The 72,089-nt window shown below is 38.9% G+C and overlaps 1 non-coding gene and 1 pseudogene across 1 annotated transcript; both read right to left on the reverse strand.

Annotated features, from left to right (window-relative positions):
- Positions 1 to 10,181: 10,181 nt before the first annotated feature.
- LOC136380200 (U6 spliceosomal RNA) lies at positions 10,182 to 10,288 on the reverse strand. Its single transcript, XR_010746876.1, has one exon. It is a non-coding gene; the product is annotated as a U6 spliceosomal RNA (small nuclear RNA).
- Positions 10,289 to 42,129: 31,841 nt separating this feature from the next.
- Positions 42,130 to 43,107, reverse strand: LOC136379885 (protein Tob1-like; annotated as a pseudogene).
- Between the last annotated feature and the right edge of the window lie 28,982 nt (positions 43,108 to 72,089).

Here is a 72,089-nt window from a genome sequence, read left to right on the forward strand (position 1 = left end):
GCTTTTTAGTTTGAGGTGGTTCCACTTGTTTATTTTTGCTTTTATTGCCTTTGCTTTTGGTGTCAAACTCCAAAAATAGGACTTTTATAGTTTCAGGTCTTACATTCAAGTCTTTCATCTATTTTGAGTAGATTTTTAAGTATGCTGTGAGATAGAGGTCCAGTTTCATTCTTTTTGCATATGTATATCCAGTTTTCCTAATACCATTTATTGAAAAGACTATTCTTTCACCCAATATATATTCTTGGCACTTTTTTAAAAAAAATTAAATGACCACGTATGCAGGGATTTATTTCTGGATTTCCTGTTCTGTTCCATGGGTATATGTGGGTGTTTTTTTTTTGTGTGTGTTTTTTTTAATGCCAATATTATACTGTTTGGATTACTAGAGCTTTGTAATACAGTTGAAATGAGGGAATGTGATGCCTCCAACTTTGTTTCTCTTTCTTAACATTATTTTGACTATTTGGAGTGTTTTCTGGTTCCATAAACATTTTAGGTTGTTTTTTTTTATTTCTCTGAAAAAATGCCATTGTAATTGATTAATTTCCAGAGTTCTGAAAGAATTGATTTTGACTATTTTTTGCTAGTGTTCTCTTTGCTTTTATGGAGGAATGAATTTTTATTCCACCATTACAGAAGTATTTCTCCTAAATATGTTAATTTTGCATTGTCTATTAGCATAAGCCAGAATTGCAAAATTAACAGCATGAAATCTGGACCATATTTGCTTGGTACATATCCTGGTTCTGCCAATTTTTAGCTTTGAAAACTTTTGTTTCATTTTCTTCTTTTTTGAAGTGGGTATATTAATAGTACCTATCTTATGTGGTTATCCTATGAGTTAATCCCAAGTAAACCATCTATAATAGTGATTGGCAAACTATGGCTTATGAAACAATCTTGCCCATTATTTTGTTTTTTAGGGCTCATAAGCTAAAGATAGTTTTTACATTTTTAATAGTTTAAAAATCAAATTCATATTTCCTGACACATGAAAATTATATGATATTTAAATCTCACTGTTTGTAAAGATTTATTTCTACATAGCCATGCTAACTCATTTACATATAACCTGGCTGCTTTCCCACTAAAACAGCAGAGTTGAATAGTTGTGACCAAGTGTGTATGATCAAAAAAGTCTAAAACATTTATTATCTAGCAATTCTTAGAAAAAGTTTGCTGACCTGTAATGTAGTACATTGAGAGACATGAAGGAACTCAATATTTGTTAGCTATAATTTTTACTGGACAGCTCAGATTTACTGCTCAGTCTCTGTTATTTTTTAAAGGTATATTTCACATAGTTCACAGTTGCTTAAACTGTCTCCTTAGGTCACATTGTACTCACCATGGCCTCCCAGTCTCAGCATGGTCTGGCTCCTGTCTCCTTCCCTGAGCTCATCCTTCCCTCTTGATTACTCTGATCTAGTTACTGTGGCCGTCTGTCAGTTCTGGGAACGTGCTGAGCAATTTCCTTCCTCCGGGTCTTTGCACTTGCTTTTCTCTGTTTGAAACAATCTTTTCCTGATTCTTCACAAATCTGGAACTATATGACTTTTCAGATTTTATTTTATATATCATATTTCAGCAAGCCCTTCCCAGACCACCTTATCTCTATAATAGGTCCTTCCCCCTTGACTATTCTTTATTCAAATAATTTATTTATTCCTTTATGGCAATAATAATAACCTGTTATTACCTAATTGTTTTCTGTAACTGCTTTTTGTCTGCTTACCCACTAAAATGTTAGCACCTTGATAACAGAACTTTACAATTCTTCTTCTTTTTTTAAAAATTTTTCTGAAGTTGGAAACGGGGAGGCAGACCGACAGACTCCCGCATGCGCCCGACCGGGATCCACCTGGCATGCCCACCAGGGGGCGATGCTCTGCCCATCTGGGGTGTCGCTCTGTTGCAACCAGAGCCGTTGTAGCACCTGAGGCAGAGGCCATGGAGCCATCCTCAGTGCCCAGGCCAACTTTGCTCCAATGGAGCCTTGGCTGCGGGAGGGGAAGAGAGAGACAGAGAGGAAGGAGAGGGGGAGGGGTGGAGAAGCAGATGAGCGCTTCTCCTGTGTGCCCTGGCCGAGAATTGAACCCGGGACTCCTGCACGCCAGGCCGACGCTGTACCACTGAGCCAACCGGCCAAGGCCTCTTCTTCTTCACTATAACATGGTAGTGCCCTAACCAAATATTTGTTGGGTGAATGAATGATACTTAGCTTCAACTCCTATGGTTAAGTATAATCATTCTCTTCTTTTCCTTATTCCCCTGTAAGGGAAACTGATTGCCCTTACTTATCTTTTTACTCAAGGGCATATCACAGGTTCAGGTTGAACGATTAGTTAGCTGATTTGGGTCAGATATACTTCCCTGGACTAATCAACTTTAGCCAGGAATTGGGAGTAAAATGAAGTCACAAAGGGCAAAAAATGGCTCTCTGGGGACGTCCTTTCAGAAGGAGCTGAAGACACATGGGAAAGAGTCAGATATAACTAGAAAACAACTTGGTACTTTTCCTTCCCTGCTCATACTCTGTGCAGTTCCATCTTCCTTTGCTCCCAGATGAAATCATGGCAGCCCTCAGAGTTTACATGCTCACAATTAGATAATAAAATCTTGCCTCTGGTTGTTTGATTTTCTAAAATAGTCTTAGTTCAGTAATAAATATGTCTAGCCCAGTGTAATAGTAAAATTTTTGAACTTCATTCAAAGTTACCCTTCTTCTTTCCCCGAACTTGGACCTGCTTCAGCTGGAAGCTTGCTGTGCAGGTGGGTGTGAGTTGTTTCCTTTTCTTCTACCCGACTCAGTAAGCTCACTCTGGATTCTTTAATATTGAAGTGTGGGAAGGCAGGAGAGAGATGTGGGAAAGTAACAGTCTGACTAGCACCACTGTATAGTGGTCTTAATTTCCTCTGGCTGAGGCAGAGATGCAAGCAAACTCTCTAGTGGTGCTTTTGTGGTCTCCTTGGAGATGTCCCTGGTGGTACTCAACTATGGCCCCTTATCTTGGCTTTGAATAACCCATCTGCATACCTCCTCAGACCTTGCAATCCCAGTAATACTCCTGAGCCTCTTTCTTCTGAAAGTTGTCTTGTCCTTCAAAGAAAATCCGCCTGGACATTATTCTAACCAGTTCCAGGTCAGTAGCCTTTAAGCCTGTGATGTCTACAACTGATTCACAGCAAGCAAGTACCTCGGTTCTGTTGTCAGCAGGAATGTAGTTACCTGTCAGCTGCAGCCCTCTGCTCTGCTGCGCCAAGTTGCTTCAGGCAGTCTCTAACCCTTTAGACTTCTCATGGTTGACCTGGAAACATACTGAACTCTGACGTTTTTCTTAACACCCCTTCCACTGGGCTTGAAGTACAATACAGAGCTCCAGTTTGGTGTAAGGGAGGCATGATGGAGAAGGAAAATGCCACCACACTTCTACAACTCACTTTACAAGAAAACCTTTTCTCAGTCTTCCAAAACTCTCTCACCATCTCCAAGGCAAGGAATGGATGATCAACGAACGGTTCCAAAGCAGCGAGTTCTGCATGAGGAACTTCATTTTGGGTTGTGGGAATGGTTGCTATTCATTATCCTAGGGGCTTTGGCCAAAGGCAGACAACCTTATTTTAACATCTCATTACACATGTCTAGTACCCTTTGAAACATTACATGTCTCATGCACGAAACACTCACATGTTTGTGTTTCTGTGTCTATGTGACAGCTTTCATTAATTCTAGAGATTGCATCATATACTTTTCAACCTGTTCTGGAGGGCTTGCAAAGGCCTGTGGTCAAAAAGTTTTAGCCATATGTATTAACTAACTTAGATGATGGTGTCTATATAAAAATATCACAAGCAAAAATTAAATATTTTAAAAATAGTTTCAGGTGTGCTAGATAGAGTGGTAGTTTTATTGTATGGCAGATTCTACTTGTATCCCTTGAGGCATCATTTTGTAACACAGCTTATAAAGGCAGCAGAAGGTAGCACTGCGTTGATTACTTATGTGTTGGTGGAGTGAGAAAGAACAATTTCTAATTCTGCCAGTAGAATTCTTTTCTGTTCCTGTCTGTTAAGCTTGTTCTGGCAGTGATCATATTCTCCTTCCCCTATCTCCCCCAAGCCTTAGCAGAGACACATTTGTGCTCATACTGGATTGATGTAGAAAAACTCTTCTTTTTGGAACCATTAGTTACTTCTTGAATTCAGAAATTAGAATTGAGTAGCCTACACATCTAATTGTCTTCTCTGCTCTAAAGTGCAAAGAGCTTATGAAGACAGATGAACAGTTAAATGCTTTGTGGCATCTTATTAATGCTCTATCACATTAGCCCTTACAAACTTTTTCTCTCCAGTCCTCTAGCTAGTCATTGACTTAAATTTGTTTTTAGAACCTTCTTTTATTGAGTGTGGGTAACATTGTGCTTGGATCAGAGGAAATGCTCAATATATGCTAACAAAGAGATGAATGATTTTTTTAGGAGTATTTGCCTATATGAGTACCATGATTATTATATATGGAAGGGGCCTCTTGGTAGGGCTGCTTGATTCGAGATATGTCCAGGTATATAGTGCTGAGGTCAAGCATTTAGGAAGTTGGGGGGATACTACAAAGTGGACATTCGTGTTCCAGTTGACGCTAATTTCCCATGGATGTGGCCTAAGCAAGAACAGTTTGACCCACACTCTGTGGTCCCAAGGCTGATCTTAACTGGCTAGGAGAAGGGTAATGGTAGATTCTTACAAACTCTGGCTTAAAGAAAAAAAAAAGATCTGTGAGTTATATTTTATATCAATACCAGCTAATGCCTGAATTTTCCATTAATATACCTCTTTGAAATTCAGCCCACCAACAAAGCTGTTAATATTTGGTTCTCTTCTATATTTGGTAAGGAGTTGTGTGGAAGATGACCTTTGGGAGCCCTGGGGTACTCTCCCATAGAGGACTGACTCCCATACCGTGGAGACTACACTCTCTAATCATAAAGGAAATCTGTAGTACACAGCTCACTAGGCATGCCTCTCTTCTCTGAAAGCTCCTGTGTGCCTTATCTTTTAAATCTGTGTGTTCTTAACTATAGTAAAACCTGCCATTTATTGGTCACTTTCCATACGCTAGCCACTGGGCTAAGTACCTTACATACATGATCACATTTTAATTCTCCAATGTTCCATCCTAAATCCTGGTTATGCTCTCTGTTCACCAACGGAGTTCGTCTGTTCCAAAGGCTTCAGCTGTCACTGTCATACTTAATCTGTGTGTCCACATTACCACATTCACCCTGAAAGCTCAATCAGTATTGCCCAGTGGATGGCACCCTCTAATTCAACATCTTGGTAACTCTTTCTGTTCTCCCCTTCCACCTGCCTTCCCTCTGTATTACAACATCATCATCTTAGCCATCACATTGCTTTGGTTGCCAGTGTCCCACTGAGTTAAGTCCACATCCTTCTTCTGGTCCTACTTACCTAACTCTGTCCGTGCTGCTTCTCCAATCTGTTAACTCTGCCTTAGTCAAGCCCAGAGTCTTCTTTCACTTTCACCTCCTAGCCTCTGTTCATCAGTTTCTCCTCAGCTATATTTTTCCCCCGTTTTTTGACATTTAATATTATATTGGTTTCAGGTGTATACCATAGTGGATAAATAATTATATAATTTACAAAGTGATCTCCCCTATAATTCAAGTATCTTCTTTTTTTTTTTTTTTTTAATGAAAAATCCAAGGCTCAGAGAAGTCAAACAATTTTCCTCAGGTTGTACTGCAAACGGATGGGTTAGATTTAAATCTGTTCTTCTGATCCTCAAGATAGTGCTTTCTTTCCTGAGGCGCAATGGCTTGTCTCAGAATCAGATTAACATGGATGGAATTCATTGATGGAGACTCAGATGGCATTTGTGTAGTGTCTGCCTGACAAGAAAATACTATCAGGACAGTATTAGTCCCTGAAGATTGTCTCCCGTAACCTGGACCTCAGCCATGGAAAATGACATTTAACATGCCCAGCCAAATTAATCTGTAAACTATGGCCTAGTTTTTAATAGCTTTCTATCTGTGGTCCCTTAAAGAAAGCTTAAAATTAAAAGAAAAAAAAGAAAAAAAACTGACAGTGGCATGCCCACAATTTGTTTCAAAGTTATTGAAATTCTTTATTCAAATCCAATCATAGGGGCATTATTCCTAATTGTTCTAAGTTTGTACTTTACACCACCCAAAGTTCCAGCACTGGTGTTATTTTTTTATGATTCTAAAAAAGGATAGGATAGCATATGTTCAAGCTGAGCAAGCTACCAGGATGCCAATAGCATGTTTCTGTAAACTTTTGATTGTAGATTTCCTATGTAAATAAGACTTCTCAGGGTCCTGGCTAGTGTTGGTTTTAAATGAGGACATGACCTTTAGTTCAAATAGATATCAAAGATTATTAGACTCTTATCCAAAGTCTTTCCTAGGGCTTTTCAGAGGACAGAGGTCTGGATTCGTGATCTTGTTGTTAACTTCCTGAATAACCAACAGATGTCTTTCTCCATCTCTGTTTGCTTCTCCAGTGAAGGATGGTGACAACTCTATTTTTCCATTCTTTCGGGGATGTCAAAGGATTAAAGATGTTGTGAACAGTATTTTTTTTAAAAATTATACATTACATAACAATATCATGGATATAATTACATCATGACAATAGCTAAGTTTTGCTATAGATACAATGAGATGTTTTTATTGCTCATTGAGTCAACCTCATTATTTGTCATCACAACATTGATTCTAGTCTAAAAAGCCAAATTTCAAACGTGAAATTTGATTCAAACTAGCAACATTCATGGCTGAGACAGAGCTTTAAGGAGAATTAGAAACTGCAGATAGTTGTAAAAATATGCCTCTGGAAAAATCTTCTCTTTTCTTAGACTTTAGTGTTTCAGCTCCAGAGGCTAGTTGCTATTAGTTACACAAGATATGTCAACTTCATTCCAAACTCTCCCAGCCATGATCAAAAGCTAAAAATCTGTGGTGAATACAGTAACTTCTTTCCATTGTCTTCTTGCTAAAAGAAAACCACAACTACCCATAAATCAGATATCATTGACCACTCATTCTTTTTAATTCAACACGTACAAAGTGTAGAATATTTTTAGCTCTTATGAAAGACGAGGAGGAAGATTCAAAGCTAAATAAGACATCTAGGTACTCAAAATTCAACACACATTTTTGCACTACTGTTGGGCAGATAAAATTTATTATGCTCACTTTGTTAAAGATGGCACTGCCCACCAGGAGGCCGTTGCCCAGGTGATATTAATGTGTGTTGGGGGCGGGCTGTGGGCAGGCAGAATCCTTGTAGCCTGGGGCTTGGTTTTGGGATTAAGCCTTTCCCACCCTTTTTGATGTCGGGTGGTACAATCCCATCTTGACTCAGATAAGTGACTTTGTATTAGAAACTTCCCTATTTTGTATATTGGATTAAAGGTTTTGATTTCTACACTATAAAATAGGGGCAGAACGGGAGCTTGCTCTCTTGGTTCCTGAGATTAATATGAGAGGAGAGAGCAGAGAGCAGAGAAAGGCCACGTGGAGGAGGCCAGGAGAGGCAGCCAAGATGGCGAAGTGTTGAGTGAGAAGCCAGTTAGTGCAGAGTTTGTGCAGAGAGAAGGAAGGAGATGGGGAACAGAGGTGAATAAGTCTGGTGAGCTAGAAACCTTTGATTCTAGGAAACTCGGATAAGTCAGTAGCTTTGTGAGCACTGAATGTGAGTGGGTTTTGGAGCCCAGTGTGTGTTTTTACTTGCCCGCCGGGTGCAAGCTAGGATTAAGATGAAGGCCCATCCGTTTTTGGCTCCGTTGTTTCTTTACTGACCGTCCGAATCCAATGTGAACCTGCATGGGCCAGGCTGCTATGATGGTAGCCGTGGCTGCTGGCTTTACAACTTCCAATGCTATACTTTGTATTTTATATTTAATATCTGAATTATGTTTCTGCCTTTCTTTTTACACATGAAATGGCTTTAGATGAGTGGCTCAGAAACTTGATTGTCAGGACTGGCTCTGCTATTGACGTTGACAAGTCAGTTTACTTCTCTGGGCTCCAATTTCTTCACCTGTAAAAGTCCACTCTGTGAATTTCTACTCATTCCTGAGGCATCCATCAGTATTCACCAGGTGAGATGACCTACTATAGGCCAGGCGCAGGTTAAGTTACTGGGGTGACCTTAATGACTTAAACAGACACATATTCCTGCCTTCCTCTTCTCTTACATTCTATATAGGCTAGAAGGCAGAAAGTAAACAACAACATAATAATATGGTATATTAGAAGTTTGTAGTGCATGGAATAAAGAACATAACATAAGGGGGAATTAGGAGTGTGGGATGGGGAGGCATTGCGGTTTGTTTGTTTGTTTGTTTTCTTGAGAGAGGCAGGGAGAGAGAGACAGGAACATTGAGCTGCTCCTGTATGTGCGCTGACTGTGGAATTGAACCAGCAGCCTCTGTGTTAGGAATGATGCTTCAACCAACTGAGCTATCTGGCCAGGGCTTATTATTATTATTATTATTTTTTAGAGACACAGAAAGGAAGGAAGAGAGAGGGGAGGGGGAAGGAAGAATTCATTTGTTGTTCCACTCAGTTGTGCATTCATTGGTTGCTTCACGTGTGTGCCCTGACTGGGGATAGGACTCACAACCTTGTCTTTTCAGGAGGATGCTTTTAACCTACTGAGCTAACCGGCCACAGCCAGAGGAATTACAATTTTATATAGAGTGATCATGTGGGACAGAGAAAGTGCCGCTTAAGCAAAGATTTGACAATACCCTGTCCATTGCACTTTTAGAGTATTTTTTTCTATGTGGTAAAGCGAAAAGAATTGGAAGATGGCACAAGCTTTTCTTGCTTTACTCTTTCCTTGTAGCTGAAGTTAGATATATGGTCTAGAATTTTTCTGTCCAATGTAGTAGCTACTAGCCATATGTGACTATTGTACTAATTTGCATTCCCACCAGCAGTGAATGAGGGTTCCTTTTTCTCCACAGCCTCTCCAACACTTATTATTACCTGTCTTATTGATAATAGTCAATCTAACAGATCTGAGGTGAGATCTCATTGTAGTTTTGATTTGCATTTCTTGAATAACTAGTGAATATGAGCATCTTTTCATATATCTGTTGGCCATTTGAATGTTCTCTTGGAAGAAGTGTCTGTTCAGGTCCTCTCCCCATTTTTTAATTGGATTGTTTGCCTATTTGTTGCTGAGTTTTGTGAGTTCTTTATGTATTTTTGTTACTAACCTTTTATTGAAGTTGCTGTTTGCAAATTTCATCTCGCATTTGATTGGCTGCCTATGTGTTTTGTCAGTTTCTTTTGCTGTGTAGAAGCTTTTTAGTTTGATATACTCCCATTCATTTATTTTTGCCTTCACTTCCCTTGCTTTTGGGTCAAATCATAAATTGTTCTCCATGGCCAAGGTCCATAGGTTTAGTAACTATGTTTTCTTCAATGTAATTTATTGTTTCATATCTTATAGTTAGGTCTTTGATTCATTTTGAATTAATTTTTGTGCAAGGGGACAAACTGTAGTCAAGCTTCATTCTTTTGCATGTGGCTTTTCAATTTTGCCAGCATTATTTTTGAAGAGGTTTTCTTTCCTTAATTGTGTGTTTTTGGCTCCTTTGTTGAATATTATTTGTCAATATATATGTGGTTTTATCTCTGGGCTCTCAACTATGTTCCAGTGGTCTGTATGTCTGTTTTTCTGCCAATACTATGCTGTTTTTTTTTTTTTTTACCATGCTGTTTTGATTATCGTGGTTCTATAGTATAATTTGAAGTCAGGTAGTGTGATACCTCCAAATTCATTCTTTTTTTTTTCAGGATTTCTTTGGCTATTCGGGATTTTTTAGGGTTCCATACAAACCTGGTGATTCTTTGTTCTATTTTTAAAAATAATGACATTGGGATTTTGGTGGAGATTGCATTAAATTTGTATATTACCTTGGGTAATATGGCCATTTTAACTATGTTGAGTCTTTCAATTCATGAACATAAAATGTTTGTCCATTTCATTGTGTATTTTTCAATTTCTTTCAATAATGCTTTGTAGTTTTCAGTATATAGAAGTATGTTGTTAATCCTTTGTTAAGTTTATTCCTAGGTATTTTATTTTATTTTATTTATTAATTATTTATTATTATTTTTTTTCATATGGAACGCTTCACGAATTTGCGTGTCATCCTTGTGCAGGGGCCATGCTAATCTTCTCTGTATCGTTCCAATTTTAGTATATGTGCTGCCGAAGCGAGCACTTTTATTTTATTTTTGTTGAAATTGTAAAAGGAATGGTCTTTTTGAGATCATTGACTTTCATCATTGGCATATAAGAATGCAATAGACTTTTGTATATTGATTTTGTAACCTGTGGTTTTACTGTATTGGTTTATTGTTTCTAATAGTTTTTTTGTGGAGTCTTTGGGGTTTTCTATATAAAGGATCATGTCATCTGCAAAAAGTGATACCTTTACTTCATCTTTCCTGATATGAATGTCTTTTATGTCTTTCTCTTACCTGATTGCTCTGGCTATGACTTCTAGAACTATGTTGAATAGGAGTGGAGAGAGTGGGCAACCTTGTTCCTGATTTTAGAATAAAAAAACCTTCATTTTTTTCACCATTTAGTATGGTATTAGCTAATCATTTGTCATAAATGGCCTTTATTATGTTGAGGTACTTTCCTTCTGATCTTATTGAGTGTTTTAAACACAAACAGATGTTGTATTTTATTGAATACCTTTTTTCTGCATCTATTGATAAGATCATATGATTTTTGTTCTTGTTTTGTTGATGTGATGTATTATGTTGATTCATTTTTGCATGTTAAACTATTCTTGTTCTCCTGGAATGAAACCTACTGATTGTGATGTATTATTATTTTTTTAATATGTTGTTGTATTCAATTTGCTAGTATTTTGTTTAGAATTTTGGCATGTGTACTCACTAGAGATATTGGTCTGTAGTTTTCTTTTTTTGTGTTGTCCTTGCCAAGTTTTGTTATAAAAGTTATGTTGGCCTCATAAAATGTGTTGGGGAATATTGCTGCTTCTTCAATTTTTCAAGAGATTTTCTTTTAAAGATTTTTATTTATTCATTATAGAGAGGAGAGAGAGAGAGAGAGAGAGAGAGAGAGAGAGAGAAGGGGGGAGGAGCAGGAAGCATCAACTCCCATATGTTCCTTGACGAGGCAAGCCCAGGGTTTTGAACCGGCAACCTCAGCGCTTCCAGGTCGACGCTTTATCCACTGTGCCACCACAGGTCAGGCCAATTTTTCAAGAGATTTTCAGAAGGGTAAATACCAAATTTTCTTTGAAGGTTTGGTAGATTCTCTAGCATAGCCATCTGGGCCTGGACTTTTATTTTGAAGAAAGTTTTTTTTTGTTCTTTTTTTTAATAAATAAATTTTTATTAATTTTAATGGGGTGACATCAATAAATCAGGGTACATATATTCAAAGAAAACATGTCCAGGTTACCTTGTCATTCAATTATGTTGCATACCCATCACCCAAAGTCAGATTGTCCTCCGTCACCTTCTATCTAGTTTTCTTTGTGCCCCTCCCTCCCCCCGCCCCCCGTAACCACCACACTCTTGTCCATGTCTCTTAGTCTTGTTTTTATGTCCCACCAATGTATGGAATCCTGCAGTTCTTGATTTTTTCTGATTTACTTATTTCACTCCGTATGTTGTCAAGATCCCACCATTTTGTTATAAATGATCTGATGTCATCATCTCTTATGGCTGAATAGTATACCATGGTGTATATGCACCACATCTTCTCCATTTAGTCCTCAATTTTTTTTTACAGTGATTAAAGCGTTTAAGCAAACTCTTGGCCAATACAGCAAGAATCCATAAAAGAGTAGTGTCCTTATCATGTTCACCAAGTCCAAGTTGGAACCATCACCATGCCAAATCCCTGAAAAATGCAACCCAACCCCAGTTCAGTCTGTTAGGAGCTGTCACAAGGAGCAGGAGTCCAGGAAAAGTCCACATCCAGGAAAAGTCTGCATGGCACTGGAATTGTTGTCACAATTCTATACTTTACAGCTCATGTCCAAGTCCCAATGACAGCTGCTTCTAGCTGGTAATGATTCAGGTAGACTGGAAAAGTCATCTGCAGCATGTGTAGAGATGGAGCTTCTGTTCTCCTCTGCCTGGAGAAATGAGACCAGGTTGCTTTTCCTTGGAGCTTTGCGACTGTGGCGTGGTAAAGAGGACCTTGGGATACACTAAGCTGGGTGGCAAAGGTAGACTCATAATAGAAGTTGGCAAAAGGGGGAAAGAGAGCTCTAAATTAGGAGTAGGTCCTAGCCTGAAATATGAGTGGGGCAATAAAGGAAACACTATATATTAAGCAAAGCAGCAGAAAATAGGACTATCAACACCCACAAGAGGGATCTTTGAGGGAAGAATAAAAAACCTGACTATTCAGGCAAGATATAGTTAAGTGGCCCTTGTGCAAATGAGATCAGTTTACCTGCTTCTTGGAAGAAATACCCTAGGCTCATCCACAGTGTCGTAGATGGGGCTGACGGCCCTGGGCACCTTCAGCCTTCAGTGGCAAACCCCAGCATTCTGGGCAAGATTAGGTCATAGGTGGCTAGAGCAGGGCTGGAAGAGACTGAACCCTCCCTTAGAGGAGCAAGGGGGAAGCCTACCTTCCAGTGTCCCTGTTTCCTCACAGCAGAGGCATGTAAGTCTGGCAGGCTTTAGCTCAATGACCTTCCTTTCCACTATTGAAGCAGGACCCAGATGGAATCCTATGAGACCCCTTTGGGGCATTGGAACCTTTAAGGGTGTATCCTAAAAGCTGATAGTTCACCTCATCTCTATTGGGCTTTTTCTGCCTCTTGGTTTCTTAAAAGCCATGCTCAGAAGATCTCGCTGAGGGATTTGAGGATCCCCATCCGCCTATATAAATCTTTTCCATATATCTGAAGCTATTTGGAAAAAGACAAAACAGTGTTATTAGCTGGATCAAATAAAAGAAGGTAGAAGTTTGCAGGAGAAAAATATTTGGCATCTCCTGTTCATCAACATTCAAAAGAAATTTAAAATTTTTTAAGTAAAAAGCATGATATGGTAGACCCATAGGAGTTCTAGGATATGACTCCCCCCTTTTAAATTTTTTTAAATTGACCTTAAAATATTTGCTGGATACACTTTAATAATATCTTGACTTTAAAGATTGTAAGAAATACACATAATTTGAAAGGTTTGACAAAATACAGTAAATGCTTTTGCTCCATATGCAGGAGCATTGTCAGTTTAACCTGCTTAGGAAATCCAATAATAGAACAATGCATACAGACAATGAGCTATAACATGCTTAGCAGCCTGTCCTGTTCTGATAGAGGTTGCTATAAATCCGGAATATGTATCCACTGTAACGTGGACATAGGACTGTTTGCCAAATGAAGGTATATGAGTAACATCCATTTGCAAAGTTGTCCTGGTAGGGGTCCTTGAGGGTTAACTCCAAATGAAGGGACAGATTGTAGTATAGGACCCCTTGGACAGAATTTCCCAATCTGCCATGCTGTTTCCCCAGAAAATTGAAAAGTTTACACAGGGCTGCAGTATTCTGGTGATGAATAGTATGAGACTGAATTGCTCGATCTGTCATGGTTGCTCCAAATAATTTTCTTTTGGGTAGCTTGATCAACAAGGGCATTCCCTTGTGCTAAAGCTCCAGGGAGCATGGAGTGAGCTCGAGTATGTCCTATAAAACATGGAGCTCTATGTTGACATACAAGTCTTTGAAGAAGGAGGAACTGCTGAAATAGTTCATCAGCATTTGTCCCTGAGACAGCACTCTTTATAGTGGAAACACCATAAGTAAATATTTGCTGTATATAGATTAAAGGGGGAATATGGCAAATGCTGAAAAGCCATGATAATGGCATGTAATTCTAGTCTTTGAGCTGATTTTAAGTTGACAGTTTCAATATAAAGTTGTTCATTGATTTGTAAGAGCGATTTGCCATTTAGTGGAAGTTTCCCAGAGCCATTGTTGTTGACCTTTTGAAAAAAGGAACAACAATAATTTTGAGGCTCAAAACCTATAAGCTGTAAGGGTCACCTATGCCCCTTGATTCTCCAGGAGGCAACAAGATCAAAATATGGAAGTGTAGTCCATGGGCTATTAGATGGTTCAATGTGCCCAAGCTGTAGCTGCTCTTGTACCAATTGAGCAGCTGCCCTAAGTTTCTCCTGAGAAAGGGGCCATTGGTCTACCCATACAGGATTATCTGATTTCCAAGTAATTGGGTCTGCACAATGCATTATTGAGGTAGCAGGAGCTACCAAGGCCCCTATGCTAAATTTTGATATCCTAATCCACCCCTTCTGGTATTGGGTGCCATTTCTATGGGGGTGTGAATTTCTCGCTGTACTTTCCCTAGTCCCTTGGTGGGCAAAAATCCCCTATCAAGCATCTGAGTACTGACTAAACCATTAGGACTGACAAGCAACGCTCCCATATTTTTCAAAACATCTCTACCCCATAAATTAACTGGCCATCCAGGGAGCACATAAGGCTTAAAAAATCCAGAATGACCTTCTTAATCTTACCAATGTAGAAAACTAGAACTTTATTGAGGCGATTTACTCTGTGCAACACCTTGTAATTCTGTGGCTGCTGCATGAGTGGGCCAGGAAGGAGGCCAATGTAGCTTAGCAATAACAGATACATCAGCTCCAGTATCTAAAAGTCCTTTAAATTTATGCTCATGTATTGTTAGTTCCATTTCAGGGCGTTCCTGACCTATTTTTTTAAATCCAATTGACAAAATCAGAGGAGTCAAATCACCAATTTTCTTGGGGCCCCTTTTGCAGGATGTGGCCTGAGAAGCAGAATTAACATCCTTATACTATTCTTCTAACTGCCTGAATTAGATGCGAGACAAATTCTTTTTTTTATTAATTTTAATGTAGTGACATTGATAAAATTGTCTTTCATCACCTTCTAACTGGTTTTCTTTGCGCCCCTCCTCTCCCCCAACCCCCTCCCTCTCTTCTCCCCCACCCTGTAACCCCAATACTGTTATCCATGTCTCTGAATCTCATTTTTATGTCCCAACTATGTATGGAATCATATAGTTCTTAGTTTTTTCTGATTTACTTATTTCACTCAATATAATGTTATCAAGGTCCATCCATGTTGTTGTAAAAGATCCAATGTCTTCATTTCTTATGGCTGAGTAGTATTCCATGGTATAAATATACCAAGGCTTTTTAATCCACTCGTCCTCTGAAGGACACTTGGGCTGTTTCCAGATCTTTGCTATTGTGAACAATGCTGCCATAAACATGGGGGTGCTTTCTTCTTTTCAAACAGTGCTATGGTGTTCTTGGGGTATATTCCTAACAGTGGTATAGCTAGGTCAAAAGGCAGTTCTATTTTTAATTTCTTGAGGAATCTTCATACTGTTTTCCACAGTGGCTGCACCAGTCTGCATTCCCACCAGCAGTGCAGGAGGGTTCCCTTTTCTCCACATCCTCGCCAGCACTTATTCTGTGTTGTTTTATTGATGAGCGCCATTCTGAATGGTGTGAGGTGATATCTCATTGTGGTTTTAATTTGCATTTCTCTAATGATTAGTGATGTTGAGCATTTTTTCATATGCCTATTGGCCATCTGTATGTCCTCTTTGGAGAGGTGTCTATTCATTTCTTTCGCCCATTTTTGATTGGATTGTTTGTCCTCCTGCTATTAAGTTTTACAAGTTCTTTATAAATTTTGGTTATTAACCCCTTATCAGATGCATTGTCAAATATATTCTCCCATTGTGTAGTTTGTCTTTTTATTCTGTTCTTATTGTCTTTAGCTGTGCAGAAGCTTTTTAATTTGATAAAGTCTCACTTGTTTATTCTGTCCTTTATTTCACTTGCCTGTGAAGACAAATCAGCAAATATATTGCTGCGAGAGATGTCAGAGAGCTTACTGCCTATGTTTTCTTCTAAGATGCTTATGGTTTTACGGCTTACATTTAAGTCTTTTATCAATTTTGCGTTTATTTTTGTGAATGGTGTGAGTTGGTGGTCTAGTTTTATTTTTTTGCAGGTAGCTGTCCAATTTTCCCAACACCATTTGTTGAAGAGGCTGTCTTTACTCCAATGTATGCTCTTACCTCCTTTGTCAAATATCAGTTGTCCATAAAAGTGTGGGTTTATTTCTGGGTTCTCTGTTCTGTTCCATTGATCTATATGCCTGTTCTTATGCCAGTACCAGGCTGTTTTGAGTACAATGGCCTTATAATATAACTTGATATCTGGAAGTGTGATACCTCCCACTTTATTCTTCCTTTTCAAGATTGCTGAGGCTATTCGTGTTCTCTTTTGGTTCCATATAAATTTTGGGATATGTGTTCTATATCTTTGATGTAAGTCATTGGTATTTTAATTGGTATTGCGTTGAATTTATAAATTGCTTTGGGTAATATAGACATTTTAATGATGTTTATTATTCCTAACCATGAGCATGGTATATGCCTCCACTTGTTTGTATCTTCTCTGATTTCTTTAATCAATGTTTTATAATTTTCTGAGTACAAGTCTTTCATCTCCCTGGTTAAATTTATTTCTAGGTACTTTATTTTTTTTGGTTGCAATGGTAAAGGGGATTGATTCCTTAATTTCTCTTTCTAACAGTTCATTGTTAGTGTATAAAAATGCCTCTGATTTCTGTGTATTCATTTTATATCCCACCACCTTGCTGAATTCATTTATCAGGTCTAGTAGTTTTTTTACTGCAACTTTAGGGTTTTCTATATACAATATCATATCATCTGCAAATAATAATAGTTTTACTTCTTTTCCAATTTGGATGCCTTTTATTTTTTTTTTCTAGTCTGATTGCTGTGGCTAGGACTTCCAGAACTATGTTGAATAGGAGTGGTAAAAGGGGGCACCCCTGCCTTGTTCCTGATCTTAAGAAGATTGCTTTTAATTTTTTCCCATGAAATATAATATTGGCTGTAGTTTTGTCATAGATGTCCTTTATCATGTTGAGATATGTTCCCTGTATTCCCACTTTGCTGAGAGTTTTGATCATAAATGGGTGCTGGATTTTATCAAATGCTTTTTCTGCATCTATTGAAATTATCATGTGGTTTTTCTCCTTCCTTTTGTTTATATGATGAATCACATTGATTGATTTGAGAGTATTGTACCAGCCTTGCCTCCCAAGAATAAATCCCACTTGATCATGGTGTATGAGTTTTTTCACATATTGCTGGATCCAGTTTGCTAATATTTTGTTGAGGATTTTTGCATCTAAATTCATCAGGGATATTGGCCTATAATTTTCTTCCTTTGTGTTGTCTTTGCCTGGTTTTGGAATCAGAATTATGCTTGCCTCATAAAAGGAGCTTGGAAGTCTTCCTTTCTCTTGAATTTTTTGAAATAGCTTGAGAAGGATAGGAGTTAGTTCTTCTTTGAATATTTGGTAGAATTCACTTGTGAAGCCATCAGGCCTAGGACTTTTTTATTTTGGGAGTTTTTTGATAACTGTTTCAATCTCATTTGATGTAATTGGTCTGTTTAGGTTTTCTGATTCCTCCAGATTAATTTTTGGAAGAGTATATGTTTCAAGGAATTTGTCCATTTCATCTAGGTTGTCTAGTTTTTTGGCTTACAGTTCTTCATAGTATTTTCTTACAATATTTTGTATTTCGGTTGTGTCAGTTGTTATTTCTCCATTCTCATTTCTAATTTTATTTATTTGAGTCCTCTCTCTTTTTTTCTTGGTGAGTCTGGTTAAAGGTTCATCAATCTTGTTTACCTTTTCAAAGAACCAGCTCCTGGTTTCAATGATCCTCTGTATTGTTTCTTTAGCCTCTATGTCATTTATTTCTGCTCTGATCTTTATTATTTCCTTCCTTCTACTAGCTCTGGGCTTTACTTGCTGTTCTTTTTCTAGTTCTTTTAGATGTAGGGTCAAGTTGTTTATTTGAGCTTTTTCTAGCTTCTTGAGGTATGCCTGTAATGCTATGAACTTCCCTCTCAGGACTGCTTTTGATGTGTCCCATAAATTTTGAGTTGATGTATTTTCATTATCATTTGTTTCTAGGAATTTTTTAATGTCTTCTTTGATCTCATTGTTTACTCATTCATTATTTAATAACATACTATTTAGTTTCCAAGTGTTTGAGTATTTTTCAGTTTTTTTTTGTTGTGGTTGATTTCTAGTTTAATGCCATTGTGATCAGAGAAAGTGCTTGATATGATTTCAGTCTTCTTAAATTTGTTGAGACTGCTTTTGTGCCATAACATGTGGTCTATCCTAGAGAATGTACCATGAGCACTTGAAAAGAATGTATATTCTGCTGTTTTAGGGTGAAAGGTTCTGAAGATATCTTTTAAATTTAGTTGATCTAATATATCCTTTAAGTCTGCTGTTTCTTTGTTAATTTTCTTTCTTGAGGATCTATCTAATGATGTTAATGGGGTATTAAAATCCCCTACTATTATAGTATTGCTGTTGATCTCGCCCTTTAAATCCATCAAAGTCTGCTTTATATATTTAGGTGCTCCTATATTAGGTGTGTATATATTTATAATGGTTATATCTTCCTGTTGGATTGCTCCCTTTATCATGATGTAGTGACCTTCTTTATCTCTAACTATAGTCTTTGTTTTAAAGTCCATTTTGTCTGATATAAGTATTGCTACCCCAGCTTTTTTTCATTTCCATTTGTGTGAAATATTTTTTTCCATCCTTTTATCTTCAGTCTTTGTGCATCTTTTGATTTAAGGTGTGTCTCTTGTAGACAGCGTATGTATGGGTCCTGTTTTCTTATCCACACAGCTACCCTATGTCTTTTGATCGGATCATTTAATCCATTTACATTTAAGGCTATTATTGATATGTAATTGTTTATTGCCATTTTATTCTTTAAAACTATTCCTCTTTTGCTATATTCTTTTTCTCCTTTGATCTGTTTACAACAGGTCCCTTAGCATTTCTTTCAGCCTTGGTTTGGTTGTAGTGAATTCCTTGATTTTTTTTTGTCTGTAAAGATTTTTATTTCTTCTTCAATTTTAAACGATAGCCTTGCTGGATAAAGTAGTCTTGGTTGTAGGCTCTTGTTCTGCATTACTTTGAATATTTCTTGCCATTCCCTTCTGGCCTCAAGTGTTTCTGTTGAGAAGTTGGAAGTCATCCATATGGGGGCTCCTTTGTAGGTGATAGTCTTTTTTTTCTCTAGAAGCTTTTAATATTTTCTCTTTATCACTTTGCTTTGGTATTTTAATTATGTGTCTTGGGTGTTGATTTCTTTGGGTTTCTCCTTAATGGAGTTCTCTGTGCTTCCTGAACATGTGAGATGTTTTCCTGCCTTAATTGAGGGAAGTTTTCAGCTATGATATGCTTGAACAAAGTCTCTATCCCTTGTTCTTTCCCTTCTTCTTCAGGAACCCCTATGATGCGGATGTTATTTCTCTTCATGTTGTCACAGAGTTCTCTTAGAGTTTCCTCAGACTTTTTGAGTCTCTTTTCTTTTTTCTGCTCTGCTTCTGTGCCTTTATTTATCGTGTCTCCTAACTTGTTGATTTGATTCTGTGGTTTATCTATCCTGCTTTTAATTCCTTCCATTGTGTTCTTTATTTCAGATATTGTATTTGTCATTTCTGAGTGATTCTTTTTTATTATTTCAATGTCCTTTTTTATATTTGCTATCTCTTTATTTAGGTGTTTGTACTGACCATCTATTGTTGTTCTAATATCTTTGAGCATCCTAACAATCATTATTTTAAACTCTGCATCTGGTAATTTGGTTATATCTGATTCATTTAGGTCCTTTTCTGGGGATTTCTCTTGGTTCATTTGTGTTGCATTTCTCTGCCTTAGCATTTTCTCTGTGTAAAGGAAGGTTTTGGCCACTGGAGTCCACTGGATATGGCCTCTGTTCCCTAGGTATGGTCTGTCTGTAGGCCCGCCACCCCCTCTTTTGTTGCTGCCTAGGGCTTTTGGGTTTGGGCGTTGCTGGTGCCTGCCCACTGGGACTGTTGCTGTGGTTTCCACCTCTCCTTCACAGGAATGGCTGTGATCACGTGCTCGGGTGTACAAGCCTTGGTAGCCTTGGCCTTTGCCCCACCCCCATAGGTGGCGTTATGCTCGGCCCTGAGAGCAGTGGCAGCACCTTTGCTCAGCTGCGGGTCTTTGCCTGTTTCTGGGCTTTTGCCTGCCCTCGCTTGTGGAATGGCTGCTAGCCTTGGCTCTACCGGCCGGGCAGGACTGCGTGTGCATGCTCAGCTCAGTAACGGAACTCCACCTATTCTGGGCTTTTGGCTCCACCCCCGTGGGAGGAGCCGGCTCCCAAGTCAGGCCACAAGCCTTGGTTCCATGGGCAGGGCAAGGCTGTGCTCCTGTGCCCTTGCTCAAGGGCTGGTCTCCACCCCTTCCAGGGTTCCTATTCTCCCCCCCCCCCCCGTGCAGGCTGGATTACAGGCTGCCGGCAGCTGGGCTTGACTGCTTTTGCATGCCTACTCCTCCCTAGTCGGGCAAGATTGAGCTCACACATGAGCCCAGTGGCGGCCAGCAGGCTTCTGCCTCTGCCAACAGAACCGCACCTCTGTGTCCCGCCGCCACCACTGGTGAGCCCTCAGCTGTGTGGGGTGGGGCTGCTGCAGCTCAGACCCTAACACTTACTACTGTAGACCGAAAGCTTCCTCCTTCTAAGCAACTCTGCTCTGAGTGCCACGGGAGAGCTTGTTTGGCTGGTGTCCTGCTTCCCTTTGCTGGTATTGCTGTTTCCAGGGGAAATATTCACTTCAGATTTGGGGAGTACCTCAACCCAGGGGTTAGGGTGGCTGTCTCCCAAAATGTTTCTCCCTGTGCCTCCTAGATTACACTCTCTTCCTGTTACTCCGGTACTCTCCTCTCTCCCCATCCCCCAGAGCCCCAGGTGAGTGGTTGTGAGAGAGGTGTTCTGCGCGGTCCCTTTATGAAGAATCCTGGATCTGAGAAATCAGACTCTTTCTCACAAACAGTATCCTGACTTGTTTCCAGCTAAATACTGTCCTTATGCCTCTTCTGGGCTCTGGGGCTGCAGGCTGGGGCTTTGTTCCTGGGATTCAGGACTCTTCCCTCTCTGCTAAACTCACTTCCCGCCACGTGAGTCTCTCCCAGCTGCCGTTTGCTCTGGGGAGCTGGGCAGCCCTCTCCGCATTTCCACTTTTCCTACCAGACTTGGTGTGGCTTCTTCAGTGTTCCTTGGTTGAAGAGTCCTCTTAGTTTAGTCCAAAGTTGGTTTTTCCAGATGATAGTTCTTAAAATTATTTTGTAATCCACTTTGGTTCTGGGAGGTGGATGTTGGTACATCCACCTACTTCAGCGTCATCTTGTATTTCTCTGAAGGAAGTTTTTGATAGTTGTTTCCATTTTCTTCTTGCTTATGGATCTATTTAGGTTTTTTTGCATAGGCTCTCCACTCTCTTCTCTCTCTCTTCTTTTTGTGATATATTTATTATTTTTATATTGCTTTTTCTGATGGAGTCAGACAATCCTTGTAAGAGCTTTATCATTTTTAAAAATTTGTAAGTTCCTGTCTTCTTCTCTCTGTAGCATGTCTAGTTGCTTGTGCTTGATGTCATTGATCCTCTCTTCTATCTTGCCTGTTCTATTAGCTAAATTTTCTGCCTCATTTTTCAACTTCTGTATTGAGTTCTTCATCTCTGTTTCTAAAGTTCCAATCTGCTTGGTAAAGTACTCACTTTGTTCATTAATTTGTTTTTTGAGCACATTAAACTGTCTGTTAGTGTTTTCTCACATCTCATTGAGTATTTTTAGAATTTCAGTTTTAAATTCTGTATCATTTAACTTCAGGGTTTCCATGTGATTGAGATTGCTTTTTGGAGGGTTTACATTTTTTTTTTCTGAACTACTTGTCTGTGTTGTGTTGTCATGGTATTTGATTTCTTCTTTCTTGTAGCATTTGAAAGTAGTATTGTTAATAACTCTAACAAAAAACAACTAAATAATGAAAAATAAAAAAACCATGAAAAATATTAAAAATTTAAAAATAATGACAGAATAGCCTCAGAAAAGAAAGTGAAAGCCAAAGATAAAAAACAGAAGACAAAAATACTTCACCAAAAATAAGAATAAAAATATAAAAATTTTAAAAATAAAATTTAAAAGAGAAATAGAGAAAAAAGACTTAAAAAGAAAAACAGAAAAAATTCAGGTTTGAAAAGTTACTGCTTTCTTTCAGTAGGTATCACTGTATTGTAAGTTTTAGCTCTGAAATTTCTTAGCTGACTCCACTGAGATGTTGCTGTTACAATGATGTAGGTGGGCTGCAGTGACATTGGTCAGTGGGGTGTGTTGTGAGGGCTTTATGTCTTTACAGTTTTATGGCTTTAGCAATGGTGATCTTAGGCCTTCAGTAATCCTCCCTATGTCTCAACAGACCAAAGGACCAGAAACAGAACACCTCTGTTGTTCATGGGAATGAGTGTCTTTGGAGAGTTAGCTGTGGGATCTGTTACTGCCACTCTTCGTATCCCACAAGATGGCAAAGGCAGGATCTGGGAGGCTGGGGAGGGGCACACTTTGGTTTTCTCTACCTTTGCATTGAGTGAGGGCTGCAGATAGATTGTGGGAACACTGGCTGTGACCCTTGTTTTGCTGCCACTTGGTCTAGTATTGCCCCCTCTGTTCCTCAGTCTCTCTGCTCCTCCCAGCAGAAAGAGTGCCGGGGTTGAGCCCTGGGGGGAATCCAGGGGTCCCACAGAAAGAGACGGCGTCAGCATGAAATGAGTGAGAGAGCTGAATTCTTTTTTAGCATTCACTGCCAGGCATCTCTGCCAATGGCTAGTCTAGCTTTACTTTTATACACACACACTAAATTACAATCACATGGTATTCAGAATACATTGATTAATAATTGTTTTTGTTTCACTATGGTTACATATTTCTAGGCAACAGTTTATTCATTTCTATAAGCTATAAATCAGGTGGTAAGTCATTCTAAGTGTAGTTATACAATAACTTGAGCAGCAATAACAATATTGGTGCAAGCTTCTAAAAGATCAGTATTGATTAATAACTCTACCTTACCTAATGTCCTATTGTCTAGTCAAATTTTATTTGTCTACTTTATTCATATACTAGTTAAGTTCTAACTTTATTTTTCTCAGAGTGTTCTACCACCTGCAGGTCAGGAATGCAAGAAGAAAGGAAAGTTTCTCTACTCTACCACATGAAAAGGCTAGGGAGGTAATGTAATAAATTAAGTGAAGGCTGAAAGGTGCTTCTGTGTATAATCACTATTTCCTACCTATTCATAAGTCAAAATCTATTTTTTCTAACATGATTTATAGGAAGGAATTCTCCTACAGACTTAAGCCTTTTCGAGGGATATCATAGCCAGCCTCTTATGTCTATGAGCTCAAGTAAAGGGGCTTACAGGCTTTTCTGTGGAACTGACACCCTCTGTCTCGTTTCTAGAGAAATTACTACAAATCTTCAGGGAAAGCACAGTGCTATTATCCCTGTGCCATAAATGATAGCACACACACCCAGAAAAGGGGGGGGATAAAAAACCAAATTAATTCAAAAAGTTAAAGGGGAAAGTATCATTGCGCCTTTTCTTTGCTGTGACTGTGCCAACCAGCAACTGTTGATTTTCTTTGCTGTGACTGGGTCAACCAGCAGTTGTTGATCTTCTTTGCTGTGACTGTGTCAACCAGCAGCTGTTGATCAGCTTCTGACAAAGGAGTCCCAGTCACTCTGAGCTTCCTTCTTCATATCCCCAGCAGACAAAACCCAGACAGCCTGACCTTTCTTCCTTCCTTTGGTTCCAGCCAAAAAAAGAAAAACTGGTCACTCTGGGCTTCTCTCCAGAGCTGACCATGAATGCATTTTATCTTTTGACCTACTTTTCAACCCTTCCCACCATTAGTCAATTGGGTGCATGAATCTTTCAGGCATGCCTGCAAGCCCAGCTGGGGTTCCTTTGCTGTGTTATAATTGTTTAATTTGTTGAAATTTCAAGAAAAGAGATCAGGAGTATCTGTCACACCACCATTACTCTAACATCACCCCCCAAATTTTCAAGTATATTATAAGAGTTTGTATGTAATTTATCTCTCTTATTACCTTGTCCAGACCACTGTATTAGCTGCAAAACTCTACACAGTTGCACAGTATTGTTCCCTGACTTGTAGTTATATTTTGTGCCTCTGCCTATAAATCAACTACCTTAAATTTTTTTCATTGAATTTTATTTTGTTATTCTATTTCTCATTTATAGGTGGTCCTTAGATTATGACACAGTTCCATTTCTATGACAATGACATAACCTGAATTTTGGTGTAAATCAAACCACACCCTTGCCTAAGTCACTTACCTGTCCTAACATAACTGTAAAATTATAATCTAGAACATAAAACAAATTAAGCCACAGAAAAAGGAAAATGATGTATATATACTGTACTGTACACTGTACACTGTAGTAACAGAAAAAAACCCGAAAAAATGAGTGTAAAAAAATTTCTTACCTTTATTCCTGTGGTTGGTTTTCATACTAGAAGGAGCATTGCAAGGTGGGAGAGAGTAACCTATTGAGAGGAGGAAGGTGAAGAGACAGGAGAACTGCAGAAGGTGCTGGAGATACTGGGTCAGTTAAATCAGGATTGCCTAAGGAACATGCAGGAGATGCTAGAGATGATTCTACCTGCACTACAGGTGTTTCATCTTGAGAAGCAGCTGATGTACAGGTTACAAGATCTGTTGCAAGCCTCTCTACCTTCTTAAAGAATTGTTCCAGGCTAGTCTGTAAGGTTGATGACTTTTTCTCTTCCAAAATCTGGCTATAGCATCACAAGGCATCCATAACAGCTCTGTAGACCTTACTAAATCTGTCATTGCTGGAGTCTTCAGCTGAAATTTTGCCAACCTATCTTCTACCAAAGAAAACCCTTCTGCCAAACCCTTGGCAGTAAATTTCTTGAGTTCTGGGGTTTCTATCTCTTTCTCTTTAATCAGTTGCTTCTCCAGCTGAATGAGGTCCTCAGCAGACAGCTCCTCTCCATGTGATGCCAGTAGCTCTGTGACATCCTCAGCTTCCACCTCCAAATTAAGCTGTTTACCAATGGCAACAACCTTCTCTGATAGAGCCTCCACTGACTCCTCAAAGGTATGGAAATCATACACAACCTGGGGACACAGTTTTTTTCACACACCATTTAAGTTTGTTCACCTCACTTCATCCCAGGAAAAAGCAATATTTTGTACAGCACTGTAAATGTTATAGGACTTCCAAAAGTCTTTGAATGTCAGGTTTCTATCCTTCTCAGTTCATTAAGGGCATAACTGTCCTCTGGAGGTAGTAGGCCTTGAAAGAGGTGATGACACTTTGGTCCAGGGGCAATAAAAGGACAGTGCTATTAGGTGGAAGGTAAACCACCTTGACATTAGGGTTAAAGTCACTCAAGTGGGCAGGATGACAAGGGGCATTGTCCAGCACTAGCAATGCCTTAAAAGGTAGTCCCTTGCTTACCAGTAGCCCTTTACTGCTAGTACAAAATGGTTGGAAAATCACTTCTCAAAAATCTGAAGTGTCACCCATGCCTTCTTGTTAGACCTCCAGATGACAGAGTTGACCCTTTCTTTCTTTCTTTTTTTTTTTCCCATTTTTCCAAAGCTGGAAACGGGGAGGCAGTCAGACAGACTCCCGCACGTGCCCAACTGGGATCTGCCCGGCATGCCCACCAGGGGGCGATGCTCTGCCCATCTGAGGCATCGCTCTGTTGCATCCAGAGCCATTCTAGCACCTGAGGCAGAGGCCACAGAGCCATCCTCAGCGCCCGGGCCATCTTTGCTCCAATGGAGCCTTGGCTGTGGGAGGGGAAGAGAGATACATAGAGGAAGGAGAGGGGGAGGGGTGGAGAAGCAGATGGGCGCTTCTCCTGTGTGCCCTGGCCGGGAATCAAACCCGAGACTCCCGCACACCAGGCCAATGCTCTACCGCTGAGCCAACCGGCCAGGGCCAGAGTTGACCCTTTCAAATACCCTTTAGTACTCTTGGATTCTCTGCATGGTACACTAACAAAGGCTCAAGTTTGAAATCACCTGCAGTATTCTCCCTAAGAAGCAAAGTCAGTCTCTCCTTGCTAGCTTTATGGCCTGGCACTGTCTTCTCTTCCTTGGTAATGTAGGTCCTGTTAGGCATATGCTTCCAAAAGAGGCCTGTTTCATCAACACTAAACACTTGTTCAGCACAGAAGCCCCCCCCCATGTAGTCTATAAGTACAATAATAATGGCATAAGCCAGTACATTCATGTCTCAATTTCTTTAAGTTTTTATGAGAGTGAGTGATATAAACTCTAAATACTGTATGTTGAGACTGTCATAACCCAAGGACCCCCTGTATTAAGATCACTATCAATGGTTTTTCTTTCACCTCATCTTGCCAAAAAGGTATTCAAGAAGTAGTTGATTAGTAATTTAGTGAATCTGTAAATAATCTATTCATTAAGAAAAATAAGTGGCAATATTAATATTTCAAAGTAAAATTATTTATTTTTTTCTAAAGTCATTAATAATCTAGTTTGTATATAATTCTACTCTACACTGATAAAACATTAAAGTAACAAAGTCTCTTTATTTTATATAAATTTAGAAGATAAAATAATTAGTATATAAAAAGAATTATATACATAATGTATATTTATTTATATATGTGTATATACATGAGAATGAAAATAAGAATAAAGGTGATCATCTTAACCAAGCTGTGGTCTGGGTCAACCAATGAAAGTAGCAAGTGAATCTTGAATCTGAATTTAATTGAATGGTAACCATGAATTGATGGGGAGATGTTTACTGCCACTGAGGCAAAAAGAAAAATTGTTAAAAACATGAAAAAAAATGGAAACAGTCAAGAGTTGGGAGTAAAAGTGGTAAGATTCAGTTTGACTCATACCATGCAGAGAATACTAATAGATGAGGAAATATTAATACATACAAATCTGTCTACTTGTGTTTTAATCAATAGATAATCTAAAGAAAAAAGTGGTTCTTAGCAAGATGACAAGGTTTATGGTTTTGTTTTTCTTTAAGATTTTATTTATTGATTTTACAGAGGGGGTGGGGAATGAATAGCTGCTTCACTTTAGCTATTAATTAGTTGCTTCTTATATGTTCCTTGACCAGGCAAGCCCAGGGTTTTGATCTAGGGACCTCAGCTTTCCCAATTGGAAAAGGTATTTTTGAAAGCTGTGTCAGGAAGAACTTGAGACAGAAGAAGAAAGTATAACCAGGAGGATATTGGGATGATATTAAGATCAAGTGATTAGGGCTAGTACAAAAATAACAACTATGGGATCATATAGGAAAGACACATGAAAAACCACCAAATTTTGTAGCAGGATAAATACACAGAACAGAGAATAGTAAAAAGACAATTTGAGCCCTGGCTGCATAGCTTGATTGTTTAGAGCTTTGTCCTGATACACAGAGGTTGATGGTTGGATTCCCGGTCAGGGCACATACAGAAACAGATCAATGTTTCTGTATCTTTCCCTTCCTCTCTCTTTAAAATCAATAAAGTAAAACAATTTTTAAAAAGTCAGTTTGAGATTATAAGTGTAAATTGAAGACAGATCATTAATGATAATGGAGAATTTAAGAAGGTACAATATTTTGAAGGGGATAGTTTTTGACCTGTTAAGTTTTAATGTCATTAAAATAGCTACCCTTGCAAGTAACTGAAAATTTGAGACTAAGTCAAAGTCAGGGATAATTTATGATTTTTTTTCTACTCTAGGAATGATATTGTTTGTTTGTTTTATTTGCTGACTTTGGCAAAATGGGAGAATGACCCTGCCTTTTTAAGAAGGCTGTCTGAGCTGCTGAGCCAAGGTAATTCTTCCATTTATTAAATTATCCAAGTGATGTGAACTGAGTACCTTTTCTGTGTCAAGAATGCTGAGTGCTGTAGATATGAAGATGAAGAGGTGACCTCCCAGTAGTCATTCAAACAAAGAATTACAAAAAATATAATAATTGCCTCTGAAAACCAGGTTGTTTAGTCATTGTGCTTAAGGGCAAAATTCATTGTAAAACCATGTTTCTATAGCTTTGTCCCCAATAGGCTCAGCAGAAAATCCAGCCTTTTCAAAAGCCTTCAAAGTCTTAGTTTAGGATTTCTTAGAAGTGTCACAGGTTTTCTCTCAGTTAGCACATGGCCTCTCTTTCATGGAAAGTTCTGAATCTAAACCTACTTCAGTATAGTTAGAATATGAGGTATGGAGTGACACCTTAGTAGGACGTGAGCCTGGTCAAGCAAGGAGAAATCAGGAATCTACGCTGGACCTCTCTAGCTTCTGTAACATTTTTTCATAATTTGCTTTTATGAAATAGTACCTAGTCTCATAGGAATATTCCACAGGACTGCTGCTTATTCAGAGGAACAAAGAAAAGCAAACAGATCTTTTTGTTCCACTTACTAAGAAATCTTTTGATGTGAATTGGACAGGCTTCCTTTGATGGAATGCTGCCATTTTCATTCTTTAGACTCTGTATCCCTCTCTCTTTTTCTGTTTTGGAATGGAGCCTCTCACCAATTTAATCTCTGGGTCTTCATGGCTAGATAACCTTCTTGCAGTCAGTCATCTACCTCTAGGCCTGAACACACTGCCTTTGGGAATTAATACTGAGCAGGTCTTTAGAGCTGCTGTTTTGTTGTTGTTGTTGTTGTTCTTTACCTGCATTGCTGGCCAAGGAAAGAAATCTGTTCGCTCACCAAAAGGAGTCATCCTGTCACCTACAAGAATTCTGGCTCCCAACCCTCAGGTTTTCCTGAGTCTCTAGCTTTGGTTCTAACTGCAACTCATCCTCCACCTCCAAATCCATGGATTAGCTGCTTCCTCCTGTTCTCTCTTAATACATCTGTAATGCTCTTTTGGATACTTCAGAGATGTTCTAGACCAATGCTTTCCAACCCTTAAATTACATAATAATCACCTGGGGGTCACATTGAACTGCAGATCCTAATTCATTAGGTCTGGCCTGGGTCCTAAGATTCTGAATTTCTAATGGTATCCCAGGTAAAGCCAATGCTGCTGGTCCATGGATCACACTCTAAGTAACAAGGTTCTGAAGACTTTCTGGGACATATTCCCCAGCCCAGTTTTAAGTAAGCAACCTCATCTGAAAAGGAGATGGTGGTCACCACTGCATCTGCCTGACCCAGTTATGCTTCTTTTCACCCGCGTTTCTGGATCTTTCAGCTTCCAGCTGGGCCTTTCAGGGAAATCAGCATAAGTCCAAATGGAATCATCCTCATGTCTGATCAGCAGATATAGGGGAAGCTCATACAGGCTCTTCTGCTCAGCCCCAAGGTTTTCAAAGCAGCTCTTTTCTACTTTTTTCTGCAGCTCTTGCTATCTTTGGAGATCAGTTTGCTCCCTCGCTTGGCTACAGAGTGGAACATGGACTTCTTTTCTGTATTCATTTTGTTTCCTGTGACTTTATTGTATTGGTTCATTGTTTCTAATAGTTTTTTGTGGAATCTTTGGGGTTTTCTGTATACAGGATTATGTCACCTGAAAAACAAACAAACAAACAAACCAAAAACAAAACCTTTACTTCTCCTTTCAATATAGATGGCTTTAATTTTTTTTTCTTGCCGCATAGCCCAGCTAAAATTTCCAGAACTATGTTGAATAAGAGTGGAGAGAGTGGACAGCCTTGTCTTGTTTTCACTTTTAGAGAAAAAGCCTTCATTTTTTTCACCATTTAGTATGATATTAGCTGATGGTTTGTCATAAATGGCCTTTATTATGTTGTGGTACTTTTCTTCCTTGATTGCTTTTGAGATGGTATTGTTAAGAACTCTAAGAAGAAACAATTTTTTTTCCAGTAGGTATCACTGTACTACAAGTTTGGCTCTGTGAAATTCTTGGGCAGAACACCACTGAGATGTTGCTGTTGTAGTGATGTAGGTAAGGCCACAGCCATGTTGATGGGTGGGGCATGTTGTGAGTGCTTTGCAGTTTCGGCTTTACAGCTTTGTGGCATTAGGGTTTTAGCAGTGGTGGTTTCAGGTCTCTGGAAATTCTTTCCCAGGTCTCAGCAGACCAGGGGTTGGGTTGTGAAGAACTTCCTTCTCTCAGGGAAGAGAGTGGCCCCAGAGGGTCAGCTGTGGGGGGCTTCCACCACCACTCTTTGTACTGTGTGGTGAGGAAGGTGGTACCTGGCAGGATAAGGGTAACATTTTGGTCTTTCCTGACACTGTGCAGAGCATGGGCTGCTGGTAGAGCACTGGCTGTGGGCTGAATGCACTTGAGCACTGCATAGGCCAAACTCCATAGGCTTAGCACGGACCAATGGAGCATACACCATGCACCATGAGAGCTAAGCAACTTAGGCCCAGTGCATGCCAATTGAGTGAGTGCTGCAGGCTGAGCGTGGGCCCAGTGCTAGCTGACTGCATGCCAAGTGACGTGGACAGTCCTCAGTAACCTAGGCTGTAACCCTGCATGTAGTTGTGCCAGCCTTTGTTCCAGTCCTTCCCTTATGTCTCTCAGTCTCTCTGCTTCTCCTGGCTCAGAATAAAACTCAAGCCTTCCTCCCTCTCTCAGTCCAGGAAGGAGAAATAAAAATTAAGTCCTTTGCCTTCTCTCCTCTCCAGATCCCACTGCAAAAGCATTTTGTCTTCTGCCCTCCTTTTCAACCCATTCCACTGTCTGTCCATTCATTGCACTGATCTTTTAGGCATGACTGTGAGCTCAGCTGGGGTTTCTTTGCTGTGTTATAGTTGTTCAATTTGTTGAAATTTTAGGGAGAGAGATCAGAATTATCTCTCATGCTGCCCCTTCTCTGATGTCACTCACAAGATTTACTATTAACAGCCTGACTGGTGATGGCACAGTGGATAGAGCATCAATCTGGGATGCTGAGGACCCAGGTTTGAAAGCCTAAGGTTGTCGGCTTGAACATGGCTCATCTGGCTTGAGTGCAGGCTCACCAGCTTGAGCTTGGGGTTGCCGGCTTGAATGTGGGATCATTGACACCATCCTATGGCACTGGCTTGAAGCCCAAGATTGCTGGCTTGAGCCTAAGGTCATTGACTTAAGCAAGAGGTCACTTGTTTAGCTGGAGTCATCCCCCCCCCCCCCCCAGTCAAGGCATGTATGAGAAGCAATCAATGGGACAACTAAAGTGATCTAACTACAAGTTGATGCTTCTCAAAAAAAAAAAAAAAAAGATTTACTATTAATAGACTAATTGTCACTACTGTTTTAAAAAGTTGAAAAATCTAAATTTTGCATTGTAGAATCAAAATAAATTGAGAGGGAATACACCATTTCCCAACTGCATGGCCCCTTTACAGATGCACTTTCCTCCACTGTTCTTTACATGGCTGGTTTTTTTCTCACCATTTATGTCTTAGCTTAAACATTACCTTCTAGAGACCTTGAGGTCCTTTCTAAGAAGTTTCCACCTTCTTGTGTCATTAGGCTTGGACACTTTATTCAGTTTATTTTCTTCTTAGCCTAATCACAGGTTGTGCTTATATATTTATTCATCTCATTTATTTTTTAAAATCTATTCACTAGGCTAAAATTTCTACAGGGGCTTAGGAACTATGTCTGGATAGTCCAGTATTTAATCAGAATCTTGCTTATTTAAATACAGATATATCAACATGCTATGTTGTAGGTGCTCAATAAATATTTGGTGAATGGATGCTTAAATTGGATCTAACCTTGGTAGGGGACAACTATGCAAGCATTAATTTTACAGACAGTGCATTTTAAGGCTTCTTAATGACAGTGAAGTTCCAAAACTTTGAGTTTAAATAGTCTGAATGGGAAGTTTGTGGAGTCATGTGGAGTTCTGCAATTCCAGAAACCCCAGATAGGCCTCAAGGCTAATTAGCAATCAGGCATGGTTGGTCCCTTGACTTAATTTTTAACAAAATCTCTTGTGAGACCATCAAACATAAACAATTATTGGATTAACAGACAAAAATTTAATGGTGCCTCCTAGTTCAAATGGTTTAAAAAGCTGATATAAGGCATTCATATTCTCTTAGTCTGTCCCTTGAAAGATTATTCTTCTCTTAAATTACTTGCCATAGCTTCTATATATGCTTGGAAAGATTATCACCTATTCATTTTTACCTTTATTTCAATTCAGTTTAATAAACAGCCTGACCAGGCAGTGTTGCAGTGTATAAGCATCAGATTGGGACATGGAGGACCCAGGTTGCAAACCCTGAGGTTACTAGCTTGAGCGTGGGCTCATCCGCCTTGAGCATGGGCTCACCAGCTTGAGTGTGGGGTCACTGGCTTGAGCCTGTGATCATAGACATGACCCTATGTTCGCTGGCTTGAGCCTAAAGGTTGCTGGCTTGAGCCCAAGGTCGCTGGGGTCACTCATTCTGCTGTACCCCTCCTACCCCCATCAAGGCACATATGAGAAAGCAGTCAATGAACAACTAATGTGCCACAATGAAGCATTGATGCTTCTCATCACTCTTCCTGTCTGTCTGTCCCTTTCTCTCTCTCTGTCACACACACACACAATATATATATATATATATTTATATTAAAATAAAAAACAGATATGAGGTCTTTTGTGAGTGGAAGTACATCCCTGTATGATTAGGGAATGGAACTCTGCATGATTTTAAGAAAGTAAAATGTATGGTCAGAGCTCCCTGAAGGGAGCACTGAAGAACATTAAAATAGTTTTCTCTCATGGTTGTGAAAAGGGAAAAGAGGAGCATAGTAAATATTTTTATACAACATTCTCAGTCTCTTCTTAGAAGGTTTCAGTAGGCTTAGACTTTGGACTTTATTAAACCTAGGAAAAGCAAATAAGCTTCAGTAAAGGAATAGCACATATATGAATGTGAGTACATGTAGCTATAAGAGGGGAGAAAGAGGAAAGTCATTCTTTGTGTGCACAGTACAAAAAACAAAGTTCTTTCCCTGGAGTGTGAAACCATTAGAACTCCAAAAGTGCCACATAGAATTAAAGCCAAATATGGACATCCCCACATGACTCAGCAATTCCACTTCCAGGATATACCCAATAGAAATACATACATATATTCACTAAAAACAAACAATTATATACTTGAATATATATAGAAACATTATTTATTGTGACCTCAAACTGGAAACTATCCAAATGTCCAACAAAAAATAGAAAGGAAAAATAAATCATGGTATGTTCACAAAGTATAATACTATCCTGCCATGGAGAATTCAAATCTAAATCTGTACACACAATATGAAAAAAGCTTCACAAATGTAACATTGAGCAAAAGAAAATCGACACAAAGAGTATATGTGATATATATGACTCAAATGATATAAAATATGAATACAAGAAAATCTATGCTGTTAGAAATTAGGATAGTAGTTACCCTTAAAGAGGAAAGTAAGGATGAGAAGTGAGCAGTGGGGTTTAAATTTTTGGAATGTTACTATTATTGTCTTTCTTGATATGGGTATTGGTTAAGTAGTTGTATTGTTTGTGAAAATTCAGCAAGCTGTGTGCTTATGACATTTGCACTTTCCTATAGGTATATATACGGCTCACAAAAATTAGAGGGTATTTTCAAATGATTATGAAGCTATAAAATATCCCCTAATATTTGTGAGCAGTATATTATATATTATTTTTTTAAAAGGCAGTTCTCTTTAGGTCTAAGGAGTCTCTATTTCCTCAACGATCAAATTGTTATTCTCTTTTCTCCTTGCTTTCATCTTTTTTGGGTTGGTATCTTGAAAATTTAATAGAGAAACAAGGAGCAGTGATTTAAATAGCTAAACCCAATTGAAAAGTGTGAGAATCAAAGAAAAAAATTTTTAAAGGAAAGAGAAGCAAGAAAGATTACAAATAAAGAAAAGGAAGGAAGGAAGCAAAAAAGGAAGGAAGGAAAGAAATAGAAAGAAAAGAAAAAAGAAATTTCATCATATATTATCAGCCCTTAACACTTTCTTCTGGTGACTGGGCTACTAGACCTTCTCCCTTAAACAACTAGCATCTTCCCTCAGCCTATCCATCACAGAGGAGCAACACTTTGCACAGTCTGGGGGTTTTGTCAAAAAGAGGTGACTAAATAGAGACTTTCTGGGACATATTCCCCAGCCCAGTTTTAAGTAAGCAACCTCATCTGAAAAGGAGATGGTGGTCACCACTGCATCTGCCTGACCCAGTTATGCTTCTTTTCACCCGCGTTTCTGGATCTTTCAGCTTCCAGCTGGGCCTTTCAGGGAAATCAGCATAAGTCCAAATGGAATCATCCTCATGTCTGATCAGCAGATATAGGGGAAGCTCATACAGGCTCTTCTGCTCAGCCCCAAGGTTTTCAAAGCAGCTCTTTTCTACTTTTTTCTGCAGCTCTTGCCATCTTTGGAGATCAGTTTGCTCCCTCGCTTGGCTACAGAGTGGAACATGGACTTCTTTTCTGTATTCATTTTGTTTCCTGTGACTTTATTGTATTGGTTCATTGTTTCTAATAGTTTTTTGTGGAATCTTTGGGGTTTTCTGTATACAGGATTATGTCACCTGAAAAACAAACAAACAAACAAACCAAAAACAAAACCTTTACTTCTCCTTTCAATATAGATGGCTTTAATTTTTTTTTTCTTGCCGCATAGCCCAGCTAAAATTTCCAGAACTATGTTGAATAAGAGTGGAGAGAGTGGACAGCCTTGTCTTGTTTTCACTTTTAGAGAAAAAGCCTTCATTTTTTTCACCATTTAGTATGATATTAGCTGATGGTTTGTCATAAATGGCCTTTATTATGTTGTGGTACTTTTCTTCCTTGATTGCTTTTGAGATGGTATTGTTAAGAACAAAGGGGAAGAAAAGGATAACAAGAAGGATAGGGAGTCATCATCTTCAGTGAGGCTTGTTTTTTCTTTTCTTTTTTTAGTGCATATGAGAGAAAGAGACAGAGGGACAGGCAAGAACAGATAGACAAGAAGGGAGAGAGATGAGAAACATCAGTTTGTTGTTGTGGCACTTTAGTTGTTCATTGATTGCTTTCTCATACATGCCTTGACTGGGGGCTGGTGCTGAGCCAGTAACCCCTTGCTCAAGCCAGCAACCTTGGGCTCAAGTCAGTGACCCTGGGCTTTAAGCCAGTCACCTTTGGGCTCAAGCCAGTGATCATGAGTCATGTCTATGATCCCATGCTCAAGCTGGTGACCTTGGGGTTTCAAACCTGGGACCTCTGCATCCCAGGTTGATGCTCTATCCACTATACCACTGCCTGGTCAGGCCAGTGAGGCTTTCTATAAATCACCACCTGTACACTATTTTTAAAATTGTACTTATTTTCTTATCATTTAACTATTCCATGGCCACTTTGGGAAATACACTCAATAAAGAACATTAATTAAATCATACTTTTCAAATCAAGCACATTTAAACTAGATACAATTTCTCCATTTATTCCTTAATACATGCAGCAACACTAAATTTAGTTGTTCTTTCAATATTATGAACAAATTTTTCCAAACAGTTTTTATGTAAGTGAATTACTTTTATTCTCAAAAATCTCAATGAGCTATAGGAGACTCTTTTGAGTGATTAAAACCTAACCTGGCTGGAGCCAGTGAGCTAAAGCACAAAGTGAAAAGACAAGAGTCAAATAGTTGATCCCAAGTATTACTGATATATAGGATGATTTGTTATGGACCTTATCTATTCTTAGGTGTCTACATAATAATTTCTAAATGATAAAGTCCAATTGGCTCTTTGTCTAGAGAATATCAGACCTTCAGAAACATTTGATGATTCATTTTTCCATTCATAAATGAAGCATTAACATAAACATTGTTATTCTTTTCCAATAAGCTGGAAAACAAACTCTCAGAAGTCAAAAGAAGCACCCTGGCCTGGAGTCTCAGTTGAAAGAAACTACAATGATCACCAGGAGTCAATTCTTTTTTTATTCAGTGAGAGGAGGGGAGGCAGAGACAGACTCCTGCATGTGTTTGGACTGGAATCCACTCAACAAGCCAACTAGGGGGCTATGCTCTGCCCTGGGGTGTTGCTCCATTGCTCAGCAACCAAGTTCTTCTTAGTGCCTGAGGCAGAGGCCATGGAGCCATCCTCAGAGCCCAGGGCCAACTCACTCTAATTGAACCATGGCTGCAGGAAGGGAAGAGAGAAAGAGAGAGAAACGAGAAGGGGAAGAGTGAAGAAGCTAATGGGCACTTCTCGTGTGTACCCTGACTGGGAATCAAACCCGGGATATCCATATGCTAAGCCGACACTTTACCACTGAGCCAACTAGCCAGGGTCCAGGAGCCAATTCTTTATTTTTATAGAGAAGGAGGCTGCAAAGCACTCACAACATGCCCCACCCATCAACATGGCTGTGGCCTTACCTACATCACTACAACAGCAACATCTCAGTGGTGTTCTGCCCAAGAATTTCACAGAGCCAAACTTGTAGTACAGTGATACCTACTGTAGGAGTTAGTAACTGGAGCCCAGGCAATCCAGTCATGGCTTCTCTGGGTAATCTGTGGTGTATGTGACCATGTTATTTTTAAGAATCTGGTTTCATTTCAGTGTTAGGGCACAGAAGAGGATTACACTATTTTCAGTTATTAAATTTAGATCTAGTTATATACCTGGAAATACAGATTATAGAATAAATTTCCCCCATAAACTTTCTCTTTAAGAAATGTGTTCTTGCCTGACCTGTGATGGCGCAATGGGATAAAGCATCAACCTGGAATGCTGAGGTTGCCGGTTCGAAACCCTGGGCTTGCCTGGTCAAGGCACATATGGGAGTTGATGCTTCCTGCTCCCCTTCTCCTCTTTCTCTCTCTCTCTCTTTCTCTCTCTATCTATATCTCTCCTCTCTAAAAATAGAATAAAGTCTTTAAAAAAAAAAAGAAATGTGTTCTTACAAGAATATTTTCTGTCTCTTATCTTTTTTTCATAATGTTTTTCCTGTCCTTTCCCAATATCACTCAGGCTTTTGTTACTGTTTTTCTTCCTTCATTCTTTCTGGGTTAAACTGGGAGATAATTTAAAAATAAATTCATAGATAGAGCTAACACAAAATAATGTTGACTTGAAAAAAATAAATATGCTTTAGATTAAATGAAAGAAGACATAGATGAAAATGTTCATATATAGACTTTTACTAGTTTAAAGGGCTTCAATATGAGAATTTTAAAGTAGGAATAAAATTTTGTCTTACATAAACTTTTACCCAAATAGTTTCATTTTGAAAAATATTTTGATACAGTACATCATTCTGCATTTAAAAAAATTAATTATTTTTTTGTCCTTAATCTTGAACAATTGTGGAAATTTAAAGACTATCTTGTAGTAAGTAAATATTTTGTTATGTAATATATATATATATATTTTTTTTTTTATATAATTTTATTTTTTTAATGGGGTGACATCAATAAATCAGGATACATATATTCAAAGATAACAAGTCCAGGTTATCTTGTCGTTCAATTATGTTGCATACCCACCACCCAAAGTCAGATTGTCCTCTGTCACCTTCTATCTTGTTTTCTTTGTGCCCCTCCCCACCCCCTATCCCTCTCCCATTCCCCCCTCCCCCCCCGTAACCACCACACTCTTATAAATGTCTCTTAGTTTCACTATTATGTCCCACCTACGTATGGAATAATACAGTTCCTGTTTTTTTCTGATTTACTTATTTCGCTTCGTATCATGTTATCAAGATCCCACCATTTTGCTGTAAATGTTCCGATGTCATCATTTCTTATGGCTGAGTAGTATTCCATAGTGTATATGTGCCACATCTTCTTTATCCAGTCATCTATTGATGGGCTTTTTGGTTGTTTCCATGTCCTGGCCACTGTGAACAATGCTGCAATAAACATGGGGCTGCATGTGTCTTTACGTATCAATGTTTCTGAGTTTTTGGGATATATACCCAGTAGAGGGATTGCTGGGTCATAAGGTAGTTCTATTTTCAGTTTTTTGAGGAACCACCATACTTTCTTCCATAATGGTTGTACTACTTTACATTCCCACCAACAGTGTATGAGGGTTCCTTTTTCTCCACAGCCTCTCCAACATTTGCTGTTACCTGACTTGCTAATAACAGCTAATCGAACAGGTGTGAGGTGGTATCTCATTGCCGTTTTGATTTGCATTTCTCTAATAGCTAAAGAAGATGAGCATCTTTTCATATATCTGTTGGCCATTTGTATTTCTTCCTGGGAGAAGTGTCTATTCATATCCTCTTCCCATTTTTTTATTGGATTGTTTGTTTGTTTGTTGTTGAGTTTTATGAGTTCTTTGTATATTTTGGATATTAGGCCCTTATCTGAGCTGTCGTTTGAAAAAATCATTTCCCATTTAGTTGGCTTTCTGTTTATTTTGTTATCAGTTTCTCTTGCTGAGCAAAAACTTCTTAGTCTGATGTAGTCCCATTCATTAATTTTTGCCTTCACTTCTCTTGCCATTGGAGTCAAATTCATAAAATGCTCTTTAAAACCCAGGTCCCTGAGTTGAGTACCTATGTCTTCTTCTATGTACTTAATTGTTTCAGGTCTTATGTTTAGATCTTTGATCCATTTTGAGTTAATTTTTGTACAGGGGGAGAGACTGTAGTCCAGTTTCATTCTTTTGCATGTGGCTTTCCAGTTTTCCCAGCACCATTTATTGAAGAGGCTTTCTTTTCTCCATTGTGTGTTGTTGGCCCCTTTATCAAAAATTATTTGACTATATATATGTGTTATGTAATATTTTAACAAAATTTTTAAAAGAAGAAAATATTTGTTTTTCTTCTTTGTAAAGAAAAACAGGTTTTAGAATTATCTTAGACACTAGAATATCATAAATGAGGATGTAATATTTTTCAGTTTACAAAGTATTTTAACACAAATTAAATTTGCTTAATTCTTATAAACATACAAGAAGTAAGCAGGAGAAACATTTTTATACCCATTTCACAGATGAGGAAACTGATACTAAGCAAGGTAAAGAGATTTTTGCACAGTCACATAACAATTTAGTGGCAAAAGCATCTTGAAAGTAGGTTTTTGGTCTGTAAATTCTGTGGGGGGTTTTTAATGCTATACCATGGCTCCTTCCCCTCTTCTTCCTTATTGTCCCACCCCCATTGTCTGCCCTTCCCATTCCACATGATGAGTCTAAGGTAGACTGTCAAGAGAATGTACTCAGGTTGACATATTGAGTCAAGAATTCTGGCTGTACAAGCCTCCACCCTCCTACCCAAGTGAAAAAATTCTGACAAGGCCATCTGTTTAGTCAAGCATGTGCCTGATGGCTGTGGGAGGATCGACAACTGTACCACCATGGATTCAGGCCCTGGAGAGTAAATATTGAAACATGTGTGTGTGCCTCAGGGCTCAGTGATGGGCACATTTTAAGGATCTAAATAATAATAGTGTTGGTGATGCTGCCAGCCCTAGTACTGGTACCTGAGCTTCATTTGAAGGAGAGCTGCGGCCATTTTGCTGATCATACATTCTCTCTCTGTCACTCATGCAGGTTCTCCAGCCTACTCCCTGCTGTCCCCATTCCTGCATTGGCTCTCTCCTTCCTACTTTCCCAGCCATATTTTCTCTTTTGAAAGCCACACTTTGTATTCCCATGGATTCTTGACAGTTGATTTCTTCCAAGGAGATGCCTGAATTCCTATTTTTTTCTTCTCTATGATGTGGACTACTTCATATATCAGTAAGAAGCAAATAACATAGTCATCAGGATGTGTTGGGTAAGGTATGCATCAGGTGGCATGGGAATAGACAAAGAGAAAGCTGTATCTGCTCTCAATTATCATCCAACTGATTTGGAAGATAAAGAATGAGATCACCTAGAAAAATAAGGTGCCTTTAAATAGGTGCCAATTATTATATATGATGGCACTTACAGGGGAATCAAAGGAACTCACAGTAAAGAAAACAGGTAGGGTTACAAAGGGGTAGCATTTAGGAAAAAGAGAAAACAGGTAAGTGGTGATTTAGGTGGGCTTAGACTCAACAATCTCCATCAAAACTCATTCCCTAACTGCTCCGAATAAACATACAATCCAAGTTGGGTTTTTTTGTTTGTTTGTTTTAATGAATTTTCTATCTAAACTCAGCTTCAAAATGAGACCCCTAGTTACTCTTCTCAGATCAGGTTGTCACTTAACCTAATCTCTTCAAATTTAGAAGTCCTGGCCCTGGCCAGTTGGCTAAGTGGTACAGCATGGGCCCATCATGTAGATGTCCTGAGTTTGATTCCCGGTCAGGGCACATAGCAGATGTGATTATCTGCTTCTCTACTCCTTCCCCTCCCCCCTTTGCTCCCTGTCTCCCACCCCCAGCCATGGCTCAATTGGTTCCAGTGAGATGGCCTGGGGCTTCACCTCAGGAGCTAAAAATAGCTCAGTTGCAAAGCAATGGAGCAACCCCCAGATGGGCAGAGCATCCCCATATAGGGGACTTGCCAGGTGAATTCTGGTAGGGAGTCATGCAGAAGTTTGTCGCTCTGCCTCCCCTCTTCTCACTTAATAAAAAACAAAACAAAACAAATCCAATTTAGAAATCCTGGAAATATACTGAGAGCAAATGAAAATTATATAGAGAGAATTTTAGAAAAAAGTATTGATATATTTTCTGAGAGCAAGTGAGTTTCAAAGAAAATTGTATATAGAGAATTTTAGAAAAAAGTATTGAGATATTTTTATAGTTGGAAATAGAGGTTAGCACAAAGCCAGTAATAAGTATGAAGACAGGAAATGTGGCTAATGCACAAAGAAAGCCATGTCTGGCTATAGAGAGAAAAGAAAATGGAGATTGGAAAAGAATGGTAGACTGATGGAGGTTCCTAAAGGCCAGCCTAATAGTAACAATGGCTAACATTTATCAAGCCTCAGTTATATGCTGGGCCCTCTGTTAGATATCGTAGTGCACTAACATATTTTAGTATCACAACAATTCTATAAGAAAGTGTTATGAATCCTTTTATAGATGATGTAATAAAAGGATAAAAAAAGTTCATCAGTTACACAGCTAATAAGTGACACAACTATCTATCTGAATCTGCATTTTATGCTATTTCCCCCTTTTATCAATTGAAAAACAAGTAGTTTAGATTGACTATGCTAAGAAGTTGGGAATGTTTATAAGTTTCATTTTATTTTATTTTTTTATTTTAAAGAATTTTAATGCAAACTTAATATAAACTATGTCAGTCTCTTTTAACATGTAAGACACTGACTCAAAATACTTCTATACCATTTTTTCAAGTATTGCACAATATAGGTACAAAATTAATATTTATAATTACATTTTCTTCCATAATAAACAGAAATTTTTGAACCTTTAATAGAAAATACATTTTTTAAAAAAAATTTATTTATTCATTTTAGAGAGGAGAGGGAGAGACAGAGAAAGAGAGAAGTGTGGAGGAGCTAGAAGCATCAACTCCCATATGTGCCTTGACCAGGCAAGCCCAGGGTTTCGAACCGGCGACCTCAGCATTTCCAGGTGGATGCTTTATCCACTGCGCCACCACAGGTCAGGCCGAAAATACATTTTTTTTGAAAAAGTAAATATTCGTACATTTTAATTCCACCACTAAAGGAATTTTCTGTACACAACTTTTAGAATAGTTGATGTCTTTAAGGTGGATATCTTACAATTTCAGTTAAAAAAAAATGAAGCTGCTGCTGTCATGGATCACTGTAGTAAAAAGATATCGTATATAAATGCAATACCATATCATAGAAACAATATATTTATATATATATCCTCTGATATTTTGCAAACGCTGGTCAAAATTAAATTATACAATTAGAAAAGATCAATAAACCCACTTATTAGTGCCAATTTTTTATTTTAAAAATCAGCTATGTCCTTGCTATATCTGAACTACTGTAAGAGGCCATCTCTGAGAGTGTACTTTAAAATAGACAGTCAGTATAAAATAACTTTGTGCTTGGTTGGCAAAGGAAAAATGATGCATGTTTTATTTTTGTAACCAAGTGAATGCATCCTTACTATAAGCTTAAAAAAAAACTCAAGGAGTTGAAAAAAAAAATCCTCCTTGTACCCGAACATTTTAACTTGTACTATACATTTTTTCTTCTTTTTTCAATTAGCCACAACAGTCTGGAATTGCTGGTTAGAACACTGCATGTTATGTAAGCTAAAATTCAAGCCATCTACCAAAGACTTATCATTGAGGCCTCCGTAGGCCACAAACCCATCAAAGGCATTAATGTACTAAAGAGGACTGTCACCTGGGAACCATCCACTGGTAATGCATATTAGGAAAACTAAATTCCTTGGTATTAGGAGAAAGAGCAGAGGTTGTCTGCTGTTGCTGTTGCTGCTGTGGTGATGGTGGCTGGGCCCACTGCTGCTGGCTACTTAGGCTTTGCCCATACAGAGAGTGCATTGAGGAGGAGATGGCTTTCTGCTTCAAGAGATCATTCACATTCAAGCCGAGGCTGATAGAACTATGTTCAGCCTCATTGCTGCGGCCACTATTCTTCATTTTGGTAGAGCCAAACTTGGTAGCAGTAAAAGTGGCAGTGGTAAAGGTAAATGGCTGAAGGAACCAGGGCATGAAGGCAGGGCTTACAGTAGCCGAGTGACCAAAGGGGGACAATGGAGAACTGGACACTGGTGAGGCTGGGTCACTTATGGGCATAAAAACCTGGGCCTCTGGGTTAAAGCTGTTTTTGATCTCTTTATTTACCTCACATCCATTTTCATTATTATCATCCACATAAAGCACCATTACTGGTCCCTTGTCACCAGTTTGGTAGGAAACCCCAAACAGGTCGATCCAAACACGAAGATCCTGGGGCAAATTGTGATGAACATAGTCAATGTCCAGACCACTGTCTTGGGATGCTTGTTCTATCACTGGGTCTCTTTTCTCCCCCACATGTATACATCCAAACCCTGATTCTTTGTATGGCTTTTCAGGATACCAATACCCTTCATATTTCTTTTTTGGAAGTCTTTCAAACTTTTCACCAAAAAGGTTGACATGTCTCCTGGGAAGCTTATTGTACAAATATGAAATGATAAAATTTAGGCTACTTGGATTTCAAGCTGCATAGCTGCTATGCCACAAAGTTAGATTTGTGTTTCAACCCACCTCCAGTACTCCCCACCACCCACACACAGGAAAAACCATTCAGTTTGTGGCAGAGAAACAAATTTTCATTCAAAGTGCTTGTATTAGTAGGTTATCCTTCACCTTGAGTGGTCTTGTTCGGGATGCTTCGGGGCTGCTTTCAGCACAGACCTAGTTGCAGGGCAGAGGAGAAGGGATGGTGGGTGGGGGCCCAGGGGGCTCGACAGGCAGTGAGCTGGATTAGTGCACATTGATATGAACAGGTGGAGGGTGCAGAGGACAGGAGCTTGGTGCTGGTGGGGATGGGGTCAAGTTAACATGCCCATTTCTTCACAGAGCTGGAGCCCGGCCCAGTGTCCCCACCACTCTGGGCCAGGCCAGAGCTTTGCTCCTTATTGTAGATTTTGTTTTTCAATTGAATTTTATTTGTGCCAAAGTAATATATACCAATAGTTTTAAAAGTCAAATATAAGACATACAATTTAGCAGTTCCCTGTCCATCTCCCTCCTCATCTCCAGACACACTTCCTTACAGGCAACCACGTCCACTTCTTTTAGTTTTTTAGTTCTATTATATATTCCGTACTTCAAAATGATATGCTTGACTATTATTGTTTTAACCATTGATATCCTGTTTTTAAATTTTTTAAAACATTTTATTTAGAAAATTAAATTATACAGTACAGGGTGACTGATCAGTAAGAGTACATAGGTTTCAGGTAATCATTTCTATAATGTTTGAACTGTTGATTGCATTATATGCCCATAATCCAAAGTCATCTTCATTCAACATATACTTGTCCCTCTTTACTCCCTTTCCCCCACTCCTCCTCCGGTCTCCCTCCCCCTGGTAACCACTTCCTTTTTGTCTATGTCCATGAGTCTCAGTTTTATATCCCACCTATGTGTGAAATCATACATCTCTTAGCTTTTTCTGATTTACATATTTTACTCAGTATAATGTTCTCAAGGTCTATCTATATTGTAAATGGCAATTTGTTATCATTTCTTACAGCTGAGTAGTATTCCATTGTATATACATACCACATCTTCTTTAGCCAATCCTCTATCAAGGGACACTTTGGTTGTTTCCATGTCTTGGCCACTGTGAATAATGCTGTGATGAACACAGGGGTGCATGTGTTTTTACATACTAATGTTTTTGAGTTTTGGGGGTAGATACCCAGTTGCTGGGTCATATGATAGTTCTATTCTTATTTTTTGAGGAACCACCATATTTTCTTCCATAATGGTTGTACTAATTTGCATTCCCACCAATGGTGAATGAGAGCTCCTTTTTCTCCACAACCTCTCCAACATTTGTTATTACTTGTCTTGTTGATAATAATCTAACAAGTGTGAGATGCTATCTCATTGTAGTTTTGATTTGCATTTCTTGAATAGCTAGTGAAGATGAGCATCTTTTCAAATATCTGTTAGACAGTTGTATGTCTTCTTGGGAGAAGTGTCTGTTCAGGTCCTCTCCCCATTTTTAAATTGTTTTTTTTGTGTGTGTTTTTTTTGCTTGTTTGTTGCTTTGCTTTGTGAGTTCATCATATATTTTGAATATTAACCCCAATGAGAACTGTTGTTTGCAAATATCATCTTTCATTTAGTTGGCTGCCTATGTGTTTAGTTGCCAGTTTCTTTTGTTGTGCAGAAGCTTTTTAGTTTAATATAGTCCCATTCCTTTATTTTTGCCTTTACTTCCCTTGCGTTTGGGGTCAAATTCATAAATTATTCTCTATGGCTAAGGTCCATTAGCTTAGTACTTATGTTTTCTTCTATGTAATTTATTGTTTCAGATCTTGTACTTCGGTCTTTGATCCATTTTGAATTAATTTTTGTGCAGGGGGAAAGTGCAGTAAAGTTTCATTCTTTTGCATGTGGCTTTCCAATTTTCCCAACACCATTTACTGAAGAGGCTTTCTTTTCTCCATTGTGTGTTTTGGCTCCTTTGTTGAAGATGATTTGTTCATATGTATATGGTTTTATTTCTGGGATCTCAATTCTGTTCCATTGGTCTGTATATCTGTTTTTCTGCCAATATGCCGTTTGGATTATCATGGCTCTGTAGTGTACTTTGAAGTTAGATAGTGTGACACCTCTGGCTTCATTTTTTTTTTTTCAGGATTGCTTTGGCTACTCAGGGTTTTTTATGTTTCCATACAAACCTAGTTATTTTTTGTTCTATTTCTTTAAAAATGACATTGGGATTTTGATGGAGATTGCATTAAATTTGTATATTGCTTTGGGTAATATGGCCATTTTAACTATGTTGAGTATTCCAATTCATGAACATAAAATATTTTTTCATTTCATTGTGTCTTTTTCAATTTCTTTCGATAATAATTTGTAGTTTTTAGAATATAGGTCCTTAACATTTTTTTTGTTAAGCTTATTTCTAGGTTTTTTTGTTGTCGTTGTTGCAATTGTTAAAGAAATTGTTTTGCACTTTGAAACTTTACTGCACTTTGTCCCCCTGCACAAAAATTAATTCAAAATGGATCAAAGACCGAAGTACAAGATCTGAAACAATAAATTACATAGAAGAAAACATAAGTACTAAGCTAATGGACCTTAGCCATAGAGAAGCTGTTCTCAACCTGTGGGCGACCCACAGGTTGAGAACCGCTGCCATAGAGAATAATTTATGAATTTGACCCCAAAGGCAAGGGAAATTTCACCATTGGCGTATAGAAAAGCAATAGACTTTTCTATATTGATTTTGTGTCTTGTGACTTTACTATATTGGTTTATTGGTGTGTTCAGAGCTCCAAGTATGATTGTGTTTTTTAGATAAGTTAGTAGATGCCTTATATATTTTGGTGCCCCCTGGTTCAGTGCATATATATTAAGAAGTGTTGTGCTTTCTTGATACAATGTCCCTTTTATTATTATGAAATATTTATCTTTGTCTCTTCTTACCTTTTTGTCTTGAATTCAGCATTGTCAGATATTAGTGTGACTACATCTGCTTTTTTGGGGGGTATTATTTATTGGAGAATAATTTTCCAACCTTTCACTTTGAGTCTACTTCTGTCCTTGCATCTTAGATGTGTCTCTTGAAGTCAGTATCCTGTTGGGTTTTGCTTTTTGAACCAATCTGCTACTCTTTGCCTCCTTATTGGTGAGTTCAATCCATTTACATTTAGGTTAATTATTGATGCCTGAGGATTTCATATAGTCATTTTATGTTTCATTTTCCTGTAGCTCTGTGTTTTGTTTGGTGGTTCTCTTTTGTGTTTTTGTCAGTTTTTGTGTGGTAGTGTTTGTAGTATTCCATAAATCCTTTTCCTGTTTCTTCTTTTATTAAGTTTGTGTTTCAGTAGTGGCTTTTTTGTGGGTGGTTACCATTAGGTTATTAAGAGGAAAATTTTATATATATGAGTCCTTTGATTTATGAGTGCTTTGGCACTCCATCCTCCTTTGCTACTGCAGCTCTTTTTTCTCTCCCCTTTTATGTTATTGTTATCACAGATTATCCTTGTTTTTATTGTGACCTCATTGGAGCTTTTACCGATTGTTTTGTTCTTTATATCTGGTCAAATAATCTCCTTGAGTATTTCCTGAAGTAGGTGTTTTCTGGTGATAAATTCCCTCCATTTCTTTATGTTTGCAATTTTTTTTTATTTTTTCTTCATGTTTGATGGATAACTTTGATAGATACAGCATTCTTGTCTGTTAATTCCTCTCTTTCAGTACTTTGAATGTTTGGTTCTACTCTCTTTTTGGATGTAGAGTTTTTTTCTGAGAAGTCTCATGATAACCTAATGGGCTTTCCTTTATAGGTTATACCCTTCTTTCTCCTAGCTGCCTTAAGTATTCTTTCTTTGTCATTGATTTTTTTTTTCATTTTTCTAAAGCTGGAAACAGGGAGAGACAGTCAGACAGACTCCCACATGCGCCCGACCGGGATCCACCCGGCACGCCCACCAGGGGCGACGCTCTGCCCACCAGGGGGCGATGCTCTGCCCATCCTGGGCGTCACCATGTTGTGACCAGAGCCACTCTAGCGCCTGAGGCAGAGGCCACAGAGCCATCCCCAGCGCCCGGGCCATATTTGCTCCAATAGAGCCTTGGCTGCGGGAGAGGAAGAGAGAGACAGAGAGGAAAGTGCGGCGGAGGGGTGGAGAAGCAAATGGGCGCCTCTCCTGTGTGCCCTGGCCAGGAACCGAACCCAGGTCCTCCACACGCTAGGCCGACGCTCTACCGCTGAGCCAACCGGCCAGGGCCCTTTGTCATTGATTTTTGACAATTTTATTACAATGTGCCTTGGAACAGATCTGTTTGATTGAGGTAACTCGGCATTCTGTTTGCTTCTTGGATTCAAGGATCTAACTCTTTCCATAAGCTTGCAAAGTTCTCACCAATAATTTTTTTGAGTAGGCTCTCCATTTCCTTATTCCTCTCTTCTTTTTCTGATTTACACATTATTTTTATATTGCTCCTTCTCATGGAGTCAATCTTTGTAGAGCTTTATCATTTTTAAAATTTGTGAGTCTCTCCTTTTGTCTGTAGCATCTCTAGTTACTTATGTTTGATGTCACTGATTCTCTCTTTTATCTGGCCTGTTCTGTTAGCTAAACTTGCTACCTCATTTTTCAATTCATGTATTGAGTTCTTCATTGTGCTTTTAAAAATGTTTCAGTCTGCTTTGTGAAGTACTCATTTTGTTCATTAATTTGTTTTTTTAGTTTATTAAGTTGCCTATCAGTGTTTTCTCACATCTCACTGAATATTTTTAGAATTTTAATTTTGAATTCTCTATCATTTAATCCCAGGTTTCCATGTGATTGAGATTGCTTTTTTAATTTTCTTTTTGAACTACTTGTCTGGGTTGTGTAGCCATAGTATTTGATTTATTCTTCCTTGATGGCATTTGAGAGTGGTATTGTTAAGAACTCTAACTAAAATCAACTAAAAAATAAAAATTGAAAAACATAAAACATTTAAAATAATGACAAGTAAAAAAGAAAAGCACAGATAACTAATAGCAAACCCCCCCCCAAATAAAAAAACAAACAAAAGGCCTCTCCCCAAAATAAGAATAAAAGTATAAAAATTTAAGAAAATGAAATTCAAAAGAGAAAACAAATGAAAATAATTTCAGTTTGGAAAGGTTACTGTTTTCTTCCAGTAGGTGTCACTGTATTACAAGTTTTAGCTCTGTGAAATTCCTGAGTTGAACTCCACTGAGACATTGCTGTTGTGATGATATAGTTGGGCTGCAGTCACATTGTTATGTGGGGTGTGTTATGAGGTCTTTACGGCTTTAGCAATGGTGATCTCAGGTCTCCAAGTGCTCCTCCCCTTATCTCAACTGACCAGGGAACCAGGCACAGAGCACCTTTGTTCTTTAGGGAATAGATTGTCTCTGGAACGTTGGCTGTGGGGTCTGTCACTGCCACTTTTGTACCCCACAAGGTGAGGGAGATGAGAGCTGGGAATTCAGAAGTGCTGCACTTCAGTTTTCTCTATCTCTATGCTGAATGTGGGCTGCGGGAAGATCACAGGAACACTGGCTATGACCCCACACTCTGCCACTAGTTTAGTTTATTATCTCCACCTCTTTCTCAGTCTCTCTGCTCCTCCTAGCAGAGTAAGCCTCAGTCACTCCAGACTTCCCTCTCCATATCCCTAGCAGACAAAATCCAGACAGCCCAAGCTTCCTTCCTCCCCATAGTTTTGGCAGAGAAATAACAATGCAGTCACTCCTTCTCTCCAGAGAGGACCACAAGTGGATTTTATCTTCTTCCCCCTTTTTCAAACCATCCTACCTCTAGTTCATTTGGTCCATAGATATTTCAGGCATGCCTGCAATCCCAGCTGGGTTTTATTCATTGCATTATAGTTGTTTAATTTGTTGAAATTTCAAGGGGAAAGATCAAGAGTATCTCTCACACCACTGTTACCCTGACCATCTTGTTTTCATAGATAAGAATTTTCCCTTTTTATTCCTCCACCTTTTCTTTTGCTTTCCACTCCATCCTAACAATTATATAATTTTGGGAGGTAATTAATATTCACTGTTTACATTATGATGATAATATAAATACTGTTTACTGCCTATCTAGGTAATGTACACTGATTATGTTTCCTTCTTATATAACTTTTTGCTTTTGGGGGGAGTAAGAGATTGTCTTGGTTTTTTGAATGACTTTGTTTTCTCATTCACCTGTTTTTTATTCACCTATGTGACGCCAATTGCTCATTCTTTCTAAATGCTCCAAAGATTTTTGAGAACTTCTCGTAATACTTTTTTTTTTTTTTACAGGGACAGAGAGAGGGATAGACAGAAACAGAGAGAGAGGTGAGAATCATCAGTTTTTGTTGTGAAACCTTAGTTGTTCATTGATTGCTTTCTCATATGTGCCTTGGCCGCGGGCCTTCAGCAGACCGAGTAACCCCTTGCTTGAGCCAGCGACCTTGGGTCCAAGCTGGTGAGCTTTTTGCTCAAACCAGATGAGCCCACATTCAAGCTGCTGATCTCGGGGTCTTGAACCTGGGTCCTCCACATCCCAGTCCGATGCTTTCTCCACTGCACCACCACCTGGTCAGGCACACAATACTATTTCTCTATGGTCTAACCCAGTGGTCTCCAACCTTTTTTGGGCCACAGAACAGTTTAATGTCAGAAAATATTTTCACGGACCAGCCTTTAGGGTGGGTTGGATAAATGTATCACGTGACCGAGACAAGTGTCAAGAGTGAGCCTTAGAAAGATGTAACAGAGGGAATCTGGTCATTTAAAAAAAAATAAAACATCATTCAGACTTAAATATAAATAAAACGGATATAATGTAAGTTATTCTTTCTCTGTGGACTGGTACAAATGGCCCATGAACCAGTACTGGTTCGCAGCCTGGGGGTTGGGGACCACTGGTCTAACCTATTGATTCTTTAATTTGTCCTTGAGAACCTCTCTCTGCTCTGTCTCCTGCTGCAACCTAGACTAGTCCCTCTCTCGTTATCTTGCATTCTTGAATTCTGTATCTTTCTACCTCTCAATTTACTTTATTGCTCTTAGTGAAGGCCATCCTCCAGAAATATCCTAAAAAGAGTACATGGAAGATCCAATTTTGAGTCTTTGAATGCCTAAAAATATGGTTAGATTATTCTTATAACTGATTAATAATTTGACTTAGTATAGAATTCAAAGTTAAAATTTCCCTTAGACTTTTTTTTAAGTGGGGGGCTGGGAGATAAATGAGAAGCATCAACTCATAGTTGTGGCACTTTAGTTGTTCACTGATTGCTTCTCACATGTACCTTGACCAGGTGCTCAAGCCAAGCCAGTGACCCCTTATTCAAACCAGTGACCTTGGACTTCAAGCCAGCAACTATGGGGCCATGTCAATGATCCCAATTCCATCCCATGCTGAAGCTGGTGAGCCTTCACTCAAGCCAGCAACCACAGGGTTTCAACACTAAAACCTAAGAGTCCCAGGTTGGTGCTCTATCTACTGCACCACTACCAGTCAGTGGGTACCTTTAGACTTTTGAAAGTATTTATCCAATGTCACAGTTTCCAGTGTTGATGTTGAAAAGTCTAATCATTTTCAATTCTTTCTTCATGAGTCATTATTTCCCCCCCGGGATTTTTTCTTATCTCTTGTGCTATTATTTTGTGAGTCTTGATGCTCAGGTCTTTTTTTTTTTTTTTTAATTCCTTCTCTTCTATTTTTTATTTCTTTGTCATTTATTGTATATTTGAGAACTTTCAATTTCTTTGTCTTCCACACCTCCTATTGCATTTTAGTTTTTATCATTTTTTTTTTATTTTAAAAAAGTTCTCTCTGGCCCTGGCCGGTTGGCTCAGCGGTAGAGCGTCGGCCTAGCGTGCGGAGGACCCGGGTTCGATTCCCGGCCAGGGCACACAGGAGAAGCGCCCATTTGCTTCTCCACCCCTCCGCCGCGCTTTCCTCTTTGTCTCTCTCTTCCCCTCCCGCAGCCAAGGCTCCATTGGAGCAAAGATGGCCCGGGCGCTGGGGATGGCTCTGTGGCCTCTGCCTCAGGCGCTAGAGTGGCTCTGGTCGCAACATGGCGACGCCCAGGATGGGCAGAGCATCGCCCCCTGGTGGGCAGAGCGTCGCCCCTGGTGGGCGTGCCGGGTGGATCCCGCGGGAGTCTGTCTGACTGTCTCTCCCTGTTTCCAGCTTCAGAAAAATGAAAAAAAAAAAAAGAAAAAAAAAAAAAAAAAAAAAGTTCTCTCTGGCCCTGGCCGGTTGGCTTAGCGGTAGAGCATCGGCCTGGCGTGCAGGAGTCCCACCTTCGATTCCCGGCCAGGGCACACAGGAGAAGCGCCCATCTGCTTCTCCACCCCTCCCCCTCTCCTTTCTCTCTGTCTCTCTCTTCCCCTCCCGCAGGAGGCTCCATTGGAGCAAAGATAGCCCGGGCACTGAGGATGGCTCTATGGCCTCTGCCTCAGGCGCTAGAATGGATCTGGATGCAACAGAGCGACGCCCCAGATGGGCAGAACATCGCCCCCTGGTGGGCATGCCGGGTGGATCCCAGTCGGGCGCATGCGGGAGTCTGTCTGACTGCCTTCCCGTTTCCAGCTTCGGAAAAATAAAAAAAAAAAAAAAAAAAAAAAGTTCTCTCTTAGCCTCCAATTGTTCTTTCCTCCACATTTTTGCTTCATAGATGCAATAACTTCTCTTTTTCTCCCCAAAGATGTTATGTTATGCATATTATGTTTTGGGGAAAAAATTTTCTCCTCCCTGCATTTTTACTGTTTCTTCTATGCTATTTTCTTCCTGGCATTTTAGTCTATTTTTCATAGTAAAGATTTTGTTTAAATACCTGATCAACCTTATTTGACCTTCCATATGAAAGAGTGAGGTACTACATATCTAGAAGCTCTGTGTAAGGGGCTGTGTAGGATAACAGAGCAGCCACATCACTTTTTCATTGAGGACCTGCAAATGCCACTATTGGGTAGTTATGCTTTCTCTAGAGTCATTCCATTTCTACAGCAAAAAATCTCCGGTCTTTTGGCCGGGGCCACTACTCCAGTCTTTGTGAAGAAAGCTAAAAGGAGAAAGCAGAGGAGAGAGGAACAGTCCTCCTATTCAACATGCAGACTTTCATTTATTTCCCAATTTTCAGCTTTAACTCTCATTTCTCCTTTAGTGATTCTAACATCCCCAAATTCAGAGTCTCCCTAGTCTATTTTTTCAAGAAGTGAATCTCTAGTATTATGTAAGGAAAAAAGAAGAAACCTAGGAGCTATTAGTATTTGGCATATTTATTTCAGTTTCCTGTCACCAGCTTTGTTCTCACATCTGTTTCCAGGCACTGCTGTGCTTCCATGTCCTAAGCCTTTTCCAGGTTGGTTTCCCGGTGAGGTTCTGTGGAAGAAATCACCTAATTTCTTATTTGTATCTCACTTAACAAGCATTTTTGTTGCCTCTTTCTTTTTTCTTTTCTTTTCTTTCTTTTTCTTTCTTTCTTTCTTTCTTTCTTTCTTTCTTTCTTTCTTTCTTTCTTTCTTTCTTTCTTTCTTTCTCTCTTTTTCTTTCTCTTTCTTCCTTTCTCTCCTTCTTTCTTTTTTCTTTCTTTCTTTCTTCTAAGAAACTATTGTTCCTTCCTCTACCAGGTTGTCTTGTTTTCTTTGACCTAATGAGTTAAAACCAAAATTATTTTCATTTTAGTGGGCTTCTGAACTATAGGAGATATTTGTATGCCTAGGCTGCCACATTTAACATTTCACAGGTTGGATTCCTCAGAAACAGATGCTGAGATAGTTTAGGGTTCAAGTTTATAGAGCTAAAGGGAAAATAAATGGAGATTTCTTTTAAAGGTTAGGGAACAATACTTGTGAAAGGAAAGAGGAAAAAACAGGACTAAGCAGAGGGAGACATCAAATCATGATGCTGTTCTGAAAAAGCTTCAGCCAATTCAGCAAGAAGCTAGCTCTGTGGTGAGCAATGCTAGTCAGAATTGCCCTTCATGCAGCAGAAATGGCTAGGTCTTTATAGCCCTGTCTCACTGAAACATGAGCTGCCCAGGGAAGAGTTTAACCTTGGGTGTAAAGAAAAAACTCAGTTTTCTATCTGTATTTCTCTCCTATGTGTTTCCTTTGCTGCTCACACAGAACACCACTTCTGAAACTTCTGGTCACCAAATGCATAGAAGGATTTCTCTACAACAAGCACTTATCTGTGATATCAGCTGGGTGTACTGCAATTTAACTTAGTTCTTACACTATCAACCACTAATAGTGTCTGATCCCACAGATTAAGCACTCAGTCCAACAAGACTGCTCCTACCCCACTTCAGATGCCAACATCAAGTAGTAGGTCTGCAGGTTACCCATCACTTTGTTTCAATTTGGCTAAAAATCAGAGGTTCCAATAACCCCTTTCTCAGGTTCAATTAATTTGTGAGAGCACCTTACAGAACTCAGGGAAACAGTTCTGTTTAACAGTTTTTAAAGGATATGATAAAGGGTACAGATGAATAGCCAAATGAAGAGATACATAGGATGACATCTGGGAGGGTCTTGAGCAAAGGAGCTTCTGTCCCCATAGAGTTAGGGTGCATCACCCACCTCGTAGGTGAATGTGTTCACTCATCTGGAAGCTCTCCAAACCCCATGCTATTGGGGTTTTTATGGAGGTATGACCAATTATGAACTCTATTTCCAGCCCCTTGCCCCTCCTTGGAGAAGTCTGTGTGTGTGCATTGAGTGGGGAGAATGTGGCTAAAAATTTCAAGTTTCTAAACATGGCTTGGTCATTCTAGTGACCATCCTCAATCCAGGAACCACCTCTTTGGAACAAAAGATGTTTCTAGTGCTCTTACCTCTTAGGACTTTACAAGGGATTTAGGAGCCTTGTATTGGGACAGGATCAAAACCCAAATATTAGAACAAGAGATGCTCCTAGTGTTTTTCACTTTTTAAAAATAAAGGTTTTAGGAGCTCTGAGCCAGGAACTGGGGACAGAGACCATTATATGTTTCTATTTTCTCACATGGTCAACGTAGCTCTCTGAAGTTTAGGCTGACCCTGAGGATTTGACAGCTGACTATACTTCTCACAGCTAGGCAGCAAGTCCTTCCTTCCAGGGGGATCTGAGTAGTAAATCTTCATGTCTACTACAAACAGGAAGCCCATTGTAGGTTTTCTTTTTTAAAAAAGCTTTGTAGAAAAATAATCCACATACCAAACAATTTACAAAGTGTACCATTCAATGACTTTTAGTATAGTCACAGAATTGTGTATCATCACTATGATTTTAGAATATTAGCATTACCCCAAAAAGGAACCACTTAGCTGTCACCCCTCAATCCTCTTGTCATCCCCAGTGATAGGCAACAATTAATTTACTTTCTACTTCTATAGATGTGCCTATTCTCAACATTTCATTTGAATGGTATCAAACAATATGTTGTCCTTTGTGACTAACTTCTTTCACTTAGCATAATGTTTTCAAGATTTATCAATGTTGTAGCATATGTCAGTTACTTAGTTCTTTTTATTGCTGAGGGACATTCCGTTGTATGAATATAATTTATCCACTCATGAGACGATGGATATTTGGGTTATTTTCACTTTCTGGCTATTGTAAATAATACTGCTATGAATATTCATGTATAAGTTTTTTTGTGGACACATGCTTTTATTTTGCTTGCATATATGTACCTAGGAGTGGAATTGCTGGATCTATGTTTTTTTTTTTTAATAATTTTATTTTTTTAATGGGGTGACATCAATAAATCAGGATACATATATTCAAAGATAACAAGTCCAGGTTATCTTGTCGTTCAATTATGTTGCATACCCATCACCCAAAGTCAGATTGTCCTCTGTCACCTTCTAACTAGTTTTCTTTGTGCCCCTCCCCCTCCCCCTTTCCCTCTCCCTTTCCCCCCTCCCCCTGTAACCACCACACTCTTATCAATGTCTCTTAGTTTCACTTTTATGTCCCACCTACGTATGGAATAATGCAGTTCCTGGTTTTTTCTGATTTACTTATTTCACTTCGTATCATGTTATCAAGATCCCACCATTTTGCTGTAAATGATCCGATGTCATCACTTCTTATGGCTGAGTAGTATTCCATAGTGTATATGTGCCACATCTTCTTTATCCAGTCATCTATTGATGGGCTTTTTGGTTGTTTCCATGTCCTGGCCACTGTGAACAATGCTGCAATGAACATGGGGCTGCATGTGTCTATACGTATCAATGTTTCTGAGTTTTGGGGGTATATAGCCAGTAGAGGGATTGCTGGGTCATAAGGTAGTTCTATTTTTAGTTTTTTGAGGAACCACCATACTTTCTTCCATAATGGTTGTACTACTTTACATACAACAGTGTATGAGGGTGCTGGATCTATGTTTAACTGTTTGAGGAACTGCCAAACTTGTTTCCAAAGTGACTGTATCATTTAATATGCCCACTAGTTTATGAGGGTTCCAACTTCTCCATACAATCGGTGACATTTGTTTAGTTTTTAAAATTATAGTTATTCTACTGGTGGATAGTGGTATATCCCTGTGGTTTTACTTAGAATTTCCTTCCTAATAATGTTGAGCATCTTTGCATGTACTTATTGGTCATTTGTATAACTCTGGAGAATCATCTATTCAAATCCTTTGCCTATTTTAAAATTGGATTATTTGTTGTTCTCTTATTGAGTTTTAACAGTTCTTTATAGACTCAAGATATAAGTCCTTGATCAGATATAAAATTTGCAAATATTTTCTTTCATTCTATGGGTTGTCTTTTCCCTTCCTTGTTGATCTTTATTTATTGACACAAAAGTTTTTAAATTTTGATAATGTACAATTTAATTGATTTTTTCTTTTGTTGTTGATTCTTTTGGTGTCATATCTAAGAAACCACTCTGTAATCCAAGGTCATGAAGATTTACACTAATGTTTTAAGATTTTATAGTTTTAGCTCTTAAATGTAGGTCTTTAACCCGTTTTGAGTTAATTTTTGTATGTGGTGTGAGATAGGAGTCCAAATGTGGATCTGTAGTTGTCCCAACCACCGTGGATGTGAAACCTTAAGAATAGCATGATTAATTTTTTTAAAATTAAGAAAATAGCTATTGAACATCTATTCTGTATACACATTATATTAGGTATTATGAGACACAGGACCACCATCCTCTTTCTAGTTATTAGTTCTAATTATTATACACTGGACCACATACCTTTAAAATTTTATTTACTTATTGTTAGTATTAAAAAGTTGAGCAGGATAATGGTAATGGACAGAGTATTTAAAACATGCCACTTAAGAATTCTTTTGTGGTTGACCTGCATCCATTAAAAAGTTTATTTTGAGTAGAGTTGTTTAAGTGCCTATGAATTCAGAATAAAATGGAATGGGTACTTAATATTTGTCAGGCATTGAACTAAATGCCAGAGATACAAAGAAATATAAAACATGCTCTTTTCTGTCATTGAGCTCACAGTCTAGTGGGAGAAAGTGACACATTTTTAAGAAATTTCAACCCACTCACCAAACCATCATTGTATTTCACACCAAATTGTCTTGTCCATGATTTTCTAAGAGACTTACTGAAATTATAATTTGTCTTTAAATTGTTTTCTTAGCAAACATCTAATCTTAATTAAGGATTTTTTTTTAATTTTTAGGATCACATGCTGGCTCCTGATGGTCACTTCTTTATCTGTGTGCTTACACACCATTGTAAACAAATCTCTTTGTAATTTTACATTTCCTTGCTCATAATTCCTAGTCATAGGAGAAGTTACTCTCTCTTTGACCTTGCCACTATTGTTAACTGGACAAAAGTTATCCTCAATCTTCAGTCTCCTTTACAATTTTCTATGATTATTAAACATTAATCTGTAATAGGTCTGTAAAACGGACTTTTCTTGCTAATTAAGTTAGGAAAAGTTTTCAACTTTATATAATAGTCTTCCTTCCCATCTCAGTAAATGCAATCATGTAACAGTAGGCCAAGTAGGGCAGGGAGATATAGTACAAAATTAAAGGCTATAATAAAGAAGTTATATTATGCAAGGTAGAAAAAATAATTTTTTAAAAAATGATAGTGGATGAAGGTGACTCTCTGTAATTTAATGGAGTTGGAAAATAATAATGAGCATAAATAAGTAAAATTAGCATCTTACAATGATCTAGATTTTAAAGTACAACATATATTTTTGGTTCTAAATCCTAGTAAAGATGGCAAAAACTTATCTGATTCCCAAATCTCCTTACCCTAAAATAAATACCCTTTGGTCTGAAGGCATGGTGCAAAGTCATGTCTCCTACTTCCCTTCTCAAGTTCCAGCCTTATCTTGGCTATATGGACTGTGGGGGTCTGATTATATTGTTTCCTAGGAACTGGCTTAACTGGTCTTCTTAACCCCTCCCAGAATGAATTTCTGTTTTCTGGCTCAAAATTCCCAGATTCTTTGAGTTTTCTCATTTAACCTGGATTTTTCACTTTAGAGGTGTGTCTTATCCACAGGCATAGCAAAAGTAATTGGTATATGTGTCCCTTTTGAGCTCAAGTTATTGATTCTCACAACTCTGAGTTATTTGAAGACACGGAATTAATGGAAAATGTAATGTTTCTTCAAAGTTTGAGGATTTTGTAACATGATTGAATCTTTCTGACTGTCCATCACATGATTACAAATCAGGTATGCAGTAGAAGTTTCTAAGATTATACCAATTCCTTACGGATTTCAAGATATGCTTTAAAGTTACTCTTTAATAAAAACTAAATCCATGATGTCTAACTTTTTTCTTGTAATTTGTCTCCTTCTAAAAATATAGAGCTGTAAAAAATATCCTCAGGTGAACCCAGTCTCAGCAACTGAGTTTGTATTAAGAGTGATTTACTATAAGAAAATTCATAAAATAGAAAAAAATTTTTAAAAGTGTTTATAATCCAAATCCTATCAGCGCTCCTAATTCATGATTTAAGGTGACTTGTTTAAGTCTTTCCCCTGGTTTCCACATGCAGACTAAGAATTATGTAAGTGAGATTTTCTGTTTACCCTTTTCATTGTAATTTCACTGTTTATGCTGCACCATGTTGAGAGGAGCATTATATGAGACATCATTATGAATTGTTGTTGGCAGGAAGGAGGACAGCCAGAATAAGTGATTAAAAACAGAACGAGGCAAGGGTCTGGTGGGGATAGAATGTGGTGATGCAGCTGTCACCTCAGCATGAGAACAGAGACCTGTTATGCACGGGGCGGAACACATGGTCTGCTTCCATCCTTTCAGAACCCCCGTTTCTGCTGAGTTCTCTGCTGACTCTAGTTCTGAGCCCAGAAGGAATTGGCACAGTGTTTACAACCTGGAGGGATCAGAACTAAAGACCAAGACTCCCATGGTGCCTTTGAACAAGTAAGTTTAGAAAGTCACAAAAGGGTGAACAGATTGCTAATAGCAACGGGAGGTGGGTATGCCATCTATGGTATGGCCCCAAAGGAATACTGTCTATGGGCAAACGAGAAGAAGAGCCAGATCTCTGCCTGAAAAAAACAAAACAAAACAAAAAACAATTCATTGTTTAGGTAAGGACTAATCAGAAACACTGGCCCTCTATTTATAAACTCTTTAAAAGACTGCTGAGGAGAATGAAACACAGAAACAGCCATTCCTATTGGAAACTGCCTCTGAGCAATTCCCTTCCCTTGGCATGGTGACCCCTCACATAAACACACTAGCACCTGGAAATCCTTCCAGGTGGATTTTCTGGGACATGTCAGGTTCATGGCAGTCACTTGAGATCACAGAAGCTTAGAATTAAAAAGCCAGAAGGGACCTTAGAGGTCACCCAGTTAGTTGTGTATGCCCAACACACACTGAGTGAATCATGAGTTTTCATCAAGTTTGGCATCTGCCTGTGAATTTACATGATGTCACCTCAGTGCTGACAAATGAGCAGCCTGGTTATAGCCAGCACTTATGTGGGCTGCCTCATCCACAGGCGTTAGCTGGTTAATTTGATGAAAAATCAGTTCTTTCTGACTCAGTGGACTGCAGCGACAGCACTCCTGTCTGGTCTGGGCTTTGTTTTCCAGTCACTGTCTTCATGATTGCTGGGGCTCTGATTTGCTCCCTTCCCCACTCTGCCTCTGACTTTGTGGTGGGCTAATTAATTCACTCACTCTTTTCTCCTCTGCTCATCCCCCCTTGTAATCCACCTTCTAGTAATCTCTCCCCTCAAAATCAGGCCTCTTGTCTCGGGATGAGGGTTGATTGTCCATCTTCTCTCTACCTGAGGTTCTCCCCCTGTCTCCTGGGGACAGGGTTTTTCTGTTCCTCTCATCCTCGTGCACACACACTGGGAAGATGAGGCAGTGGAAAGGCCTGCACTGATCCTGACTTCAGCTTATGGTCAGGGCCTCATGCTGGACATCAAGAGGGAACGGCAGAGATTTAGTTCTAAAGAATACCCTCAAATGGGATGAAGACACAAGAATCTTCATCCTTAAACCAAGGGACCTCCTAGTTACAGTAGTCATAAACCAGAGATGGGACAGGTGGCAGACCTTTCTCTTAAACCCACTTGGCCAAAACCTATCTCCTGACCTGAAGCACGAGCCTGAGAAAGATACAAGCACATCAGGGGAAGGCTCATGAGAAAGACTGTATGACTGAAATGAACCTAAACAAGAAGAGACAAATTTGACTCTGGGGATGAATATCAGCAGTGTTTGTCCATCACCTCTCAATCAACAAGTAATCCAACTCTATTCAGAGATGCTTAAGAGTTAGGATAAATATCTATATTAAGGGGGGGGGGTCCTCATAAACTCTGAATCAGTCTTTTTAACCTGAGCTTCACATGGAATCATTGGGGTGGGGGTGGGGGAGTCTTTAAAAAAAATACTGATGCCTGGGTCCTGCTCTTAGAAATTTTGATTTCAGCAGTCTGGCGTGCTGTATGAGCACTGGAATCTTTAAAACATGCCTAGTTAAAAAAAATCTGCCTAGTTAAATCTAATCTAATGGTTAAGGATGAGAACCAATATTCTGAAAAGAAATGCTCATATGTAACAGGGCAATGTTTTAAAAATTAAATTTCTTTTGTCTTTTCTCTAGGAAGAGAGATGCCAGAAAGCCCCTCAGAATCACTTAGGACTCTCTTTTGGAAAGGAAATTACCTTGGAATCTGAGGGTGGTGACAAGCAGGGGTAAAGGAGTCACTGGAGTCTGAATTCAATAGTCACTGTCACAGAAAAGGGGAATGACTAGATGCTTTGGGTTTTGAAAATTCAAAAGAAAAGTCTACTCTACCCTTTGTTGCAGATCCTCAGAGAGAGAAAAGGGATAGTACTTCAGGGTCAGCTGATGTCCTGGCAGGTGTCTGTAAATGACTCTCACCTTTGCTTTTGCTGTTCTGTGCCTGAAATTCCCTTCTTCCTCTTATCAAGCTCCCAGCTTAAATTTCAACTCTCCTTCCTGCAGTGTTCCCTGACACCTCAGGTAAAATTAATCTATCTGCATTCCTAGAGTACTACATGAATATTTCTATTCCTGGACTTGTCACATTGTATTACAGTTATTTGTTTATCTGCCTGTCTTCTTTCTTAGCTAGACTGTAAACTTCCTAAAATCAGGGACTTCACTTTTCACCTTTATGTGATAAAAATTGAGAGTGCCTGACATATGGTAAGTGCTTTACAAATATATATATATGGAACTAATAAGAAACAATAGAGTAGGTTCTTAGACTAGTTTGAAATCCTGCTTAACATGTAATGGAAATAGATATGCAAGTAAAGAATGGTAGAGAGCAATAATGTGGAACCATATCCATATTTAAAGTCCTGTGAAATTTGTTTAAACACACAGGATCAATAAGTGTCGCAACCTGCGCGACGAGTCTATTCGTCTCTACGAGTCTTGAGAGGGAATGGTAAGAAATTGAATGAAAAATAGACAAAGACTTAAAGACATATATAAGATGGATTTTGGGAATATGCCACAGCTCCTTGCCAGCAGTAACTCCTGCCTTGGCCAAGCCACAAAAACATGGCCACCCCCAGAAAACATCCTTCTTTATTTACTGGACAAGGTGGGCCATTAGCAAATCAATCACATTTCCAAGGCAACACAAGAAAACCACCAGGTGCAGAAAACCCCCCACCAATACTTAACATACACAACCTTAGTAACTTCCTTCCAGTCCTTCTGGGGAACATGGGAGGCAGGATGAGTATTGAAGCACAGCCCTTTGCAACTTGGTGAGGTGAGGGGTTGGGCAGACTGTTAGCTTACAGTCAGCTCCGTCCCCAAAATCCAAACTGCAAAATACCCTGTTGACTTTTCAGTCCCCAACAAATAAGAACATTAAATACAGAATGCCGAAATTTCTCAACAGGCTACCAGTTCAGTGGTCCAGGTATCTTGTGCATGGGGAGGAAGAGTGGCTGGAGCTTTTTGTGAGAAGCTGTGTGTGCTGTAGGAGGCATTGTACTTCACACTGTCGGATTGTGGAGCTAGAGGAGTCTTCCAAGCAGGAAATGACAAAATCATATCAGTATTTAGAAAACAATCAATTGGTTTAGCAAGAAGCCTAGAGATTGAGGGTATCAGCTGCTGAATAAAGATCATGGTGGAATCCAAGATTGAAAACTGAGAACGGTTATTCCAGCTGTTTGTTGATTTGGTTCTTCTGAGGCCTCTTGGTTTGTGGAACATCTGTATCCTTATTATAACTCTAAATCCCCTTTAACTTGAGCTATTTTACATACATTTCTCTACCCTGCAACCAGATGTGCCCTAATACAAAAAAATAAAATGAATTATAGAGTTGAGATTAAGCATTAGAAACTTAAGTCATGAATAATCACTGATATATAATTCCACATGTCCTTTGACTCTTTAAAGCAGAGGACAAAGTTTGTACCATATAGAGGAAGCAGAGTAGAGAAACAAAAATAAAAGTGGTAAAGTAGCTGCTTCCATAACACTGGGGAACAAAATTTTTGTTGCATCCACAAAAACACTTGTTCTTACCTAATTTGAGTGTGCTGATCTCAAATCTGACATTAGTTTTTCTCTGTAAGCTACAGTTTTTTTTGCAATTCAAGATATTAGGTTTTCATCTTATTGTAAAAATTTCAACATTTAGTTTAATATAATGAAGTAGAATATATTCTTGGGCATCATCTTTGTGAAAATATAATAATTTATATAAGGCAGTACATACACTAACACACTAAAAGATATGATTGCATCAGAATTTGTCTACAATTTTGAAACAGAACATATTAAAACACTTATTTTAATCATAAAATTTGCGCAAAACTTATTTAAATTCTATTCAAGCAAAAAATTCGAATTTGTAGTTCTGTGTTTGTGTACTTATTGAAGACAATCTCGTTTGATGCTCTAGCAGTAATCTGCTCATCACTAACAGCTCCAAGATTTTCGGGAAACTTATCAAGGTGATTGACTGTTCAGGAAGTAAATCTTAATTCTCATGTTACATCCGATGTCGTGGAAAGCCAACAGCATCCTTTGAACCAGAAGTTCATAGTTTTCTGCTTTTTTGTTGCCAAGGAAGTTCTTTGTAACTGCCACTAAAGACTGCCATGCTGCTTTCTCCTCCTTATTCATCTTCCTGGAAAATTCTTCATTATGTATGTGGGTTCAAATCTGAGGTCCATCAAATACACCTGCTTTTATCTTCTTGAACAACAAGGCAGAAAAAGCAGAAATAATATGTTGAAAGCATTCACTTTCTCTATTCAAAGCCTGAACAAACTGCTTCATTAAGGCAAGTTTGATGTGAAGTGGGGGAAAAATGATCCTGTCTCGATTAACTACAGGTTCATTCACAATATTTTGCATCCCTACTTCCAGAGCTTTACGTTTCAGCCACTCCTTCTGTGTCCAGTGTTTCTCCCGAGCTTGGCTGTCCCACTAACACAGAAAGCAAGGATACTTTGTAAAACCTCTCTGTTGTCCTAGCAGGAGATTTACCATTTTAAGATCCACACAAATGATCCAGTTATGCTCCTCATACTTCAGAAAGTCAAGAACAATTTTTTTGTCATTATAATTTTCTCACAGATGAGTTGAATAATCAATTGGAACCGCTGCATAAACATTACCGTTGTGTAAGAGAACACATTTCAGACTCCATTTAGAGCTGTCAAGAAAGAGCTGCCATTCTGTTGGACTGTAAGTGGTAACACCTAGCTGGCTGAGAAGACTACTGATATCATGACAGTAAACAAAGTGTTTGTCTTTGGAAAAAAAGTTCACAAATATTTGTTCATGCTTCCTGAAATGGGATACTCTCTAGCTGACCGGAGAAGTATATTCTTTTTTTGAAGCCTGGATGTTAATAACTCAACTGCTTTCTTTGATAGGCCCAAATCTCTTTCTAAGTCATTCAATTCGGGTTGGCTAAACTGCTGAGGGGTTAATGACTGCTTGGCATCCGAAGAAGACCCTTCGGATTCTACAACCATTTCCTCATGCATCTTATCAAAATACACTTGATCACCATGTTCACTTTCTTCGTCCTTAGAAGAAATAAAACCATTGAAAACTGGAACCGGGAGGGTCTCAGAGTGTGGGATAGGTTGTATTGCTGAAGGAATATTAGGATATGTGATCATATGTCGATTTTTCTTGCTGATGCCCTTTGTATGGATCAGACAGAAATAAGTCACTGCTGTGGTCCTTAGGTTCATGCCAAACCATGGGAATACCAAAAGGCATTCCTTTGTGTTTTCCTTCTGTCCAGTCACGAAGCATTTCCTCACAATTATGACACACAATATGAGGAGCCCAATTGTCTTGATCGCCAGGGGGAATTTGAAAATAGGCAATATATGCACATGTCACAAATGATGAAATATTGCACCTTTGACGTTGAAGTGTGTAACAGCCACATATGTAACAGAAGGTGTCAGGACTATTCTTACATTTACACCTGAAGCCATGATTCAATCTTTAAACAAAATAAGAGGGTGTTTTTATCAGATAGTAATTTTTTACATTTAAAAACAACTACAATTAATGTAAAAGTGATGTTTGTAAAAGATTAATTGCCTTGTGGTTATGTTCAATCCAAGAGTCGTTGCCCTTTAACTCCAATTTAAAAACCAATGCATGCCATTAACTGTAACAAAAAGAAATTAAAATTGCATAAAAACTAAAGCATGCACCAAAAAACAGATTTCAGATTTGGAATCAGTGATGCAGACATATATAGAAACAGTTCTAAAACCTCATGTAACAGAAAAAAAGAATTGTTCCCCAGTGATGTAACCTTTTGATTTTTTATTTATAAGTAAGTACATATGTATAAATATGTGGATATGTCAAGTATACCTGAATAATGGATAGAGTATTATTGAAGGGAAAAAGAAGGCAGGGGGCATAGATTTGCAGCACAAAATTCAATGACATACATAGAAAACAAACAATGTAAAATCTGTTCTGAAAATACTAACATGTGCACATGAAACATAAACATTGTCTAACTTTTTTCAAGACCTTCTAAATAGAGGCCTATAATTTTTATATTCTTCAGCAATTTTAATTGTTATAAATAATCAATTAAAAGCCCTTCTCTAAACCTATGTATTGTTTTAATCAAGAAAATAGCTTTCTGAATTATATTCAAATTCTTGTGAGTACTTAAATCAATCTTAATTTTCTGAAATACTTGGATGTGATTCTGCAGTGTGATCCATTTTCCTCTCCCCTCTGACTCCGTTTTGCCATGAGCATTACTTCTTATCAGCATTGACGTAGATTCAGGTTAATAGCGTACCTTTTTTTCCCTTATGGAGGGTTTGGGGAGGCTTTCTGGATTCAGTGGAACATTTCTAGGCAGGATTCTGCATATAAAATTGAAATCTGAACATGGAGTCCTAAGCTAATGAGGTGTAGCCCTCTGAGGAAGAGGTCCAGGTAGTTTCTCCCTTCGTTGACCCAAGACCTACTTTCCCCAAGGATGGCCCTTCAATGGACTCTCCTGAGGAGAAGAGAAAAGCCAGACAAGGGGGATCTGGCCTTCCCTTCTCAGCATCTGTGCCAGAGGAAATAATTAGAAATCAATGAAGTGACCAGTCCAAGGTCACCAACATGGAGTCCAGGCTGGGCTCCGAGAACAGAAGAAACTAAGCAATAACCATATAAAGACAAGATAGGATGTTCCAGTGGTTAAGTGCACAGGTACTAAAATCAGGGTACAGGTACTCAAACTCCAGCCTGCTCTTTATTTACTGAGTTTCTTCACCTCTCCAAGTCCTAATTTCCCATCTGAATAGACACATAGTAATAATAGTACGTCCCTCATAATATTGCTTTGAGGGCTAAAAGTGATAACAGATGTAAAATGATCTGATTCTAGCTCATGTGTGACAAATGTTTTATATTAGTAATCTAAAAACTCGCCAGCCTAGAGGAGAAGCATGCAGTGAAAAGACAGGCCTGCGGCAGTAGCATGGAAGGGGATATAGCGTAGGTATAGGCTGCATCTCACACCCTCTTGTTCTCGACCTTCACCTGGCACAGAAATGGCTTGTGCTCTTCTGGCGGGGCAGCTGCTCCAACATGTAATAAAAATATGAGATTTGGAGACTCCTCAGGAAGCAGAGAACAGCTGTGCCTTTCTCCTCTGCTCTGCTTATTTTTTGTTCACTGTGATGGCCTTACTAGCTACTGAAATTAAGACACTTCTGCATTCCACCACACATGCACACTCCCTTCCTCCCCCCAAAATAAATAAAATCCTCTCTCCAGTGAACCAAGAGATTTAGTGGCAGCACCAGTGACAGAATCTGGCTGTCTGGCTCCTGTGTGCTGGCGCCTCTCCACCCCTGCCCTTCTCCATCCTAGTTCTGGCTTCCCTAGTCAGACTTCTCTGCATAGCAGCAGAGGGTGTGCTCAGCAGCTCTGCCTAATGACAGCGGACCTGCAGTAGCCCTGATGTGGAGGCCAGGCTGTGCGTCAGACTTCAGAGCCCATTTGGAGAGTATTGTTTTTTAGCTGCCAGTAACAGCATTAGATTTTGTTAGTGATGGGCACTCTGTGGTCACTTTTCAGATTAATTAGTTCTCTTGTCTACATAACTCATTTCCTGATTACCCTGTGTATTCACCTCTCTCTCCCCTCTCATGCATCTCTTTTTTTGTTCTTGTGAATAACTGTAGGTTTCAATGTAGTTGGACATAAGTCCTCTCTCTAATCTGATGGACAATAAAACTTAATTGTGAATCCCTTTGGGAGGGTTCTATTTAATAATAGCTGAGACTACTCAAAAGAAGTCCCTTAACCAGCAAACCCAATGCCTGTCCAGGGATAATGAGTGTCATCAGCTGGCCTGTAGGATGTCTATAGGAATATAGACATTTCATTCAGTCCTTGGGTCTCCCGATATAGGAGCCAGTTGTTATGGTAATGTGTGCAATCAGACTATTCTTTCCAGAGCCTGGGACCCTGAACCAGGAACATGTATCTCTCATTGTCGTTTACATCCAGCTGATCTCTACATTCATATTGATTTTACAAAGCACATAGATGTGTTGTCGACTGTGACCGAGACATTCGTAACACAAGGACTAGACCAGAGCACTAGGGTTTGGCAGAGGTGCGCGAGAGACTGCTGTGAGTGAGTGTAGAGAGAGGCAAGCTGGAGCCTTTGAACTCTCCTGTCCCAATTTGACAAGAGAAGCTGTCTGCTTTATGACTTTTGTATATTTGGTTTTGTGCTGGATATTCCCTGCCTGTTTGAATCCATTCTCTGCCCTTCTCCATGTTGCTCTTTGCCCCCAGGAAGGGGATGTCTGTGGATTGCGTTTTGGGGTTCCATTGTTGTCTAGCCTTTTTTTTTTTTTGGCTCAACCACTGGAAGGAGCAGCAGGAGACTGAGGGTGGCAGGAGAGAGGAACAGAAGTATTTATTCTTCTGACTCCTTCTTCTTTTTTTTTTTTTTTTTTTTCTTTTTTCTGAAGCTGGAAACAGGGCGAGACAGTCAGACAGACTCCCGCATGCACCCGACCGGGATCCACCCGGCACGCCCACCAGGGGCTGTGCTCTGCCCCCCAGGGGGCGATGCTCTGCCCATCCTGGGCGTCGCCATATTGCGACCAGAGCCACTCTAGCGCCTGAGGCAGAGGCCACAGAGCCATGCCCAGCGCCCGGGCCATCTTTGCTCCAATGGAGTCTTGGCTGCGGGAGGGGAAGAGAGAGACAGAGAGGAAAGCGCGGCGGAGGGGTGGAGAAGCAAATGGGCGCTTCTCCTATGTGCCCTGGCCGGGAATCGAACCCGGGTCCTCCGCACGCTAGGCCGACGCTCTACCGCTGAGCCAACCGGCCAGGGCCTGACTCCTTCTCCTTTAGGCTGTGGTTTGGTAATGGCCGCATTCCTCTCCCAAAGTCCACACCCCTTTCTGATGGTCCTCTCCTATAGCCACAGTTCTTGCCTGGTCCTGGTAACCACTCTGCCCACTCCTTTGCCCCGTCAGGGCTCGGGTGGCCATAACATCCCACTGTGGCTAGCTCTGTGGTGCTTTCACTGCCTCTGCCGGTTTCCCTTTACTCTACCCGACTTTTGTAGTCCCTTCATTAAACCCTCTTCATTCACCCTTTTTTGCTTTTTCCATCTGTGTTTGAATTTTCCATGCTGGGACTGTGACTGATTCTGTCTTCTATTGTAAGATTTTATCTAGTAAAGGAGCCTAATGCTAAACAGAATTTAAACAACTCAATACAGTACTAGATCAATCAGAAGCATTGTAAAAACAAATGCACATTCTTTGTGAGTGTGAATTACCCAGGATGGCTGGAGGAATACCTTAAAAAGTTTATTAACTAGATGATTTTTAGAATACATTTTACAATCCCCTTCACGATTGCAACAAAAAAATAAAATACCTAGGAATAAACATAACAAAGAATGTAAAGGACCTATATAATGAAAACTACAAAGCATTGTTAAGGGAAATCAAAAAAGATACAATGAAATGGAAAAATATTCCTTGTTCTTGGATAGGAAGAATAAATATAATCATAATGGCCATATTACCCAAAGCAATATACAAATTTAATGCAATTCCCATCAAAATTCCAATGATATTTTTTAAAGAAATGAAACAAAAAATTACCAGATTTATATGGAACTATAAAAAACCCTAAATAGCTAAAGCAATTCTAAGGAAAAAGAATGAAGCTGGGGGCATTACAATACCTGACTTCAAACTATATTATAGAGCCACGACAATCAAAACACCATGGTATTGGCAGAAAAATAGACACTTAGACCAATGTAACAGAATAGAAAGTCCAGAAATAAAACCACATATATATGGTCAAATAATTTTTGATAAAAGTGCTAACAACACACAATGGAGAAAAGAAAGCCTCTTCAACAAATGGTGCTGGGAAAACTGGAAAGTCACACGCAAAAGAATGAAACTCGACTACAGTTTGTCCCCTTGTACTAAAATTAATTCAAAATGGATCAAAGACCTAAATATAAGACCTGAAACAATAAAGTACATAGAAGAAAACATAGGTACTAAACTCAGGGACCTTGGTTTTAAAGAGCATTTTATGAATTTGACTCCAAAGGCAAGAGAAGTGAAGGCAAAGATAAATGAATGGGACTACATCAGACTAAAAAGTTTTTGCTCAGCAAGAGAAACTGACAAAAAAATAAACAGACAGCCAACTAAATGGGAAATGATATTTTCAAACAGCTCAGATAAGGGCCTAATATCCAAAATATACAAGGAACTCATAAAACTCAACAACAAACAAACAAACAACCAATAAAAAAATGGGAAGAGGACATGAACAGACACTTCTCCCAGGAAGAAATACAAATGGCCAACAGATATATGAAAAGATGCTCATCTTCATTAGTTATTAGAGAAATGCAAATCAAAACTACAATGAGATACCACCTCACACCTGTTAGATTAGCTATTATTAACAATACAGGTAATAGCAAGTGTTGGAGAGGCTGCAGAGAAAAAGGAACCCTCATCCACTGTTGGTGGGAATGTAAAGTAGTACAACCATTATGGAAGAAAGTATGGTGGTTCCTCAAAAAACTGAAAATAGAACTTCCCTATGACCCAGCAATCCTTCTACTGGGTATATACCCCCAAAACTCAGAGACATTGATATGTAAAGACACATGTAGCCCCATGTTCATTGCAGCATTGTTCACAGTGGCCAAGACATGAAACAACCAAAAAGCCCTTCAATAAAAGACTGGATAAAGATGTGGCACATATACACTATGGAATACTACTCAGCCATAAGAAATGATGACATTGGATCATTTACAACAAAATGGTTGGATCTTGACAACATTATATGGAGTGAAATAAGTAAATCAGAAAAACTAAGAACTGCATGATTCCATACATAGGTAGGACATAAAAACGAGACAAAGAGACATGGACAAGAGTGTGGTGGTTATGGGGTGGGAGGTGGAGGGGTGGGGAGGAGAGGGAGTGAGAGGGGAAGGGGAAGGGGGAGGGGCACAAAGAAAACCAGATAGAAGGTGACGGAGGACAATCTGACTTTGGGTGATGGGTATGCAACATAATTGAATGACAAGATAACCTGGAGATGTTTTCTTTGAACATATGTACCCTGATTTATTGACGTCACCCCATTAAAATAAATAAAAATTAAAAAAAATACATTTTAAAGTTTCTATTGAGGGATATATTTAATTCAGTACCAAATTTAGTTAGTAAAAGAGACTAAAATGATTCTGTGTGATTTTGAGAAAGTTATTTAACCTCCCCAAGTCTCAGTTTTCTGATCTTTAAAGTGTAAAAGTACTTGGTAAGTAATTATTATTATATACTTTAACTTGCTGTAACTCTGCTTTATAAATTTTATAAAGTGAAGTTACTTCCATACTTTATAAATCACCATGACTGTGGAACCAGTGAGTAGTTAGAAAATTTTACTACTAACAGAGATACAAAAGTGGGCAGTAGGTATAGAAAGGTTGACTATCCCTGCTCTAGTGGAAAACCATGGCAAAATCAAGTATTACAGTGGATGCATCTGTAATATTTTTTACTTGCTTTTTTATTAAGAGCAACCAGGAATTTTTTAAACCTCAGAGCAAGTTTTCAAAATGTAAACACTTTTTCTGTTCACCACTTCTTGGCCAGCTCTGACCTGGTTCACCAATAGGTTGGGCACCATAAAATTTGAGTAATTTTTTTTTTTACTTAATTGACTTTATTGGGGATGACTTGGTTAATAAAATTACATAGGTTTCAATTCAGGTGTACAGTTCTATAATACATTGGCTGTATATTGTATTGTGTGTTCACCACCCCAAGTCAAGTCTCCTTCTATCACTATTTATCCCCCTTTACCCTCTTCTACCTCTCTCCACCCCTTTTCCCTCTCATAATCAGACTATTGTCTGTGTCTATGAGTTTTTTTCCCTTTGCTTAATCACCTTAACTTTTTCACCCAGCACACCAACTCCCTTCCTCTCTGACAGCTGTCAGTCTGTTCTCCATATCTATGAATCTGTTACTATTTTGTTTATTAGTTTATTTTGTTCATTTGATTCCACATATGAGTGAAATCATATGGTACTTGTCTTTCTCTTATTGGCTTATTTCACTTAGCATAATACTCTCCAGGTCCATCCATACTTCATAAAAGGTAAGATTTCCTTCTTTTCTGTGGCTGAGTAGTATTCTGTTGTATAAATATACCATAGTTTTTTTCAGCCACTCATCTACTGATGAGTAATTGGGCTGCTTCCAAATTTTGGCTATTGTAAATAACACTACAATGAACATAAGGGTGCATATATTCTTTTGAGTTAGTGTTTTGGGTTTCTTTGGATATATTTCTAGAAGTAAAATTGCTGGCTCATAAGGCAGTTCCATTTTTAATTTTTTGAAGTCACTCAATCCTATTTTCTACAGTGGCTGTACCAATCTATGTTCCCACCAACAGTGCACAAGGGATTCCTTTTCTCCACATCCTCCTCATTATTTGTTGTTTGCTGATTTATTGATGATAGTTACTCTGACAGTTGTGAGGTGATTACTCATTGTGGCTTTAATTTGCATTTCTCTGATGGTTAGTGATGCTGAGCATCTTTTCATATGTCTATTAGCCATCTGAATGTCCTCTTTGGAGAAGCATCTATTCAGTTCCTTTGCCCATTTCTTAATTAAATTGTTTGATTCTTTAGTGTTGAGTTTTATAAGTCCCTTATACATTTTGGATATTAACCACTTATTAGATGGATCCAAAAATATGTTCTCCCATTCAATGGGTTGCCTCTTTATTTTGTTGATGGTTTTCTTTGTGGTGCAAAAACTATTTAGTTCTATGTAGTTGTATTTGTTTATTTTTACTTCTGTTTTCCTTGCCCAAGGTGACATATCAGAAAAAAATTTGATATAAGAAATATCTGAAGCCCTGGTCGGTTGCCTCAGCAGCAGAGCATCTGCTTGGCATGTAGGAATCCTGGGTTTGATTCCTGGTCAGGGCACACAGGAGAAGCAATCATATGCTTTTCCACCCCATTCTCTCTCTCATTCTTTCTCCCTCTCTTCCTCTCTCACAGCCATGGCTCAAATGATTCAAGCAAGTTGGCGCCAGGCACTGAGAATGGCTCCATGGCCTCAACTCAGGTGCTAAAATAGCTCTGTTGCTGAGCAATAGAACAGTGTCCCCAGATAGGCAAAGCTTTAGCTCCAGACAGGGCTTGCTGGGTGAATCCTGGTCAGGATGCCTGCAGGAGTCTGTCTCTCTGCCTCTCTGCCTCTCACTTAATAATAATAATAAAAAGTCTGAGATTTTACTGCCTATTTTTCTCCAAGGATTTTTACGTTTTCAAGTCTAACACTGAAGTCTCTGATACATTTTGAGTTTATTCTTGTGTATGGTATAAAAAGGTTATCTAGTTTCATTTTTTGCATATAACTCCATTTCTCCCAACACTGTTTATTGAATAGACTATTTTTAGCC

This window comes from Saccopteryx leptura, chromosome 8, assembly GCF_036850995.1.
Source record: "Saccopteryx leptura isolate mSacLep1 chromosome 8, mSacLep1_pri_phased_curated, whole genome shotgun sequence".
Classification (NCBI taxonomy): Eukaryota; Metazoa; Chordata; class Mammalia; order Chiroptera; family Emballonuridae; genus Saccopteryx; species Saccopteryx leptura.